Raw genomic sequence first — 72,089 nt, 5'->3', positions numbered from 1 at the left:
ACACATAGACCAGGACCTCCTGCCCCTCTCACCACATAATTCATCCTTCTCTACTCTAGACTGGATGATTATTAGAGTATCAGGATAACCTCCAACTTCAGGACCCTCAACATCAACATATATACAAATACCATATCGTTACTAAATCTCTCCACGAGTCTTATACCATGCTCATATTCCTCAACTCACATTATACCCTTACAAAATGTCCCCATAATACTCATATCATGTTACGCATAAATTCAAATCCAATATAATAATATACAATCATCACAAAAATCATACAAAATGAATATATCACAAAATAAATTAGCAATACTAAAATATCACCACAAATGGTCACCGGAGAAGAATCAAATGTTTGACGAATCAAACTCACCATAAACGTCAATACATATGACTAGTCACAACTTACTGGATTTGACCAGGGCTGCTCTATGATCAGGGATGTACCAACTCCGGTTTTTAAGATTCCTCTATCCTACCATCACAATTATAATTCATAATTCCATATCTACCACAATAACATGAATCCATCAGACATTTTCATTCCAACGAGATATATTGCACAATAATTTAACAATACTCAATATGTTCAAGAAGATTTAAGTTAAAAACCTATCGAGTAGACTTCTAGGAAAGAGATGTGTGTCACAATGGACAACTTAAGTACCAAGTCTTTCCTTAGCCAAAGTGTTCCTCAACTAGTTTTTAACAAATTTGTTATTTACAGATTCAAAACAACAACATATAATATTAACACAGAAATTCACTATAGATAGATATACAGTAAGCACATATGTTTTTCATTAACATTATTCACACAGAATTTCAAGACATGAATAGTAATAAAACAATACTAAATCATAATATAAAAGCTTAGAAAGGTTAGCTCCCCTACCTCTATTCCAGACTTAATCTCTTGCTTAGAATTTGTTTCCCCGAAAACCCTCCAGAGCCTCTACTCTTCTTGCAACTAAAAATTTCTTCCTAACTCTTTCTTCCCTATTTCTCAAGGTTTCTCACTTGATTCTTCCTCTCTTTGTGCAAAATAGCCTCCCCTCTCATGGCTATTTATAGTCCAAAAATTTTACTATTCAACAATTTTTTAATATTATTTATTATTTTAATATTTTTTTATTATATTAATATCTTAATCACCACTTACATAATGGATTCCTCAATAATGTCTTAAAACATGGAGTGCTTAATCCACTATCAATATTTTAATTTTTTTTTATTATTTTTTTTAATTTTTTTTAATTTTTTTTAAAGAGAAAGGTAAAAAAGAGTTTGAACCCATGTTCTTGAAATCACCACAATTTTCTACCAATTAAGTTACCAAAATTTCTTATTTAGCTTTCCACATTTTATTTTTACATAAACTTATTATATTTTCCATTCACAAAGAAGTTTATTATTACTAGTAATAAAATTGTTACTATTAAGGTAAATATTTTTCATGGGTCTTACATTCTCCCCAACAACAAAAAAAATTTTCAACCTCGAAAATTCTATACTTTAAGAAAAATTTATGATAGTACGATATATATATATATATATATATATATATATATAAATTTATTTATTTAGTTTCAAGTCAATTACAACTTCTAATAGTTAAGTGTTAGTACATAATGATTATGATAATATTTTTTAATTCTTCAAAAAATTATTCACATAAGTCATACTATGAGTTATATATATATATATATATATATATATATATATATATATATATATATATATATATATATATATATCAGATGTACTGTATATCACTGTTAACTTCCTTTATGGGTTATCTAGTCAATTCAATTTATACTAATTACTCTACATACAAATACCAGAGCATTTTTTTTTCTAGAAAAAAAATATAAGAAACATCTAGCCCTTTCACAAATCAAAATACCATACACAAGAAATTTATCCAATAATTTCCCATACTTCTCACGTATACCAATATTATTATAATTTTTTTTTATAACTTACACTGTGACACAACCGGTAGCAACAACCGGAACTGTTGCTACAGTGAAAATGTTTGGCTATAAATAGAGTATTCCTCCGCGTGGAGCGACACTTGAGTCTCATAGTGGAGCGTGAGTTTACTCTCCTTGAGTGTCCTTCGAGAGTGTCCTAATTCTGTGAGGAGCCTTTCTCTCTCTAAGTGTGCCTTTTGTTTTTCGCATCCATATAAGTGTTTCATTCTCTCAATCTTTCGTTTTGTTCCTTCTTTCCTTTAAGCTTTCTTTTAATCCATGTTCTTTTTGCATTTACGTTCGTTCCTTGTTCTTGTTATACTTGTTTATTTGTTTTGTTATTTCACGATTCTTCACTTTTTTTTTTATAATAACAAACTAATAATGGGGTATATAAGCTGGAAAAACCGTTGTTAACCTTCCTTCGTTTGAAGGTATGAAAAAGGAATTCGAGTAGAACAATGCTACGTACCCTAAAAATTAATTTAACTTAAACAAATCATGGACATAAACTTGTTGGACTTAGATCTAGTAAGATGCTTTGCGAGGACTGGAGAATACATCTAGACTGGACTTCAAACTAGACTATGGACAAAACTGAGTTAAAAGAAAACTAATTGTATCAACCCTCTTCGACACAAACATAATATTCGTTCACTTTTGTCTCTTAGAAAAATGAACAAAAATTTAAGAAATTTGGAAGTTCAAGACAAGCTGGGATATACATGATGGAGTCCTACTAAAGAATAAGTTGCTCTACTAGAGGCCCTTTTTGCATTTGGGATATGAAATCCAAATAGAGAGCAAGTGCACGAGATTGCAACGAGACTTAAAGTTTATGGGGAAATTGGAGAGTGTAGCGTTTATTGTTGGTTTCAAAATTATGGGTATCGCGAAAAGCAACGATGCTTGAAGCAAAGCACCACCACCACATCTTACTCTCCACTACCCCTCTTGCCGCCTTTTATGAATGGTAAGATATGTTGTATTTTTTTATCTATTATTTTTATTATTATTATTTTAACATTTATAATTTTATTTATTTGGAGATCTTTCATGGATAGCGTTGTCGGTTCCAGATCAGGTGACGTTGGATCTTTTTCCAATCGCTCCCATTCCTGATAAAAGAGAGATCTCTCCTCCCCTACGGTTCCAGGTGAAATCTCCTTCCGTTGAGCTTTCCTTACGATTGCCTTCCGCCAAAGAATAGTCTCCTCGAGGAGACTATAATTGTCTTTATGTATTTCTATTACTATGGACTGTAATCTTTAACGATCACTTGTGATCGACTTTTGAACATCTTTATTATTATTATTATTATTATTATTATTATTATTATATATTTATTTATAGACTTAAATCTAACGTAAACTAGTTAACCATCATTTTTTTTAAAACATGGTTTAAAGTTGATTCCTTGATTCACGGTAAGGTAACTTTGCGTCCTTACTGTCAGATTTGTCGGTTTGTTTTTATCTAGGAGTATTAATTTGTTTATTTATTTTGTAAGATAGATTTTTTTTATCACAAGGGTAAAACCATCTTCAGTGTTAAGACATTTGGTTTTTCAATAACTCTACTCATATTGGTGTTTCTTCCTCAATAATTCTATATATGTTCAGTCTTCCTTCCTCGGTCTATACTAAGGTAAAATTGGACACTTGAAGAGTTGTATTGATTTTGAGTATTTACAAGACTCAAGCCCAAACTGAAATTCTTAGAGGCTTAGGAAGGAAAATCTATTATTGTAAATTTTTACTCTGATGATGAAATTAATTAAATCTTCTGTTTTTCCTTGATTCATTCAGTTTAAACATCTCCTACTTATCTATATGTGTCTAGCCGTTTTAACGTGCAATGCTAGTTATTAATTAATTCGCTTAACTGGTATCTACACTTATAATATTAAGATCTATTCTAATATAATTGAGTACACTATCCAGCAGTACCTTACATTTATAACTCCTAATCCTATCATGTATCCACCCCATAAAAATTATAAATTCAACAAATTAATGACAAGTAATAGTTGAGACTGCATCAAACATGTTTATAAAATTGAATTCACTCAAAACAACCATGAATCGCTATACTGATACCATAAAACAATGACAAGTAGTATTTGTTCATCATGTGAATTATGAAATCATGATCAGCCCTATACTAGACATAATGTATGTAAATTCCACATAGACTAATAACCAAAGATAATATCATGTGGAAATCAATAGCAAAAGGTTGACTTCATTTACCTAATTAATTTATAATTCATTTCAATAAACAATCAAACATATACGCATCGTAAGGCCAAAGTAATTAATTTCCACTTGCTCATTCGATATACGTACTAGAAACTAGATGAGCTACCTCCCCAAAGCTCTTGCCAAGCTAGGCATATTAGAGGTTTCACAGTTGGGTTAGGTGCGTGTCATTTCTCTGTTCACACAGAGAATTATTGTCATTATGATTCGTAATGAGTTCGTAGGATAAATCCACTACTCTTAGGTCGTCATAAGGACGAACCGCTCTGATAGTTTCTCTGTTCACACAGAGAAATATTGTCAGTATGATTCATAATGAGTTTGTAGGATAAATCCATTTCTGACACCATTGATATACAGAACCAAGCTGATTCCTTAAACCTTGCTACACCAATGCTTACCCAAAGCTCCTCTTATTCTAGCCTTTGAACTCAACTCTTCTTGTGAAACGTAAGATATCTGATCTCCTGATTTTGTTCTTGAAAACTTCTTCACACAAAACATTACTTCTAAACACCAACATATTCACCCATCCTTTGAAACCTAAACTCTGAATAAAGGCTTTAACCAATTCTCATGAAGGTATACAGGTCAAGTTGTCCTTGAATCTGCATCCCTCTACCACTATAGAGCACAATACACTACCACAAAGGCAAGAAGAAGACAAAGATTTCTAAATACAACCACTCTGGAACCACAACTCTATCTTTTCCCAAATCTTCAGAATTAAGAAAGCAAAATCATCTCTGGTAAAAGTCATGAGTGTGCACCCTCATTACTCCTATTAAGACGTTTTCTGTTCTCAAAACCTCTACTTAGACACAATAATCTATTATCTAGACTTGGAGGAAATGGTAAATTATACCATTTAGACTCAATTCTTCACAGAGAAGACACGACAGACCAACAACACATAGGTCATCCTAAGGACGAACTGCTCTGATACCATTAATGTAACATCCCAAGTTCTCACACTTGAAAATTCATAATTTATGTATTGTAACATTACATTTAAGGTAACATCCCATAATATCTCACTTGGTAATTCATAGTTGATATATATCTAACCAAATCCCTAGTTTCAGAAACAATTTAGTTTAACTAAATTTTTCCAATTTCTTTAATTTAAAAAAAAGTAAAATTCCATGTCCGACTTACCTATAAGTAAATAACATTACCCACGTCATTTAAAACACCAACATCAAGATGTCACATGAACGTAACACTAATGTTGTTAGCCTAATCTAACGAAAATGCTCTAATTGAAGTAATTTTAATAAAATAAGGACCCCATTAAGACGAAAAAAAATATAGAGATCTATTTGAGACTTTCACCCCGAAGAGGGACCTTGCGAATGATTAAACCTTTTATTTTATAAGTTTTTTTTTTAAACTTTGTGAAATTGGCTCACCAAATTATGATTTTGGGTCAATCAATTAGCGAGCTTTAGTTTGACTCTATTTTCAAGTTGTAATAAGGGTCCAATTTGGAAACTTAGACATCAACCTTTATAAACTTAACTATTTTCATCAAATGCACAACTTAGATTTTTATGCAGAGAAATTAGGGTTTTATCCCTTCTATTTTAGTGAGACTGATTCTCTTAAGTTCTTGAGTAATTTAAGAACTCTTGGCTGTATCAAATGAGTTTCCATCCTTTGCGTGTTTCCTCCTGATAGCTCTAGCCTTGGGGCTAATCCATAGATCCGTGAGCTTTACGAGAAGAAAAGCAACGACAGCGGAAGAACAAAATGAAAACAGTCTAGACTGTGCAGTGTCAGCGGATGAATATGTGGAAGAAGAGTTTGGATGAGGTGCTTTTGGAAAATGGAGCTAGCTTAGACAACCTTCATCAATGGAAGGAAGCTAGAGGAGGTTTGGTAGGAAGCACAGGAGTGACTTTCGGTGTGGAGAAGACGTTGGAAATTGCATCAACAAATCTTTTCTCTCAATTCATCAAAAGTGTTTTTACAATCTGTGCAAGGAGAATTTATAATTGATTCTCCCAGCTTTGAACGGTAGAGATTAAATGCACAATAAAAATCTGGAAACACGTGGCAAATGTGTAGAACGTGGAAAGCTTTATTCTGAAATCAGCAATCAAGCACGTGGCAACAGAATGGAATGCGTCAGCTGGTCAAATGGGTTTTTCCGGATTGATGAGCTCCAAGGTTGGTAAATTGAGTGCCAACCTTTATTTTGGTTATCCTTCCCCTTGTGCTGGTTTGGACCATGCTGGATCTTTTGGTTGTTCTCCTGGTTTCCACTCAAAGCATGCGAAGAGCACTTTACCTTCGGGATGGAGATCTTCAAGATCTTGTTGGAGCTTTTTGGCCATACCTCGTGTGATGGGTCCTTGCTGTATTGTTATGCTTGGCGCCCGTGTATCACCTCCTGTGGAAGAGTGATTTTTTACTTCTGTTTATATTTGTTTCTTTGTTGTTCTTTCTCCTTCTCGATTTATAGAATCTCTATTTTACTCCAATTTATGTCATAGTCATAACTTGCGCTATACACATCCAAATTGAGTGTTTCTTGAGCCTAAGTTGTAGTTCAAAACATGATCTTTCACACTATTTTGAAAACACCCAATCAGAGTTCTATAACTCAAGATATTGACGTTTTGAAAGTTTTGTTCCCCATTTTTTACTAAATTTCGAAATTTCTTTCAAGATTTTAACCTTAAAGATTCTTAATCAACTATTTGGTAAATGTGGTTCACATAAGAAGATCTAGTAGAACAATTGTAGCACCACAAAGGTATTCTCCCTCGTTACACTACTTGTTATTAACTGATGTTGGTGAGCTAGAGCATTTTTCTGAGGCTATGCAAGGAGATGAATATGTTAAGTTAGAGCTAGCAATGAAAGATGAGATAAAGTCTCTTTAGAAGACTAAAACATGGTCTTTACCAAGCTACAAGAAGGAAAGAAGGTTTTGTAAAACAGACGGGTCTATAGCTTAAAAGAAGAACTAGATGGTAACAAAAGATATAAGGTTAGACTCACAGTGAAAGGGTTCAAACAAAAAAATTGTATTGACTTCACAAAAATTTTCTCCTATATTATCAAGATGACTACCATCAGAGTTATCTTGAGTATAATAACTCCAGAAAATATTCATCAAGAGAAGTTAGATGTCAAAACTTCATTCCAACATAGGGATCTTGAGGAAGAAATCTTTATGGCACAACCAGAAGGTTTTGAAGCAGAAGCCAAAGAGAATCTTGTATGCCATCTTCATAAAAGCTTGTATGGATTGAAACAAGCATCGAGACAATGGTATAAGAAGTTTAACGAGTTTATGAGAAACTCAAGTTTTCATAGATGTGAAGAAGATCAGTATTATTATGTGAAAAAAATATGTTTACGGTTAAATCATCCTTGCTTTATATGTTGATGACATGTTAATTGTAGGAGCTAATATGACAAAAATTAACAAGTTGAAGAAACAATTATTAGAAAATTTTGAAATGAAAGATCTTGGCCTAGTCAAACAAATTCTTGGTATGAGAATCTCTAGGGATAAATCTGAAGGTATTTTGAACTTATCTCAAGAGAAATTTATAAAAAAAGTTGCTTAATATATTCAATTTTGGAAATGGTAAAATCAATAATACACCTTTCAAAACTCACTTAAAGTTTTCAAAAGGAAAATGTTCTCAAAATAGATGAAGAAGAATCTTACATGTCTAAAGTTTCATATGCATCTATAGTAGGGAGCTTGATGTATGTTATGGTTTGCACCAAACCTGACATAGCACATGCAGTGAGAGTTGTGAGTAGGTTTCTATCAAATCCCATAAAGAAGCATTGAGAAGGTGTGAAGTAGGTATTGAGATATTTGAGGGGTACTTTAGAGATGCATTTATCTTTTAGAAGAAGCAATCTCACATTAAAATGGTTATCTGATGCAGACTCGGGAGGAGATCTAGATGGTAGAAAGAGCACAACAAGTTACATTTTTACTTTAGGTGATACAACTATTAGTTGGAAGTCTAAACTTCAAGGAAGAGTCTCTCTCAACCACTGAAGTTCAATATGTAGGTTTCTCAGAAGTAGCGAAGGAGATTATATGGTTGAAGAAACTTCTAAAAGAAATAGGAAAAGAGCAAGATGACCCTCCGTTGTTCAGTGATAGTCAAAGTGGTATATATCTTGCTAAAAATCCAGTTCTTCACTCTAGATGCAAGCACACTGATATGAAGTATCATTTTATGAGAAACTTGATAAATGATGGAGGCATGTCTTTGTTAAAGATTTCGGGTGCAGAGAATCCAACTAATATGTTGACCAAAACTGTCACAACAAATAAGTTGAGGCTTTGTATTGCCTCAAGTTGCGTTCAAGAAATTGATGATGAAAGCAACTCCATTAGGTAATAATTTAAATCAAGCTCCAAATGAGAGAATTGTTAGTATTGTGGAGCTTAATTTAGTCTCACATCGCTTAGTTCTCTATTTAACTATATAAGCAACCTATGTAAAGCTTGAAAGATACACCAAAATATAAAATATACTTCCTAATATAGTGGTGGACGTAGGCATTTGTATGTTGAACCACGATAAATTATTATGTCGTTTATTTCGCTCTTTCCTCTTTTATTGTCTTGTTCCTAACCGATAGCGGGTGAAATAATATGCTTAACAAAAAACAAATATTCCGATAGTGGGTAATACAAACAAATAAACAATAAATCTCGTTATGATAGATTATAAATAATGACTCAGATATCATATGAAGGAGTGAACTTTGATCTAACTCAATCTCACAAAACATATTTATAAAGGAAGGTTTTCACCTATATATTCTAAAGTGATCTTATCTCTAGTCAATGTATAACTTCCAACGCTCATAATTTTGTAATTTGTTTTCATTCAGGTGTAGATTCCAAATGGTATCTCCAACTCCATGAATTCATTTTGTTTGTTTGTGTATGTAATTTCACCTGTGAAATTGGTGACTACATATTCTTTTTCTTCTCACTGTATTTTATATCTGATTCATCCACTTCGAAGAAAGGATCGTTTCAGTCACTAAGTAATCGTATGTGTTTCAAATAACAAAAGGACGATGAAACTGAGGTGATTATTTGAAATCCTTTATTTCTTATATTGGACTCAATATTTTTTGCTTATTTCGTATACTTGTTTTTATGGAAGATTTAAAATACTGTCACCTTTTGATAGCGTAATTTAAGATGTATATATTAGGTGTGTCTGTTGGTCAGAAGCTTTTTGAGTGTTGAATTAGTTGGTGGTTATGTTGTGCCTTGTCTTTCCACTTCATATGCAACATATGGCCTTTTTACAATGTTGAAACGAATAAATGTATTTTAAATTTCTTTGTAATGTTGTAATCACATAATAACAGGAAATAAGAATCGTGCTTAAATGAAAAGTTTTTGTTCGAAGTTCACACGGATTTTCTCATACAGATTGAGATTAAATGATGTTAATCTTAGCCTATAGTGATGTATTGAATTTTTTAATCAGGCTTCTTAAGAGGAAGTAAAACTTTTTATACTTTTTTAAGTTTGTGAGTAATTATTGACAAGGTACGTGAATTACGGTAAGAAATATTTATTTAACCAGTTAAGTTGATTTTGAGTTAAAAGATATGTGAAAAATGGAAACGTTGAATTTGTTTGTTGGATTGAATACATGTTAATATTGGTGTGGTGTTGATTGAAAAAGTACTATTAGCCAAAATTTTGTAACGGTGAAATTGAAACTATGTCCAAAAGGAAATTTTGAAATGTGATAAGGGTTGTGTAAGTTTTCGAGATAGAGTTAGTTTATGATCCAGTTTTGATTTGATTAATGTTCGATTTAATAGTTTCATAATGTTTAGGAATTTATGTCAAAAGGTAGATTAGTTATTTTTTTTTTACTTTTTATCTTTCAAAGCTTCTTTTAATACAAAATCACGGTGAAGTATACATTTCAAAAGAGATAATATCTCAAATGAGTAATGATTGATTTTAACGATCTGATTTGATGAATATGAGATAAGAACATTAACATTCATTATGAAACCAATAATGAAGTTCTAAGATGAATCATAAGTTCCTTAAGTCCTCAATTAAGATGAAGAGTAATTCCTTTTAGACTTAAACTAGGGTTTATGTTTCTATCACGTCCAATAATCACACATCGGTGTAAAAATCAAGGTCAAAGACATTTTATATACTATTTTCTTCTTCCATCCTTTAAAACACCTTTTAAGAAGAATTTAAATTGTCTATATTCTTAGCTTTGGACTGTGTTTTGTCCTTGTAAAACTTATGTAATAATCATAGAATGAATTTGAATAAAATTAATTAACACTTTTCCAATTTAAAGTTGATATTCTCATTTTTTTTATACAAAAGAAATAAAATAAGGTAAGAACAAATATATGTAAAATAATATAATATTAAAAACAAAATAATAAATTTACTTATATTTTTATATATCATTCTTGCATTAATAAATTCTATTTTATTTTATATTAAAAAAATTATTTAATTTTATAGTTATAATTAGGATAAATGAATTTTGTCATAAATAACACAATATTATTTTATCCTGAATAATATATATATATATACCTGTTGAAAAATGTAAAGTTAAACATCCAACTATAATTTCACCAAATTTTTATTATTATTTTGTATATGATAACATAAAATTAAGAAAATTTATTAGAAGAAAAAAAATTATGTAGAACCAAAGAAAAACAATAATGTATTTAGATTTGAAAAAAAATAAAGATACATATTAAATAATAATAAAATATTAAATCGAATGAGTCAAAAACACTCCACCAATTACAGATAATTATTAAATATAAAATGTTAAGGTTGGAGACACCTCATTAAAAAATACAACTAAGATTAACAATGTTAGAATACCTACCTAAACAAATATAGTTACAAATTAAATAAATAAATAATTTAATTTATCGTCTACAATTAGTAAGTTAGGTTGTCATGACTCAGATAATATATATTTTAGTTTGTAGTTTTATACAGATAAATAAGATACCTTCACTGTGTGAAAACTGACAAGATATTACGAATTGTCAAACTTCAAAACTTGCGCAATCGACTCACTTGTGACAAAATATCGTAATCAGCTCTGTTTTTGTGAAGTAGGAACAGTTTCTCAACCAAGAATAATGAAGGGTCTTGATTTTTTTTATTTTTTATTTTTGGTTTTCAAACTATTATGTGATCAGGAACACGTAGTTACGTAAATGAATTCTAAGACATTAAACTAGGTCAACTAATTTAATCTACGTATATACAGTCAGTTGTTATAATCGATCATATATAATCAAAATCAGTCTTTGTTTATTCATGTAAAAAAAAACAGCACGTTTGAAGTTAAGAAAATGACAAATTGCACATTTTCAAATTCAAGAAAACAACTTATTTCATTACTTTTTGTTACAAATTTTAAAGCAATGTATGGCGTTGAACTAGTTTTGAAAGAAAAGTTCAAAATTTTGAATAATGTTTTTTCTTTGGTCAAGAAAGGAAAATATTGAATCTACTCCTTTTTAAAATCCTATATGGTAACTGTTGCAATGGATATTAATTTAAATCTGAGCTGGCTCCCATTCATAACTAACATGGTTTTGGTTTTGGATGAAATTTTATATATAAATATAATATAAAACCCGAAAACGTGGGTAACTACGAAGTGCATAAATTGCGAAAGAAATTGCTTTGGTTTTTGTGTTTCGTGGTTGAGAAAGCGAAAGAGAAAGAAAGATATGGTAGGACCGTCGAGACCACAGTTTGTGTTGTTTGGATCTTCCATAGTTCAGTATAGCTATTATGAAGGTTGGGGAGCTACTCTTTCTCATGTCTATGCTCGTAAGGTATATTACCTTTTTCTTCTATTATTACTCTTCAAATTAATGTTCTGCTTTAAAACAAGTACATCGTGATGTAAAAAAATAGACTAAGAAAATACCATTTCACAATTAACATTCAATATCATCAACCATTAATTAGTTAACAATGACATATGACACATCAATATTTGATGGTTTGAAACAAAAACCCAACTAAAAAAGCATTCTTCCATTTAAAAAAGAAATCACAACTTCTTCACAAAATAAAATAAGAAGTCAATATTAAAATTACAATTTGTTTTTTAAAATGATACTTACAAAAGACAACGTATCTATTTCTTACGATTCTTAAAACTTTACTTATTTTTATAAATTAGAAAAGTTGCATCAGAATTATTGAAAAGCTTACATCTATGATAACAATATAATTTAATGAATTTACACTTATAATAATACATTATATAATTTAATTTGTGCATGACAAAGGCTGATATAATCTTGAGAGGATATGCTGCTTGGAATTCAAGGCGTGCTTTGGAGGTTTTGGATACAATTTTTCCCAAGGTATATATGTTCGTAATCTGAGTGCTAAATTCTTGTGTTCAAAAAGATTTTCAACTTTTTTTTCCAAATCAATTTTCTTACCCTACTTCATAAATAAATGTGAAATTCCTCTATCCATTTCTTTTATATGAAAAGTTTAAATAAATATACCTCAATATAAACGTCCAAATATAAACGTTAAAGGTAAGATGAGCTTGAAATGTTGCACCCATGATACCTTGAATCTATTTTAAAATATTTTCAAATTTTAAAGAAACCTTATTTTTTTAATTTAATCGCAAAATTAATTATTCTCTTTATTTTAATAAAATAAAACTTTGAATTGTTGTCATCTGGGTAAGATATTTCAACATTTAACTCTGCAAAAAGCGATTATTATAGGATCCTTAATTACATAACATTGGTATTACCATGATTTTTTAACAAAGGATGCCATAGAACAACCATCACTGGTGATTGTGTACTTTGGTGGAAATGATTCTACTATACCGAATCCAAATGGCATTGGTCCTCATGTTCCATTAGATGAATACAAGGAAAATATGAGAAAGATTGCTATGCATGTGAAGGTAAACATTCTTTGTTAATTTTTATCAAGTTCTTAATGCACAAAACTAGGTTTTCTTTATTATATTGATAAGTTTAATAATGATTCACAGAACCTTTCTGACAAGACTCGAACAATATTTCTTACTACTCCTCCCATCAATGAGGCACAAATCCTTCACAACATGTAATAAATTTGTTATTTATTGTATCTCTTTTAGAATTGTGACATGAGCTTAAAAGGATGAATAAATTGTTGGAGTGAAATTAGTGTACAGGGGCAAGTAGAGAGGACAAACGAAGCTTGTAGAATATATGCAGAAGCATGCATGGAGGTGTGTCGTGAGATGAATATCAAGGGCATTGATCTGTGGTCTGCTATTAAAAAAATTGATAACTGGCAAGATGTTTGCTTCATGTAAGGATATATATGCTTTCATTTCATGTGCTCCCAATTGCAAGGTTCAATATTTTTATCAATTTCTTTGGTTATTTCTCAGTGATGGAATTCATTTGACAAATGTGGGAAGTAAGATTGTATCAAAAGAGATATTGGATGTACTTAAAGAAGCAAATTGGGAACCCAGTCTTTATTGGAAGGCAATTCCAAGTGAATTTGGAGAAGATTCACCTTATGATGTTGTTGAACCTGATGGAAAGACAACTTTTAATATGTCTAACCTTATCTTCCCTGACAATGACCAATGGGACTAGACTTAAAACACATGTTGCAATTCACAGCATGCTCAGCAATAGTCACCAAATCACAGACTTCAATGTTATGTTTCAATGTAGTGTGTCCTAAAAGAAGACAATCTTTATTTTTGCACTTTTCAATAATAAACGGGTAAGAGTGATTACCTTGATTTCAACATGTAAACTATATGAAGTATGTTTTGTGATGGTTTTTTGGTATCAATTATTCATCTTTCTTTTCATTCAAGTTGCTTTTATATGATCAAGTTGTTTCTTCCTATCTCCATTTAGGTATACATAAACTAGACGTGGTGATTTTTTTATTTTTTTTATAAATAAATTAGTTTTAAATTCGTGTTTATGTACTTGTTTGTTTTTTATAAAGAAATTTAGAAGTGGTAGGCTTTTATTTAAAATATAAAGAAGTTAGAGAAGTTCAAGTACTTGATAAATATATGTGAAAAGGCTATGAAACACTTAGTGTGGGTAGAATAATAACTTTCACCAAGTGAATTCTTGTATAATTTAGTGTTGTTGCTATTGATAAGAGAAGTTATTAATTGTATCTTTCAAAGTGGGTATTTATTCCTTGTGAATTCAAGAAATGTGTTTCATCATCTCTTGTAATTTAAGAGATGTGTCTTCATTCTTTGTGGAACTTAAAAACGATGTTCATTTGTTAGTTGGACTCTTCTATTACTTTTGACCGTTCAGTTTCTTGTTGATCACCGTTCGGCTTTTTCTGGTCGAACGTTCTCTTGTGAGCGTTCGACTATGTACATTCGTGTTTGCTCTTGGTTGTGTTGTTCGGTCTTTGCTGTACTCGGCCTACGTTCGGCCTCTACTGCTTACGATCGTTCAGTTTTATTTCTGTCACTTGGATTGACTATATATAGTAGCTTGTCTTTGTTTTTCAGAATTAATTAAATCTCGAAATATTCAGATCATTTCTCTCTGTGTTTTCTCTTCTTTCTTTTCTGGGTTTTCTGTTTCTGTGTTTCACACTCGAATCCAACAATTGACGCCCACCGTGGGGCTGTGAAACAAGAAACTCCAGAAGCGATGACAACCAAGTTCGACATTGAGAAGTTCAATGGTTCTAATGATTTCGGGCTGTGGAAGATGAAGATGGAGGCTATCTTGATACAGCAGGGATGCGATGAAGAGTTGAAGGATGAGTTGAACATGGGTGCTGCGATGTCGCAAGAAGAGAAGAAAAGAATGGTTGATAAAGCAAGAAGCATAATCATACCGTGTCTGGGTGATAAGGCACTGAGAGAGGTTATAAAGGAGAAGACTATGGATGGAATTTGGAAAAAGTTGGAATCTTTGTACATGACGAGATCGCTGGCTTATAGGTTGTGTTTGAAGCAACAACTCTATTCGTTCAAGATGACAGAATCAAGAATCATAGAGGAGTAGCTTACAGAATTCAGCAAGATTGTTGATAATCTGGAAAATATTGACGTGAGGTTGGAAGATGAAGATAAATCAATCATTCTTCTGAATGCGCTACCAAGAACCTTTGAGCATTTCAGGGATGCCTTGCTCTATGGTAAGGATCAGGTTATTACCTTAGAGGAGGTTGTGACGTCAATTCGAACCAAGGAGTTTCAAAAGATTCAAGATCCGAAAGCAACTGAGGAGGTGGCTTCTAGGCTGATTTCGGTGAAAGGGAAATGAAAGAAGCAGACTAGAAATGGGAAGAAGTCCAAGCCAGAAGGTGTGAAACAGGTGAGATGTTTCAAATGCCAGAAGATGGGACATATCAAGAAGTATTGTCTTGAGAAGGGAAAAAACGTTCGGCCACACGAAACTGTTGATGTGGCAGAGGCTTTTGAAGGATATGAATTTGCTGGTGTTCTGGTGGCTTTGACTGAAGATTCTCAAAGGAGATGGGTCATGGACTTTGGCTGCAGCTATCACATGTGTCCGGTGAAGGAGTTCTTTGAGAGTCTGGATCAGAAGGAGCATGGAAACGTGCTATTGGGAAATAATAAGGCTTGTCGAGTCCAAGGAGTGGGGTCGGTAAGATTGAAAATGTTTGATAACCGGGAGATGGTACTGCAGGATGTGAGGTATGTGCCTGAACTGAAGAGAAATTTGATTTCAATAAGTTCCTTTGATCTTGGAGGTTACACCACGAAAGTTGAGGATGGAGTGATGAGGGTGTGTTCTGGAAATTTTGTGGTTGTCAAAGGCAGAAGGAAGAATGACTTGTACATTTTGGAGGGATCCACAGTCATTGGTCATGTCTCAATAGCAAGTGGGAAGACTGAGAACAACGTTCGGCTTTGGCACTTGAGGATAGGTCATATCAGTGAGAAGGGTCTTGAAGAATTGGAGAAGCATGGCTTACTTCTGGGTGATAAAATGCAGAAGCTGGACTTTTGTGATCATTGTGTCTTGGGAAAATCACACAGGATATCGTTCGGTCAAGGGAAGCACTTAACCGAACGACCATTTGAGTACGCCCATGCTGACTTGTGGGGGCCTGCAAGAACTCAGACTCATGGTGGAGGAGCGTATTTCTTGAGCATAATTGATGATTTTTCAAGAAGAGTGTGGATTTACGTTCTGAAAAATAAATCTGAAACATTAGAGAAATTCAAGGAGTGGCATACTCAGACCGAGAACCAATTGGGGTATAGGCTGAAATGTCTGAGAACTGACAATGGTCTGGAGTTCGTTTTAGAGGAATTTAATGAGTTCTGCAAGGTAAAGGGATCAGGAGGCACAAGACTATGGTGGGAACTCCTCAACAGAATGGTTTGGCTGAAAGGATGAACATAACAATTCTGGAGAGGGTTCGATGCATGCTGCTAGGATCAAGATTGTCAAAGGCTTTCTGGGGAGAGGCTGCCAATACAGCCGTATACCTGATTAACAGGAGTCTATCTTCGGCTCTCAATTACAAAACACCAATGGAAGTTTGGAGTGGACGACCGGCTGACTACTCACACTTGAGGGTGTTAGGTTCTTTGGCGTTCGCTCATGTCAAAGGGGATAAGCTGGATGCCCGAGCGGTGAGAAGTGTATTCCTGGGATATGCTGAAGGAGTTAAGGGATACAGGTTTTGGAGGTTAGATACTAAACCGTCCAAGTTGATCATTAGTAGGGATGTCATTTTTGACGAAACGAGAATGACAATGGATGCTGAAAATCCTGGATGCGAGAAGAAAACGCTCGTTGAGGTGGAGCATACTACTGATGGGGACGTTCTGTCGTTGACTGAGGAAGACCGAATGGGTGAAGGGCAAGATGAAAACGTTCGGCCATTAGTGGAGAACCGAACGGGTGAAAAACGTACAGATCTTGGTGATCATACATATGGTATATCTGGTGACGTGAGTCACTCAAGAGGAGCTGGTGATGAATTGAGGAATTATCAGCTTATCCGTGATAGGGAAAGGAGAATCTCTAAGCCAACCAAACAGTTTGGAGAGGCATATTTAATTTGCTATGCCTTGAATGCTGCTAAAGATCTTGAAAGCTCGGGTGAACCGAGAAGTTACAAGGAGGCTCTTCATAGCAGCGATCGACATCTTTGGCAGGGTGCTATGGAGGAAGAGCTAGAGGCGTTGAGGAAAATAGCACCTGGAGATTGGTGGAACTGCCAAAGGGTAAGAAGGTTGTAGGTTCAAAATGGATCTTTAAGAAAAAGGAAGTTATACCAGGGGGTGAGAAAGCAAGGTACAAAGCAAGGCTTGTTGCCAAAGGCTTTACTCAGATTGAAGGTGTAGATTATCATGAGATTTTTGCTCCTGTCATGAAGCACTGTTCGGTCAGAGTTTTAATGGCGATAGTTAGTCACTGCAATTTGCATATAGAACAATTGGATGTGAGGACTACGTTTTTGCATGGAGACCTGGAGGAACAATTTATATGAAGCAACCGGAGGGATTTGCTGTGGATGATAGGGTCTACCTGTTATAGAAGTCGCTTTATGGCTTAAAGCAAAGTCCAAGACAGTGGTACAAGAAATTTGATGATTTTCTGATAAAGCTGAACTTCAAGCGGTGCAATTATGATAACTGTGTGTATACTTTGCATCGTAACAGTGAGGTTCTGTATCTTTTTTTATACGTGGATGATATTCTGATTGCCAGCAGTGACAGGAGCATGATTCATGAGATGAAAGCAAAGTTGGGTGGTGCTTTCGATACAGGAAAAGCGCAATTTACCGGCGGTATATTACCGAAGGCCTTTGAGTCGTCGGTATTGAGATGATTATCGAAGGCTTTTGAGCCCTCGGTAACTTTCTCGATGATTTAAGTTTCAAATTGGGGCTTTCGTTCCCCAATTTCATTTTCTTCACATTTCGTCCCCTTCTTTAGTCTTCGTCCCTTTCTTCACACACTTCGTCGGTGCTGCGTTCAGTTTCTTCCCTCTCTTTCTCGGTTAGAAGATTGGAGCATTGGCGGTTCCTTCACGGTGCGTCCTGGTTTGGGAAGTCTTGGGCTAGGATTCGTCGTGGGTTGGTTTCTGCGTTGAGGGTTGGTGATCTCAAGTTTGTTCTGTGTTGAAGGAACTTGGTCGAGGGACTTCGTTGGAGGGGCCGTTGTGGGCTTCTGTCGCTGTCGTGCTCCACAAAGGCTGCCATCATCAAGGGCTATCTTGGTTGAGGTGAGTTGTGCTTTTAAAAATTCATTATGAATTACATTGTTCTTGAATCTGGTTGATGCTCTTGTGGTAGCCGTGTATGATGTTGTTTGATTGAGAAAGTTTATTGGTTTGTAATTGAAATGAGGGGCAAGACATTGGAATGCCAGTGAGAAGGTTAAAATAACCTTAGCTGTAGTTTAGGGAAAATAAAAGCAACCGAGTAGGTGAAGATTGAGCAGGTGAAGCATTATATAGGAGGAATTGGGGTGGTGAAGCAATCAATCTATGTATGCTAACTCTATAGCCTGAATCTGATACTCTGAATTGAAAGCTTCATTCATATATATATATATATATATATATATATATATATTGAAAGGCAATTAGTGTACAAGACTTTTTTTTTTTGGATTCAGTGAAACTAGACATATGTAGCAATAAGTAAAAATCTATGCAACCAGAGGAAGAGAAGTGATAAGAACTTGTCTGGTTTCAGTGCTTTGGCAGAAATTAATTGATGCTTCCTTCATTCTCAAAGAAAGAATGTGAACAAAACTATGCAACACTTAACAGTAAACCATACTCATTTAATGTTTTGAATTTAACTTTACCTTCAATAGTCTTATTTGACCAGAGATATTGACAATCCTTGGTGAAGTGGAGAGTTGGACCAGAGAAAGAAGAACTTTAGTTACTCTCTCTGCACCAAAGAAATCTGTTTCAACACATTCTTTGGCTAACTCATAATTTTGATACACTATAAGATTCCAATCGAATATTTCACCTCTTTTCTACAAGGACGAACAAAGATGTACCATTATACATAAAAAACAAGGAAATGTATAGATACATATATCATGGAACCTTACCCTTCTAAGGTAATTCTCGGCATTAATTATTCCCCCATGAACACCTGCATTATTCACCTACAACACTCAGGTGTATCACTGTGAAAGCTTTCTGATCAAAAATTGAAAAGGAGGGAAGGAGATAGTAACACTCACCAATATATCAAGTTTTCCAAATCTTGTTTTGATGAAATGTGATAAGGAAGTAACACTCGAAGGGTCTGTCACATCAAGTTGATGAAAAACCACAAAGTCTGATAGTCCAAACTCTTTCAATCTTTCCACTGCTTCCAAACCCCTTTTTTCATTTCTTGATTTTAGTACCACTACAATTCCATTCCAAGCCAGTTTCGTGCATATTCCAAACAAGAAAAAATCTTGTTTCATAAAATAAGTAAAATTTTCATAAGTATTTGAGAATCAAGAGTTTTATAAAATCAATAAAATGCTTTCCTTTTAAAAGAATTTAAAAAACCAAAGTGGTTACTAACTAAGATAATTGATTCTGATTTTTAATTGTCATTAATTATTTGAATTGTATGGCTGCAGAGCTTATGTTATTTTTAATTATTTAAAAGTGTTTATTAGAAATGAAGTTTGATATTGATTGAATGGTTTAAAAGTGTTGTTGAAGTTAAGCCTGAAGTGTATTGCTAACATTCTCTTCTATGCAATTAAAACAACTATTTTTGTTTTTAGAAGAAGAAATAAGATTAAGAGTGATTTGACAAGTCAACTGCTGGCATAAGTAGATTTTGGGAAATGTTGTCAGAAACCTTAAAGTTAAAGTTGTTTAGATTTGGAATGGATATAGGGTCATTCTCCAATTTGTTATAGTAATCAATTGCCTCAATTTTTCTATTTAACTAAATTCTAATTTGATGTGTCTCTGTCAAATCTTTACTTAAGGTGCATTTTGAATTGCCTTTTGCCAGATCAAACATTCACATTACTCTTGTATATCTTCTTATTGTACACATTATAGTTTTTCAGGAGATTTCTCTCATTTTATTTTTTATTAAATGAAACATGGACAAGGTTCAAGAAACCCATGTAAAAAACTGAACTTCATCACTCATCTTTTTACGTTGTGACACCTTCCCCTAATACTAACTTCTCTTTCTTTACTTACAAAGACAACCCATATCACACCAAACACACCAAATCATATAAGGCAATAAGACAATGCCTAGCCTTGATTATATGTGCTACATCAGTTAAAACATGATTCTGTTTCAAAAACTCTGCACAAAATGGAATAAATCTGGTGCAATCTCATAAATATGTTTCAGTGGAAGTTTTTTGGTTCTTAAGCAATGTGCCAGTTTGTTTAATGATATTAAACATGTTCCAAGTAGTAGCAACCTGTATTAATCACTAAAGTGCAAAAAACATAGTTGAGTTGCAAATAAATCCTGAAACAAGGTGCTGTTATTGTTTTTTATCAATGTTTTCACCGTGATTGATATCTTTGCTTGTGTCTTAGGTGTTAAAATTCTTCTAGCTAATTCTCTGCAGTTAGATCAAGTGTTTTAGGATGTCTTAGAGTCATTGCAACTGTTGTCTTCATTTCATTTCACTGAATTCTAAATTTTGGTGACATTTTCAAGCATATTTGGCTATAGCAAGTATGATTTGTTGAATCTTGCTGTGTTTGTGCATATACAATGTTTGAGAAAGTTTATTTTGCCATTTTAAATTTGTGTGCACTGTTCAAATGGTCATTTTTATGCCTATATGCATAATCATGTCTTAAACCATCAAAATTGGCTTTAAAATGGAAGTGAACCAGTGAATTCACATTGCAATCTATTTTCAAACTGTTTCAGTGTTTAAACATCTTTAAAATGATGATACAAATTTGTTTGATGCATCAATTGAGCTGCTGAATCACTTCTAATCAATATTGGGTTTAAAACCACCAAATTAGAATTATTTTCTTGGTGTAGTGTTCAAATCAAGTGTTGTTTGAAAATTTGTTTGCTCCAATTTTCGATTCTAGGTTGGCATGTGCAGGTTTATGTTTCCAAATGCAAATATATGATTAAAACATTGTACAAAACCCATAAAAAGCAAAAGTGTCATTAAATACTAAAAGTTTGAGTATTTAGTACCTAAAAAGTGTACTCATAAAGTGAGATATTGTCATTTCACCTAATGTAGACTCATTCTAAGGTATGTACACATCCTAACAAGTCTAACTTAGTGAAATCAATGTGGAAACTAGTGAAAAGCAAAAGAATAACCTAAAACTCAAAGTTTGAGTATTTAGTACCTAAAAAGTGTACTTAAAAGGTGAGAATTTGCAACCAGACCTAATGTACACTTATTTTAAGTAATGTGAACATCCTACCATGTCTAAAATAGTGGAATGAATCTAGGAAACTTGTCAAAAGCAAAGAATTACCTCAAACTCAAAGTTTGAGTATTTAGAACTTAAAAAGTGTGCTTAAAGGGTGAAGATTTGAAACTAGACCCAATGTACACTTATTTTAACTAATGTGAACATCCTAATATGTCTAAAGCAGTGAAATGAACCTAGGAAACTATTCAAAAGTAAATAATTAGCTACAACTCAAAATTTGAGTAGTTGGAACCTAAAAAAGTGTACTTAAAAGGTGAGAATTTGCAACCAGACCTAATGTACACTTATTTTAAGTAATGTGAACATCCTAACATGTCTAAACTAGTGGAATGAAGCTAGGAAACTTTCAAAAGCAAAGAATTACCTCAAACTCAAAGTTTAAGTATTTAGAACCTAAAAAATGTGCTTAAAAGGTGAGAATTTGCAACTAGACCCAATGTACACTTATTTTAACTAATGTGAACATCCTAACATGTCTAAAGTAGTGAAATGAACCTAGGAAACTATTCAAAAGCAAAGAATTAGGTACCACTGAAATTTGAGTAGTTGGAACCTAAAAAAGTGTACTTAAAAGGTGAGAATTTGCAACCAGACCTAATGTACACTTATTTTAAGTAATGTGAACATCCTAACGTGTCTAAACTACTGGAATGAAGCTAGGAAACTTGTCAAAAGCAAAGAATTACCTCAAACTCAAAGTTTGAGAATTTAGAACCTAAAAGTGTGCTTAAAGGGTGAAAATTTGAAACTAGACCCAATGTACATTTATTTTAACTAATGTGAACATCCTAACATGTCTAAAGTAGTAAAATGAACCTAGAAAACTATTCAAAAGCAAAGAATTAGGTAGAACTCAAAATTTGAGTAGTTGGAACCTAAAAAAGTGTACTTAAAATGTGAGAATTTGCAACCAGACTTAATATACACTTATCTTAAGTAATGTGAAGGTCCTACCATGTCTAAACTAGTGGAATGAAGCTAGGAAATTTGTCAAAAGCAAAGAATTACCTCAAAATCAAAGTTTGAGTATTTTGAACCTAAAAAGTGTGCTTAAAGGGTGAAAATTTGCAACTAGACCCAATGTAGACTTATTTTAACTAATGTGAACATCCTAACATGTCTAAAGTAGTGAAATGAACCTAGGAAACTATTCAAAAGCAAAGAATTAGGTACAACTCAAAATTTGAGTAGTTGGAACCTAAAAAAGTGTACTTAAAAGGTGAGAATTTGCAACCAGACCTAATGTACACTTATTTTAAGTAATGTGATCATCCTACCATGTCTAAACTAGTGGAATGACGCTAGGAAACTTGTCAAAAGCAAAGAATTACCTCAAACTCAAAGTTTGAGTATTTATAACCTACAAAGTGTGCTTAAAGGGTGAAAATTTGCAACTAGACCCAATGTAGAGTTATTTTAACTAATGTGAGCATCCTAACATGTCTAAAGTAGTGAAATGAACCTAGGAAACTATTCAAAAGCAAAGATTTAGGTACAACTCAAAATTTGAGTAGTTGGAACATATAAATACCCCAATTAAAAGGTGAGAATTTGCAACTAGACCTAATGTACACTTATTTTAAGTAATGTTTGATCTATAGCTGTTGTTGTGTGATATTGAATGTCAAACCACCAATTTTTTCATTTTTGTTTCTGTTTGGCATTTGCACCATGGCTGAACATCTTGCAATTTTATTTTCTTGCAGAAATTTTTTATCAAACCTGCACCGCACCAAGGATTGGTCTACTGATTGTGATTGTGTAGCTGGTTCTTCACTAAATTTGGTTTGTCACTAGATACTTTTATAGCTAGTTGAAGAGTTTGTCGAGACGGCTTGACAATATCAATATTATGCTCTTGATGGAGGGATTCGATGCCCCTGCATCAAGTGCGAATGTACAAGGATTTTGAAAGATGAAGTCGTCAAAGTTCACCTATACCAAAGAGGGTTCTTGGCTAATTACACGGTTTGAACATTTCATGGTCAAGAAATTCCTTCCACCTCCACTACAACTGAAAAGCGGCTTGCATTAGGTTCGAATACTATTGGACATGCATCTAAGATAGGTCAATTTGTCTATATGCAAGATATGGTCGACAATGCTCTTCGTCGACATGCTGAACAAGAAGCAAACGATAGTCATGATGAAGAGTCTCCAAATGAAACCACTCAAAGGTTTTACAATTTATTGACAGAGGCAGTGGACTTCTATACAAAATTGATGTTAGATTTGACACCACCAAACAATTCTATGCTGAAGAATTATTATCAAGCCAAAAGATGTGTGTGTCAAAGCTGGGATTGGAAGCCAAAAATATTGATTGTTGTGTTAATGGATGTATGTTATTCTATGACAATGACAGTGGCAAAAATGATGCATTGTTGGTTGAATGCAAGTTTTATGGCTCACCTCGATATCATACGATGCATGCTGGACGGAGGCAAAAAAAACCAATTCCCTTAAAGTCCATGTTCTACTTGCCTATAATTCCAAGATTACAAAGAATGTTTACTTCAATGCAAACATCAGAACACATGACATGGCATGATGGTAACCTAACTGAAGGATTTTTGTGTCATCCTTCTGGTGGTGAAGCTTGGAAGCACTTCAATCGTAAACATTCATCCTTTGCTAGTAAACCGCGTAACGTTAGACTTGGTCTATGCTCTGATGGGTTTACGCCGTACATTCAGGCATCTACATCACCATATTCCTGCTGATCGATAATAGTTACCTCATACAATCTACCACCTAAGATGTGTATGACAAAGCCTTACATGTTTTTAACGTGTATAATACCAGGTCCATCTAATCCCAAATCTGCGATTGATGTTTATTTAGAGCCTTTAATTGATGATTTGAAGAAGTTATGGAATGGTGTTTGGACGTATGATGTTTCAAGGAAGCAAAATTTCCTTATGAGGGCAGCTTTGATGTGGACTATTAATGACTTTCCAGCCTATGACATGTTATCTGGTTGGAGCAAAATTTCCTTATGAGGGCAAGCATGATCGATTATCTTGTCCACATTGCATGGAAAATACAAAGTCATTCCAATTGAGTTATGGTCGAAAAAGTAGTTGGTTTGACTATCATCGACGGTTCTTGCCCATTGATCACCCCTTTAGAAGAAACAAAAAGGCATTTCGTAAAGGGCAAGTTGAAACAGATATGTCCCCGCTGAAGTTGTTTGGATCACACGTTTAGAGAAGAGTGAAATACTTGCCAAAAGTCACTGAATGTGGTCAAAATAGGATAGAAGGGTTTGGAGAATGGCATAATTGGACTAAAAGAAGCATATTTTGGGATCTTCCCTATTGGAAAGATAACTTGCTAAGACATAACCTCGATGTCATGCACATAGAAAAAAATTTATTTGACAATGTCTTCAACACAGTTATGAATGTTATTGATAAGACAAAAGATAATGAGAAAGCAAGAAAAGATTTACCTTTGTATTATGAACAAAAAGACTTAGAGTTGAAGGCGTAAGGTAACGACCGATTCTTTAAACCAAAAGTAAATTACACCATGTCAAAAGACGAGGCAAGAATAGTGTGTGGATGGATAGCTAAGAATGCTAGATGGATATTCTTCTAACTTGTCCAGATGTGCCAATGTTTAGAACGTTACTATTTAAGGGTTGAAGAGTCATGATTGTCATGTATTCATGGAGACTTTCATCCCTCTTGCGTTCAGTTGTTTGCCAATGCACGTGTTAAATCCACTCATAGAAATCAGTAACTTCTTTAAAGATTTGTGTTGTACGACACTAAAGGAAAATTCCCTTAGAAAGATGGAAGAAAATATCCCAATTATTCTCTACAAATTAGAAAGAATATTCCCTCCTACATTCTTTGATTCAATGGAGCATCTTCCAATTCATCTTGCATATGAAGCTTGGCTTGGGGGACCTGTGCAGTACAGGTGGATGTATCCCTTTGAAAGGTTTATGGGAGAATCTAAACGTTCAGTTAAAAATAAAGCTAGAGTGGAAGACTCAATTTGTGCAGCTTACTTGCACAGAGAGACAATGTATTTTTGTTCACATTATTTCAAAAACTTCATGTCCCCCACTAATGTCAAAAATGAAATGCAATGGCAAGCTGAACCACGTCAAGGTGCATTATCAATATTCCGACAATTAGGCCGTCATGCAGGAAAAGAATTCACTCATTGGTTAACTGATGATGAATTCAACTCTGCTCATGTTCATGTCTTAATCAATTGCAGTGAAGTTAAGTCGTACCTTGAGTATGTCATCATCCAACTCTTACCTTTGCAATGGTTAAATTGTTATCCACTAATTCATTTCATTTGTACCAACTCATTTCTTGTGGTTGAGCAAGTCGCAGAAGGAAATGCTTCTGCTAGAATACACTCAGAGTTTTCCCAATGGTTCAGAAATCAGGTCCGTACTTTTTTCTATTTTTGAGCAAGGTTAATTTGACTCTTGCTTTTAAATTTTTTTTGGTATCTTTGTAGGTTTTTAATCAGGAATTAACTCTCACGGTTCAAGAGTTAAGACATCTCTCCAATTGGCCAATGAGATATGTGAAAGAATGACACACTTACTTCACCAATGGTTACAAATTCCATACACATGAATGGTCTAAAGGGAAGAAAACAACAAATTGTGGTGTGTACGTCAAGGGCCTAACAGAGGGTTGTTATGATGATTTCTACGGCATCATTCATCAAATATATGAGCTAGAGTACAACAACACTACTTCTTCAAACAGAGTAGTACTTTTTTATTGTGAATGGTTTGATCCTTCTAGAGTTGGTACTAGAGTGGATCCTATGTTTAACATTATGGAACTCCACCTGAGATTAAGATATGGACCGTTTGATCCTTTAATTCTAGCAACTAATGTCAGACAAGTTTATTATGTGCCATATCCACCATTCCGCAATATTGACAAGTGTGGTTGGGATGTAGCAATACAAACCAAGCCTAAAGGTCGCATTGACTCAAATGAGGTTGAGAAAGATGTTGCCTACCAACTTGACCAAATGTCACAACCACAAAAAATTATTGAAGTTGAACGTATAACCACATTGCACGACCCTGATGGTGATGGAGATGAATTAGAAGCAGCAATACAAGGTGAAGAAGAAGAAGAAGAAGAAGAAGAAGAAGAAGAAGAAGAAGAAGAAGAAGAAGAAGAAGAAGAAGAAGAAGAAGAAGAAGAAGATGATGATGATGATGATGATGATGATGATGATGATGATGAAGAAGAAGAAAATGATGATGATGATGATGATGATGATGATGAAGAAGATGAAGATGAAGATCATGATGACAATGATTGAATGTTGGACATTGATAAGCTGTCGTTGAAGCTATCAAATTAATACTACTTTTCAAGGCCACTTCAGTATTACCAAGTAGTATCTAAGAAAGTAGATAGGACTAAAGTAACTCTAAGTCGTCTCTCAATGAATACGTTATTGTCTTTCAATATTTCAATCTTATGAATGTAATGCAATGCAAGAATAAAAGTAATGTTTGGAGAATGTTTAAAGAACAAATAAGAAATTTAAAAACAGTTATGACTAAGTAGGCTAATTCCACTGCTTTTTCAAGATAGATTCATCATTGGTTATTCACAGACAATTGTTCAATTGATTATTGTTTAAGTTTCAAATTAATTAAAGTACATTCTTAATTAATTTGAGGGTGATCATGCATTTAATCAAAGTACATTCTCAATCAAATGCAAGACCTTTCTAGATTATTCACAATAAATTCAACCAAAGTACATTCTCAATCAAATTCTATTGTGTTTAATCATGTCTATTATTAAATCGTCTAACCAAATTAAAAACTAATCAATCAAAGTAAATTCTCAATTGATTATAGTTGAAATTATTACTACCAATCAAAGTACATTCTCAATTGATAGTAAAAACCATTTAATCATATGAATGTTCCTAAATTAAATCAAAGTAGATTCTCAATTAAACCTAGAAACCCTAGAACTCATATAATCAATATGCATGTAGATTCAAACACATTATGATGCAAAAATCTTTGCTTTTAATTTGATAGAGAGATGAAAGACATAGAGAGAGAACAACTTAAATCAATAATCAAAATAAACAATTGTATTAACTCAATCTAACCTCAGAATCCATAATGAAATTACAGCAGAATAACCCTAGATTCTTAGCTCTTCATGAATGGAGTTGAATACATGATGAAATAAGAGAGAGAGAAGTGGTGAATGAATGAATGAAGTGAAGTCTCCCCTGGGTCTCTTTATATAGGGTTTGATTGGGCTTGGACACTGAATATTCAGTTGACAGAATCTTTTATCTTATATCTTCCAAATAACTAAAAGATTTAGATAATTATAACATTATTTGGAAGATATCTTTTGTTGATATTCCCAAATTAAATTAATTCAACAACTGAATTTTATCTTTTATCTTTTCTGACTTTCCAAAATTACACAAATGCCTTGAAATTTCCTCTATTTGCACTTTAACCCCTTCAGAATTCTTCAAAATTGCACCAGAATCCCTGTTTGACCAACCTTGACCATATTCAAATCTGTTGACCAGTTTTGACCAGAGAGGGTGTGGCCAATGAGGGCCTGCCACATGGCATCCCTCTTTCTCACCCAATTAGGGTTTCAGATTAGGGAAATTGCTCTGCACCTTGTCGCGAAGTAGTTTGTGCCGCTTCCCCTACTCTTGTGTCTTTGATTCTGTTGTGTTTTTTGGATTTGCAGGTGGAGGTCTGATTGCAGAGCGGGAAGGTTCACGGCGGTGGCGTGTGATGGCTGCCATGGAGGTTGGGCAATGGCGAGAACGCGAGAAAATTGGATCTCTGTGGTTTTTTTGAGTGCAGGTGCGACGTTGGCGCGAGGTTTTCTGGGTTCTCTGTTGTTCGACGCTAGAGAAGATGAAGGTGCGATTGGTTGTGTGACGTTGGAGGGACTCCCCTAGTGGTGGTTCTGTTGTGGATGGATGGTGGCGATCGTGGCTGGGAGATGTCGCTTTAAGGGCTTCGCCCTCACGATGAAGACGCGAGGAAGAAAATGGTGTGTTTCTGCGGCGGCTGGTTGACGGTGTTTCTATGCGTGAGGGACTCGCGTTGGTGGCGGCAGTCTTGTGGTTCTTGGTGCGTGTTTGATGGTGGTGTCGCAGCATGGATAGGCGACAACAAGGTGGTTTCGCTGTTGGCGGCGAGATTGGATGATGGTGGCCGTGGAGGTCGCGCTTCGGTATTGGGGCGCGGAGAAGATAGATTGGCCGTGAGCGTAGGTGGCGCGATTCTGGATGTGTGTTATGGACGGTGGCGCTGCAAGGTGGTGGCACGATGGTGACCGGTGACGACTAACGACGCCCTAAGGTTTGGATTGGGAATTAGGGTTTCTTGGGAGAAGATGATGATGTGGCAGAGGGGGTGATGTGGTAACATGTGGTTGGATAACACTTAGGGTTTTAGATTGCCACATGACATGATGTGGTGGAGTCTATTTTAGGAGGGGTGTGTATAGGAAACTTAGGGAGGTGTAGTAGAAAAGGCTTAGTGTTTGGGCTCGGTTGTTGGCCTGTTTCAGAAGTGTATGTAGGGATTTTAGGAGGTGCAAGGGTAAAGTCTGTCTGTTTGGCCTCGGTTGTTGGCCTGTTTCAGGAGTGTATGTAGGGATTTTAGGAGGTGCAAGGGTAAAGTCTGTCTGTTTGGCCCATCTGTAAATTATTTTTCAAATAAAACCTGATTTTGGGCTTTGAATTGCCATTTGGACCAATAGAACTTATAATTTCAGCTGCACAAATAAACGTAAGAATTTCCAAGAATAATTAATGCAATTAAAATCGCTTTTTAAGTCCCTTTTAATTTCAAACACAATATATCAAATCATCACAAATCCTCTTTAAATTAATCATTCAAGCACATGCATTTCATCAAAACTTTCATTTTAAAGCATAAATGTGGACATAAATATGCACTCATCAGCATCTATTGTAGCAAATTGAACTATCGTTTCAATAGAGTTATGTAAAATACCATCTTAAAAGTTGTATGCAAAATGTATGACATTCACTTTAATTTGTATTGATCCTTCCTTATTCTTTTCTATTGTTTCACTTTATTTGTAACCATTTGAATGTAATAATGACAGGACAAGGTTTAGAATGTCAGGGAAAGCAAGCCAGGTTCTTTGCTGAAAGTCTGTGTTTCTGCCATTGAAGATGTGTTAACTTACGTGAGTTTGGATTCATCTCCTTTTGAGAACACTATTGAAATGAAATTCTTGATTTTTGGATAATCTCATGAAAACAAGTTATTTCCTTCCTTCGAGATTAGTGTGTGTGTTTTTTGTCTTTGGTCCAAATATAGATGGAAGGCATGCATTCCACAGGGACAAGCAATCCACAGTATATAGTTCTTCAAGAGGCTTTACGTGCATGGACTGGAGATCTCCCTCGGTTGCTTATCCTGCTTGGAGATAATCACCTAGCCTGCTCCCAGGTAGTTATTATTTTGATTTGATAAGGAGGACTTTATTTGAAATTCATGGTTGACTGCATTTTGAGAGATTAATCTGCCTTTGCATTGATGTTAAGTCTGCAATTTAATTTGTCCTTTTACCTAAAGTATTTTATGTTCATCATAGGCTTTGATACGTCTTCTACATCGTATTGGACAGCGTGCTTGGAATCCAGCACTTGTTTGCATGTATAACAACATGCAGCAGTCATTGCAAGATTTTTATTGTACATATCAAGAGGGAGGTAAACATGAACATGATGTTGACATCCGTATTAATAATACAACACCTGTGACTTATTTTTTGGCTTCTAATTGTTTTGTTTTTTTCACGTTGCAGGACCGATATGTTTTGGTCCTTTTCTCAGGCTTCCTAGAGAATCTCAAGTTCTCGCTTTATGTTCCATTTACTATGTGTCTCATTTGGACCTGCCTATTTTAAAGTCATTAGTCTATTGTTGCCTAAGTAAGCTTCAGGCTCATTTAAAATTTCACTGACACGATTTGTTTTTTAGTAATTTTGTCTTCATACCTCCTCACGTAACATTTTACCTACTATCATTTGCATACCTAATGTTGAGCAATTTGATTAATTTAAGGCATTGAAAGGTTTATTATTTAAATTTATTTGAGGAGAATAAGGTTGCAACCTTTTTCTTCCAATTTGTAATAATTTTTGTTTTAATAAATATGATAGAAATAGCATAGAAGTCCCACAGCTGTGATTTTTTGTAGGATTTCTTTTGGAAACATCTCGAATGTATGCCTCAGATTCAAGTAATATTTATTTTTGTGAAATTATCTATAAACCACGTAATTATTGTTTCTTAAAAAATAAGTTATTTTTCTGACTTGACTGCCTTATTTTTCTATTTATTTTATTGCCTATGATAAAAATATGGTTTATCTTCTTACAATCATGTAAGATTGATCTGAAAGTTTGGACTTTCCCCCACAAAGTAGTCGTTGAAGTGATAATTCTAAACCTGTGATGTTATTGTGAAATAAGTATACTTTTTGTACAGCATTTTTCCCTCACTTTCTGTACTAACGTTTTTAATGTTCAGTGTAGCCATTGTCTTTTAAGTAGAAGTAGGATTTATATACTAATGATATAAAGGCTGTAAAATTTTCTAGGTTAAAGCTTCTTAACATTAATTTTTATTTTTTTGTACTATTGCAGGTGATGATCTAGACTCCTATGTCTTATTTTGGATCATAGACGTTCTCCAGTTAGCCTATGAGCGGGGGTGTATAGAAATTGCGGATTACTTGAGTTTTTTCATCACCTTGGTCTCCCGTTTCAAAGTTTCTCCTGGTAGCTTACGAAGATTTATTTGGACTACCTTTTGTGTAACTTTTGATATTATCCATTTCTTGTTTCACTTTTCTAATTAAGTGCTTTTGTCCATAATGTTCAGTAGTTGGGATTAGAAAGAACTGGCAGGGGTTGAAATTGGTAATGCAAAACAACATATTCCATGTGATATGACCCAAAAAGAGAATAGGAAAACTGTATAGTATTGATACTGAAATTTGATTAATCAGAGGGGAAGCTTCTCTTCAATAAAGAGTTAGGGAAAAATAGATCATAGCTGGGGCAGATCTCCTTACTAAATGTAAATGTAGAAACTGAAATAAGAATAATCCCTTTCCTGGGGAAGAACTCTTTCAATCAGCTAAGCCGGTTATTTTTACCTTAAGAATCCTTATAACTTTCATTCTATTACCGTCCCTCACATAATCATTCTCTCTCCCCCAAGCATGATCCTCACATCTCCCTCTCCAACTCCTTCTGCCTGCAATCCATTGTTATACTATTGTTCTCTTGTCTTCCTCTCCTTCCAATTTCATCCCACTCTTACCACTGTTCTTTAAATCCAAGCCCAGTAATTGATTACCCATTGTTAGGATATCACTAGTACAAAATAGACTTTTTATAGCGTGTGTTTATACCTGTTCAATTTTATCAGATATAAAAAATGATACGGTGATAAAATGATAAATAAAAATAACTTTTTTATACCAGTTACTTTAAAAATAGATATAAAAAATAACATAATGTCAATATCGTAATAAATAATAAATAATTCTACACCGGTTACATTCAGAACCAGTGTAGAAAATAATTTTTATACCTATTTTACTTCAAAACCGGTGTGAAATATTAAATGTACCCACTCCTATTCCTATTCCCATTCCCGCTTCACTCTGCGCGAATCTTCTTTTCTTCTCTTAGTTCTCTACATTTCTTCATCTTTGCTTCACATCTTCTCCTAATTCTCTCTGGCACGCGCGCGATTCTCCTCCACAAGCTCCTTTGCATTGAGGGCAAAGTTCAAAACCTCCAATGTCGCGACTCTTCCCGATCGACTGCTCGTTAAAACTCTCGTGTTCTTGGACCGCGACTCCTCTATAAGGTTAGATCCTCTCTTTTGCTATGTTTGGGCGATTAGGGTTCCGCGCAACACAAGAATGAAATTTAATGTGTGCATATGCTCTGTTTTGTTATATCTAGCAATATACCTACTCCAAAGTACCTTAGTTTATTTGCTTTAGGAGCTGGGAGCATTATCAGTTTATGTATTTTGTTTCCTTATCGTCAATCTTGCTTCTGACTAAGATCTGGGCACTGTAGGAAGCTTTCCTTATTTTTTGAACTTGAAGAATATGAAAATATGACCTGCATTTTCACTTCTTAAGATCTTTTCAGATTGTGTAAAATGGAATTGTATACACAATTTCATTTAAGGGTCAGAAGACAGGATTTTATGCATACCAGCGTGAGAATCGGAAGTTTATATCAACAATTTCAGATGGTCTAAAGGTTCTTGATCTTTGCTGCTATAGTGGTGGTTTTGCTCTAAATGCCGTGGGTGGAGGTGCTTTAAATGTCACAGGTGGTTATATATTTTTAGTTCTCATTTTTTTTCTAATAATTATCACTACTTACAATTGACATTATAATGTTGTTGATACTTTGCTGTTTTACTGTCTCATGATTGAAATTTGGAAAGGAAGGATGCATACACCTTACCATCCTTGAGCTAGTGATGTTAAGTATTCCTGACTCGAATCCAAACTTGAAACTAAACTTATAACATTTATTGCTAAATTTTAATAGTTAAACCTATTAATAGTTAATCATTAATCAAGCCAGAGTCTTCCTCTATTGTGGACCATTGATTTGAACGGCTTTGAGTCATCCAATTGCCTGCATATCATATGTATATTGGCTGTGACTCATCCTGTTTGTTAAAGAAGAAGATTAAGAATAGGATGAAAACTTAAGAGTAGGAATGACCGACTCTGTATAGTTTTTCTCCATACCAGATATATAGGCCCACCCGAGTGGGTTATAATAACCTAAGAACTATTCTGTATCACTGCTGATAGTTTTTTTATTTTTAATGTTTTAAAGTAGGTGAATTTCTTTTCCCTGGCTTGAAATACTATATGTCTTCAGAAGTAGATTTGTCATTCATCAGTAACAATTGAGAATTTTCTTTTTATATTATAGTAATCTTTTAAAAAGTTTTTTTTTTCAATCTTTTTAAAGAGCTTTTATTTACTTTTCTCTTCCAAATGTGTAACTTTTGCTATTGCTGCTTCATCCTTTATAATTAATGTGATATGTTGGAGCAAGTGAAGATTTGCTCAAGAACAGGACTTATGGTGCCTACTGAAAATGATGCAGAAAAGTTGGAGTCGAAACATAATTTTGTCAAGCAATATCTTGTTAAGTGGAAGGGACTCTCATATTTGCACTGCACATGGTAAATTCAATGATTATTTTGTTATTTCATAACTTTATATTCCTTTCTTTGAATCTTGCAGTCTTGTTCTCTATTATTGTATCAGTGCAATTATTATTTTGAATACATGTTCATTAATTTTTCTTTCAAAACTGCATGTTGATTTTTTATTTGATCTTAATTTATTTACTTGTGCAGCCTTTTTATTTGATCTTAATTTATTTTATTGAAAGGTATAAGCAGCGTTCTCTGCCCATTATTTTCAAGGTTTTACTTTAATCTTATTATAGATGATACTACTTTCAACCTGACGCTTCAAATATGTAACTTTTGAAACATGTTTCAGTTTTATAAATTTAAGAGTCAAAATTTAAAATAATTTAAATATTTTTTCTTTTTTTCATTTTTTAAAATATTTTTTAAGAACAAAACTGTGATTAAAAACATATTTCTATACATACTTCTATGGAACTAAGCCTTCTACACAACATAATATTATTTGAAATATTTTATATATCATTTGTGCATTATTTTCTAATTGACGTAAAAGTATTCTTCTCCAGTACCAAAAGAAAAAATAGTTTTAATTGTGTACCATAATGACGGTTGGATATCTAATCTTGAATATTTGAATAACATGACAACATTATATTTTAGAACTTTGGTTAGTTTCTGTCAATTGTTGTCGCAAAACCCTTCTCTGAATAGAGGTCTTTTCTTCCCATCTATTGTGTTTCTAACTTTTCTGGCAAAATTAAAAGATGAAAACAAATTTTTCTGATGTATCTGAGCCAAGGGATGTTACTGAAGATTTCCAGTCTGATTTCTTTCCAATGCTTCGTTATGTGACAGTTGTGTAGTGGAGTTGATGAAAAGGCAAATGAAGCGTGCTCCACAGTTGCTTTCCAGGCATTGCTTTGTCATTTGGTGGAATGATCTTTGTCCTGTCTACTGCACTGCTGGTATGTCAGGTTAGAAATGCAAGCAAACTCAATACTTAATACTATATTATATTAGTATATGAGCTTGATAATTTCAGGAAAAGAAAATTGCTGCCTGGTTTCCTTTTGATATTATCTATGTTTTTTTTCTTTTTCAGGCTCTTCTATCTGGATGTTCTGTAGGAGGTTTAGCTACCATTATACATTGTGACGAATTTCGGGAATTGTTTCCTAGAACCATAAGAGTAAAATGCCTGAGTATAGGTAATATTCATGTTTGCAAATACAATAGCAAGTAATTACTTTCTTGAGTCAATAACATCAATTTTTCAATTTGGTGTTAGAGCCACCTACAGCAAAACAAGATTCAAATGATCAAATCTCAAACAGTTTTTTCAATGAAAGCTCAAATTCTGGTGTCCAAGTCCTATTGTGTCTTTTTCCTTTGTTTTTTTTTCCTTTTCTCTTTCTTGGGTGATATTTTTGTATGGCAATTATTAGTTAACTTGATGCGTATTATGATGCATTGATATCTCTTCCAAAGCATCTTAGTTCATAGTGCATGTTTCTGGAAGTAGTATTCTTTTAGAGCCTAATGTGTCTTTGACAAGTGATTTCTATTATATGATACTTAAACATTGATACGACCTCTGTTACTATTGTATTGTTCTCAAAAGAATGTTATAAAAGATGTTGAAAAGGTCCACAGAGAAAGCTAGTAAGAGAGAAAGCTAGTAAGAGAGAAAGCTAGTAAGAGAGAAAGCTAGTAAACATCAAAGTTAAATTCTTGATTGATTTTGATTCACCTTATGAATGAGTAGGGTTATTAGTGTGTTATTGGGGCTGAAGGGGTTCTTTTTATAGGATTTCACTTGGATTCCCAATGAAATTCAATCTCAGTGTGGAAGTTAATAACCTCGTTTATATACACGTCTTGAGTTTTGAGCCAATTCTCCCCCACAAATAATGATTCTCCGCTTCTTCTTTTTCTTTTTTAAATTTAGTTGCAATGGGGTTTACTGTTTTAATTATTTTATTTTTTCCTTGCAGTGACATTGTGTCTAATAATCCTAAAAACGTCTTCTACTTAGCTTTTCTTATATGGAAGAACTTAAAAGATGAAATTATATTTAATTTATAAGCTTTGTTATGCCTAGTGTCAAGAGTTTTGTTCTTTGTTATGAAATTATATGACTTTATATTTGCGAGTTATAAGTCAAAGAAAACATTTCATTGGCAAAGAAAATATTTAATGTTTTACTTGACTTAAACTATTCGATGTGTAGATATTTGATGACACATCTCTAATGGAGCAACATGTCATAAACGATGTTCGGAGGCAGTGGGCTGCATTTTTTAACCATTTGTAAATGATTAAATATTTCGATATTACATTTTGAGTTTAGAAACTATTTTATATGTAACGATGTTAAGTAACTATGTTATGTAAATATATATTTAGAAATTTTGTTAGGTAAGTATTATATTTTGATGTGTTAATAGAAATGATATTGATTATTTTGTTTAATATTGATTATTTAGACTGGATTATGTAATTGAATTTTAGGCACGTCTAGATATGGATAATAGCACAAACAAATCAAACATTTTTAAAAAAAAGTCATTTTTTATACCGGTTAAAACCAAAACAAGTATAAAAGCCTTGCACTTTTTACACCGGTTATAACATCACAAGGTATAAAAGTAAGATTCTTTTATACCTATTCTATGACTAGCAGGTGTAAAAGTGATATCATTTTATACTTGTTTCCAGATTAGGTATAAATAACATATTTTTATACCTGACGTGTAACAGGTGTAAAAAAGTGAAAACATTCTATACCCCCACTTCTATACCAACAAAAAAATAGGTATTAAAAGTCTATTTTAACATGTATAAAAAGTGTATTTTACACTAGTGTATTTATCCTAATTTATCATGATTATATTATGTGAAGGGTTACCTTATTTATCATGTACTTTTATATCAATTTATTTTTATAAACAGAAGATTATGAGAGAGATCAATCAAGCCCTCTAGAATTATTTTAGAGTTTAATTCTCAAGTTGATATCAAAGCCATGGTTAGAGTCTATTCTAACAATATTTGTTGTTTGTTGGGCATATTGTTTCACCCGCTATCGGGCTGCTATCGACTAGAGATAAGGTCAATTCATAGTTTATAAGTGGATGCAAACCTCACCCTATAAGCCGTTTTTGTGGGGTTGAGTTAGGCTCAAAGTCCACTTCTAACACCCATCACGAGTAATGGGTTACTATTACATTGCTATCTGTACTCACTCATCCAATTTTGCATTCCTGCCATCTTTATCTTGCTTCTTGGTAACTTGTAACAATATTTATATGGCATTCTTCCCATGCTCTAGCTGGCAAAGTTACTTGATTGAAGAAAATATTTGTCATTGCTATGATGTATGCATAACATGTTTGCAGCTTGCGTAATCTTTAGTGATTGAAATTATCTATATTTTTTAATCTTTGTAAACCTACTTTTTGGCAATCTTCATTCACCATAGAGTGAGAAATTTTATTACTTTTAATTTTGCAGAATTTGGTTCCTCTGGTTTTAAGGGTGACCCACTTCGCCAAACTTTAAAGTCAATGACAGATAAGATTTACTCATGCATTCAACAGATGGGTGACAAAGCTATTGTTCTACGATTGATAGAGAGATTGATTATTGATCAGATAGTAAGTTGACACATTTTCTTTTGCATTGCAATTTTTTCTCTTTATTTTTCTTGTGCTTTGTTCCTAGCTTTAGAATTTTCTTATAAGAATGATTTCTCATACGTGTTTGTACCACAGTCACAAAAGCCTTCTTTGGATAATAGATGCTCTCTCCTGAGAATGGTTGTTTCAGTGGATTCGAAGCCCACACTACTTTCTGAACAAAGCATTGCCACTCTAGGCCTTCATCTTTCGGAATATCTGATAGATGTTGTGCAGGTAAGTATGCTTCCAAAAACTGACTAACAAATGATATAAATTTGAACTTTGTTGTTGCCTATTTATCTACTTATTCTTTTGGATACCCCAGATGATGCTTTGTATCAGAATTAGCTAATTGTTTTTTCTGTCCTTATCTTTTGTTTTGATAGTAGAAATGTCCGTTGTTTTTAAAATTTTAGGATTGATTGTTATAGTATCTTACCTATAAAATAAAAATTTACAACTTCCAAAAGAAAATGCAGAACTTAGCTAAATGTGTACAGGCAATTATTATAATAAAGGCCATGGGGAAATACTGTCTAAATTATCACTATTTCTGTAATTTATGAGTTTTCTTTTCTTTTATTTTCTGAAGAAATGGATCTTTATTGTTCTGATATGAATTGATTTTAGTACTTTCATTGATTCTAAATTTCACTTTACCACAGTGTGTTCCAGAAGATGATGGACAAACTTCCTTTCCATTCAGCCTCCGGCGTTATTATGCTGTACCTTGTTTTTTCATGTTGGATCGGTGCCATGAACTTATGAATCTTGTGTTGAAGAAAATGGGATCGGTTATATATGATAGCAGCGTTTTACTAAAATCTGACAAATACTGTCAAGATGTAAGGAACTGCTTGAATAAGGTGAATGCTGTCACTTCTGCTCTTTCCTTGTTGCACGGGGATCCTCAAATACGACGGATTATGTCTCCATACAAGAAAAATATTGATAACGTCATAGAGCAAGTTATTTCTTTACAGGTAGGTTCTACCCTGATGAACAAGAAAAACTATTGACTGTTTATTATGGAGGTTGCTTTCCATTAGTATAACTTATCTTTTCCATTGGAACAAGAAAAACTTTTAACGTTTCAATGTATTTTCAGTTTTTGTTTGCCTTGTTCTTTTTTTATCTGTGGGATGAGGCTATTGTTGTTGATATTGCTCTGTTAACATATCTAGTTCCCAAAATTTTATAATATAATGACTGTTGCTTGATTATATTTTGTTTCTTATGTAGTCATCAGGGGAGATCAGCATGAAAATTGAAGAACATGACATCATGAAACGTGCTCTTGATCAACTAAAGACCTTACGAAATAACGTAAAGTCTTAACGTTTGTCAAGAAGAATGTTCCGGAGGAGTGAGAAATAGCCTGACATGAAGGACTTGGACTGAGCTGTGTGGTGGGGAAAATGTTATAAAGCATACTCAGTTTTTGTGAAGTAGGAATATTATTTCTCAACCAAAAATAATGCAGGGTCTCAAGTTTTTTTTTTTCACACTATTATTTTATCAGGAGCAGGTAGTTAGGTAAATGAATTCTAAGACATTAAACTAGGTCAATTAATTTAATATATGTATATATGTGTGTGTAGAGGTAAGAGTTTATTTGAAAAACTATAAAAGTCAAATTTTTAATATTAATTATATATAAAGTCAGTTATTATAATCGACCACCACAATCAAAATCAATCTTTGTTTATTCATGTAAAAAAAAACAGCAGATGTGAAGTTAAGAAAATAACAAATTGCACATTTTGAAATTCAAGAAAACAACTTATTTCATTACTTTTTGTTACAAATTTTAAAGCAATGTATGGCGTTGAACTAGTTTTAAAAGAAAAGTTCAAAATTTTGAATAATGTTTTTTCTTTGGTCAAGAAAGGAAAATATTGAATCTACTCCTTTTTAAAATCCTATATGGTAACTGTTGCAATGGATATTAATTTAAATCTGAGCTGGCTCCCATTCATAACTAACATGGTTTTGGTTTTGGATGAAATTTTATATATAAATATAATATAAAAACCGAAAACGTGGGTAACTACATCATGCATAAAATGCGAAAGAAATTGCTTTGGTTTGTGTGTTTGTGGTTGAGAAAGCGAAAGAGAAAGAAAGATGACAGGACCATGGAGGCCACAGTTTGTGTTGTTTGGATCTTCCATAGTTCAGTATAGCTATTATGAAGGTTGGGGAGCTACTCTTTCTCACGTCTATGCCCGTAAGGTATTTTCTTTTTCTTCTTCCTCTTCAAATAGAGTGCACGACCTCTATCAAAATTTCATGCTCAAACTAGTAAATAGAAGTTAATTATATTATACCAGGAATATATATATATATATATATATATATATATATATATATATATATATATATATATATATATATATTTACATGTAAAAAATATAATTTTAAAAGAATAAAATATAAATAATTTTATAATAATAAGAATTAAAGAGTTGTGAATTATGTTATTACTTCTATTATAAGAATAAGAACTTGTTGAAAGTGTCAACATTTGACAAGAGATCCTGTAGAATTTGCTTAAACATTTACTTTAATAAAAATTCAATAGTTTTTCTCTACAATGTAACTTAAAAATGCAATTTTTGAAGCACATAACTAAGTGAATGTAGTTGCTTGAGTTTGCATAATTCTAAAAGCTTTGTCAAGCTTTTTATGTTCTCACTGATTGTTTGACTGTCCCCTTTTATGCTTCATCTGGTTGTGTAGGTTTTTCTAATATCCTAAAGAATTTGAAGAATCTAGTTCCACCATTAATGAATATTTTCCTGGAATTTATTCCATTGATTCATTCTGTGGAAAGTCTTGAAGGGAAGTATTATGCTTATATGGAATACATTCTGCATAGCATATATCTTATAGTTAGGTCTATTGATAACGCTCTGCTGGGGAAGGTTTGATAGATATGCTAACATTATCCTTTTGAAGTTTCATTAAGTTGAAAATTGTGGTCATTCTATGACTGAATTGGGCTGGAATTTTATTATATATACAGTTCTTCTGGGCTATGCAATCTGCTAAGGCTGTATGGGAAGAAGAGCATTCAGTTCTAGTCCTTCCATTTATTCCGAAAATTTTTCACGCGGAACAGGCGATTGGATATCACGCCTTCTACAGGTCTGACCTGTTGAATGAATTCTATTTCATTTTTGTTAGAACGTGGATGCCATTAATTTTGGATATTGAAGTAATTCCATGAGCAAATCCTAAACACTAAACCAACTATGGATGTTGATAATATTATGAGCAAATCGTAAACACTAAACCCATGAATCTAAAACAACTATGGATGTCGTTGATGTTGTGAGCAAATCAAATCAATGAAGTGGAACTCATAAGTTGAGAAGATGCAAGTGGTAATGCAGATTTAGCAATGCAGAGCACACATTCATACGGAATTTTTATTACTAGACAACGTCTAAAGAAACAGAAAGATGAGTACATTTTCATGCCTAACCAATCTTGAGATAACTTGATGAACTGTAAAATTCTGGAAGGTTCAACTAAAAACAAATATGAATTGATAGGACTATTTGGTGATGTGAGCAATGAAAGCACCCACTTCATCCATGGACCTATGAATGGCATTTTTAAGCCTCACTGATCTCTCTCGCATCTCATCACCTTCCTTCGTTTCAATCAACCTTCTCACAGCATTCTCAACAACCGAAGCACTAACAACCACATTCCTTTTGGCCCAATCCTTCACAACCAAACCAACCTTGAGCACCTGTGTCATCAGAATAGTGTTTCTTGGCTGGTCAGAATGCACAGGCCATGCTGCTATTGGCTTCCCCATGGTTAGGCTCTCTAAACAAGAGTTCCATCCACAATGACTCATAAACCCTCCTGTTGAAGAGTGGCTCAGAATTTCCAATTGGGGTGCCCAATCCCTCACAACAAGCCCCATGCCCTGAACTCTCTCCTCAAACCCAGTTGGAAGCTCATGCCTTTTTGCCCCATTACAATCAAAGATGTCTCCTTTATCAGCATCTCTCAGCACCCAAATGAACTTTTGCTTGCTTTGTTCCAAGCCTCTTGCAAGCTCTTGGATTTGCTCCTCCGTCAAAGTTGTTGTTGTCCCGAAAGACACGTATATAACTGAATTTGCCTCTTGTTTATCAAGCCACTCCATGCACGAGTGCCTAACTCCTTCTGAATCTTTCTTCTCAACGGCTAAAGACTTGAATGGCCACAAAGCCCAAACCTTCTTGCCACCATTGATACCCTCCACAAACTCAATGTAAGCACCTTCAATTGCCCTGTTTGTGTTGAAGATGATGCCATCACTGAATTCGACGAACTCACTTTGAGTATTTATGAAGTCCACGAATTGACTTGGTAAGCATCCTTCCAGAGAAGGAATCAGTTCTGGGACATGCAAGCCTTCGGGCCTTCCCATTTCCTCCCAAAAGTGAAGGGAGGAGTAAAAGGCACTCGAGGTGTGAAAAGTGTAGTTCTCAACATTTGGCATGTGTGTAGCATCTTGTGCAACATAGGCCATGAGGGAGTCATGGACGACCACGATCCTTTTGGCTTGAGATGAGAGAGATTGAAGATGTTCCCGAAAAGGCTCCCTGAGTTGGAAAGTGGCCTCAAAGGAAGGAAGTAGATGAGATGGAAAATCATTGGATTCTGCATTGTCGTTGAGGTTGGGAGGAGGAGAAACAATGGGAGGGACTTCAAAGCGATGGAAATGAATGTTTGAGTTTGAAGTGGAGCTGTGGTAACGAAGTGTGGCCTGACGAATGAGGGTGAGTGTGCCAACAAAATGGACTGCTATGTTGTGTGAATCAATTAGGCGTGCGAGATGGAGAAGCGGGTTGAGATGGCCTTGTGCTGGGAAAGGTAGCAGAATAGCCACCACTTCCTTTTCTGCATGCTCAAGGCCATTATTGCTTTGGCTTTTTCCATTGGAAGCCATTGATGAAGAAGAGTAGAAGCTATAATTTGCTGCTTCTTCTGTAATTCGGAGGAAAAGCCTTTTAATCGTATGTTAAATGGTAAAAAGCTTTACTGTGTCCTCGACGGTGACCTCTCATCATTGTCCCTCTCTCCTCAGTCCATTGTCAGTACTTCCCCTTGGAGCTGGTGCCCATCTTTGTAGCCATTGTCGATGGTTCTGCAACGAGAACAACTCATCTTTGGACGAACCCTTCGAGGTTCATTTCTTTGTGAAAGTTGGTGTTTTTACACTCTTGTAATTGATTTTACACCATTTTTTCCCGTTTTCACCGAGGATTTCTTATAATCAATAAGGGTAGAGAACTTGGACATTCTAAAACTTGTAAAGGTTCTGTACTAAGCTTGTTGTATTCAAATATTTGAAACTTAGGTTTGTTAATGTTTGGCTGTTGCTTCATTTTGCATGAGTTTAGTTTTCAAATTTTGTGGTACTCTTTTATTTTATTTTTATAAAGTTTTCATGTTAGAGTGCTTACACATGACAGTATTTCACGTGAAAAAAGGTTGATAGTGATATGTATAATTTTATTATATGTTATTTGAAAAAAAAGTTAATAGTTTTTTGGGTTTCTTTGTGATGTAATAATTTTATTCTTTTAATTTATTTTTATTGAATATGATTATTAGATCAACTTCCTTCCTCTATGCTTTTTGTTTTTATTTTCTATTAGATCAACATCACTCCTTCTATGTTTTTAGAATTGGATAATACACAAATAAATAAGATGATGGTTATATTAATATATGACATTTCATCATTTCTAAACTACTTTAAAACTGATTAATACATTAATTTTTAAAAAAGATATATAAAAACCACATTAAATAAAAAATATTAAATTATCACTACAAATATAAAGATTAAAAAAAATGCTATTAAATCTTATAAATAGTAGTAAAAAATTTGTTTTTTAACTCGTCTATTCGGTTTATTGAAAACCGAAGCCTATCAAAATGCGATGACATTGTTGTAATTAAGTCGAACTTATACGCATCAGTTTCCACTGACCCGAGGCATAAATGTCCTATGACCTCGATTAACAAGACACCCGAAGCCTAAAATGTACACCTGTCCACTTGCAGCAGAAGCTTTTTGGCTGTCAACATTATTAAAGGGAGATATTGTCTCGGTTTCTCCTTTAACCGGTGCCATATTGGGATATTACCTCGGGTTTTAAATAACTGAGGTAGTAGCTCTTCTTGAGTTTTTGAACTTAACCTACTGATTGTTCATTTGTGTCGCCCAACAACTTTTTCTTCATCGCGCTCTCCCCTTCTTCCTCTGCAGTTTCGTCCACCACTGCCAATCCTTGCCTCGCTGCGCCGCCCCTGTGCTGCCAGTGCACGTGCCTGCCTCGCCGCGCCGCCACATCTACGCTCGTCACCTCCATTTCTGTTCATGCTCGCGCCTCCTCCTTGCGTCGTCGCGCCATTGGTGCCCCACCGCTGCCTCCGCCACTACTGCCTCCGCTGCTGCTGCCTTCACCGCTGCTTCAATCTTGTTGCCTTCAATCTTCCACGGCAGAGGCTCCGTCCTCGACGTCGACACCAAAAAAGTCAAGCTTCCCCCTTTTCACTGCGATTCTAGGGTTCAGACCATCCCTTACATGTTTAGCTTGATTTTGCAGGTTGAAAATTGCTGATGAGGATGAATGGAGGTTGAACAGGGTTGCCCGAAGTGAGGTTGGGGGATTTGCGATCTACGTGGACGCTGGCGGTGGCTACGGTAGTGGTGGTGCGATCTGCTGATTGCCTTTTTGATTGCAGGTTGTGCAGAGGAGAGAGAGCTTTCGCAATGGTTCTGTGGTGGTCCGGTAAAGGTGGTCCGATGAATGGAGTGTTGAAGATTGATGGAGTCGCGGTAGCGTTCTGGTTCTTCGGTGGTTCTGTGGTGGTCCGAAAATGGTTGCCTTTCTGGTTCCCTCCTTTCTGATCTGCTGTCACGATATTGTGCGACACTCGCGGAGGCATGCTGGTTCTCTAGCTTGGTTTCTCTTTCTTGCAGGTTACCATGGATAGTAGCGTGATTTTGGAGAATGTTGTTGGAGAAGAAGACTTCGCGGGGTGGTCTGTGGTGGTCCGGTAAAGGTGGCACGGTTGTTGGGTGGTGGTCCGATGATGTGAGAATGGAGTGTTGAAGATTGGTGGGGACCTTTCTCGAGAGTGAAGATGTCAAACTGCTACCTTCTTACTGACCCACTAGGAGAACTCGAATAGCCTGAGAAACAACTTTTCACAGACAATAGCAAAAAAAAAATAACCACTCTATTGCCTCGGTTCAGAAGAAACCGAGGCGAAAAGTCCTTAAAAAAAAGAAAAAAAAAACCTATTGCTTTAGTTACCTGTGAAACGAAGCAAAATTCTACCCTTTTATGCCTCGGTTGTGAACCAAGGCCAAAAGCTCACCCCTTTTTACTTCGTCTGTATATGTCTCAGTTTAAGAATTGCTGTCTATAAACGAAAATAACCGTTGTTGTTTCCCTTTACTGCATTAGTGAAAAAAACGGATTGGGAGGAGTAGTGAGACATTTATTGAACTAAAAAGAATCTCCAAATGTACAGTAGTAATTTTTATTTTTCACTTTTTCATAATTTACTTTTATAAAATTTCTTTTTTGATGGATGTTTTTGGTAGGATAATTGAGAAGATAGATCAACAATAATATCTCAATCAAATTACTTAATAGATTTATATCATTTACAACCAAAAATTTTAAGAAAATAATTTTACAGATATTCTCTTTATGCTGTTCAACTCTTTCTTTTTATCTAATATGAGACTCTTCCACTCATATTTAGATTTTATATTAAGATTTTTTTAAATATATACTAAGAATAAATAAAAATTAGTCCTCTAACAATTCATTAATAAATATAATTATTAATTTAATGATAAAATTTATTTTCAATTTATATTGATATATATTTACATTAATAACATGATATTATTAAAAATCCATGTATAATTTAACTTAATAATTATAATAATTAAATTCATAATTCTTTATATAATAATTTAATTTAAAATTTTAAATTTTATATTGTAAATAAACCTGTACTGCTTTAAATATTGTCGACATAATTTAAAAATAACTAAGTATTATTACATTGTATATTATTTTACAGATCCCAAAATATATACTATAATTATATATAAAAGAGTATTCCATATATAATATAATAGAACAGTTAAGACTTGCAGATAAAGAGTTAATCTTCCAATCATCCAAAAATGGCTATAAAATTTAAACTTTAAATATAATAGAGTATTTAAAAATTACACAAAACAAAATAGATAGCCTGACTAGACTATATAATTGAGTCATCACCCTCCAAGACTTGCTCCAAAGGCACCTCATCTACATCTGCTCACATCCAATGGATGATCATTGCAAAAGAAAATAAAACACAAACAAGATACAAACACAAGCAGAAGGGTGAGCTAGATATACAAAGATCATACTTATTACAATAACATACATACATGCTTAATTCAAGTAAACTGGACATAGAATGATTGCCGAGCTATGGCGGGTTGTGCTCGTGGTGGCTTCTACTGTTTTGCAAAGCCATTGCCAATGGGTTTCACCCTACCACACTCACGAGGTTAGTCTGTTATCACTCACCTTGGGTCATACTGGAAGCACCCAAGACTACGACCTTCTGCTCGACATGGATCAATCCTCTTTACTTGAGAATGAAAGACCATTGGAGTTTCAAGATAACCCCCAAGACTAAGCTCCTGCATTCATCCTAAACTTACTTGAATCTCAAAAAGAAATTTCACTTTGAATCACAATATAGGGCACCACCATGTATCCTCTCCTTGAGAATCATGGAATTACGTCAATTAACCATATTTTCACTTTAAACACCATTCATAACTCTTATATTCATACACTTTGACTTTAACAATATACATCAATCATACTTTACATCTCAAAAAACATTGCACTAAGTCCAAACCAAGATAAAGAACTAAAAAGTACATTATACTCACTCAGATGATCCGCTCAACGCACCTTATTCACAAGGCAAGACAGGAGTTGCTCGCACAGCGACACCTTTCGCTATGTGAATTAACTCGCAGAGGTACCAGACTTCAAACCTCTCACATAGCTCACCCAGGTTGTTATGCGAGAGCCTAGACAGAGACTACCCCTCCCAAAGACTCGTTGTGCGCCCAAACTCGCCTTTCAAATTAAAATAGTAGCAGCTCTAGACCATCACCAGTTGCATAGCGACAGGATTCGCGAGGCGAATCTCAAGACAGAGAGCAAACCTCTCTAGTCACTCGTACAACACACCAACTCATCGTGCGAATGACCAAAAAGATAGTACCTCTCTGTGAGGACTCACTATGCGAAAACCTTCGCGTAGCGAGTCTGCATAATCTGCAAAACAAAAGTTCTGTAGAATTATGCAACTCACACACACTTAACCATTTCTGGTCACTTCTTCCAATTTCTAATACCCCTAATTTGTGTTTTATACCTGGTTAGACTTAACTAAATGATCCTAACCCTCCCAAATACAAATCTGTAGTGATTATGACTCCAATTTCTACTTCAAAACATCAAATGCCACAACTTGAGGACCCCAATCTCATTTCTACCACTTTGTACCTAATTTGACTAAATTAATGACTCAAACAAGTCATAATACACTGGCTAAGGATGCCCCAACAACCCAAATGCACTATAGACATCAAATGCTCAAAATCACTATTGCACTTCCTCTCAAAATGGCCTAAAACTCTACTAGTTCACTCAAAATAGTGTATAATTCTCTTACCTTCCATCTGATCACTCATCTAACAGAACATATACATCAAACATATCCAATTTCAGATATCCATCTCATCCCAACCAATCCACAGTCACAAATTTCCAGCATACAGTTCAGTTCATACAGAAAAATCTTCTTAAAACATAAATTTAACCCAAACAGCATGGTCACACAGAGTTCAATACATCTACACATTTCATATAATCAATTTAAGAAAAGACCTAGCTCCCCTTACCTCAAAACTTAACAACCCATCTCAAAGACTCGCCTCAACAGTACTTTGAGTAGTGAGAAACCTATACAACACCCTACAAACCACCAATTGGTGATCAAGAACAACTCTTAGAGCTAGAATTGGACAGGAAAATGCAAGAGAAGAAGCATAAGACCAACCGGATACTAAACATAAATTCACCTCTTAACATGAGGACGAAGTAAGCATTTAAGTCTAAATATTTAGGTGGTATGAAAAAAATATTATGTATATAGAATTTAGATTAAAAGGGAAAATAGAAGCATTGTATTTAAATAACATGGCTAATTTTTAAGAATTTCTTAAGATTTTTATTAATTAGAATAAATTTTATATTTAAGTAATCTATAGTATCACATCAAGATGATACGTTTATATGTTGGGTCTTGTTTGGAGTGGCATTCGGATGAGGGAGTTTTTTTTCATTGGCAACGATTGCGGACACCGTCACCAAAAGTCTCATACGAATTTTACACACTCGTATATTAGTATGTATTATAATCCATAATGTGGAGACAAGGTAATATAATTGCAATCTTTGAATATGAAATCTTTTCTAATAAGCGAATTCTATTAAGCATTGTATAAAAGTACTGTTCTAGCTTGAGTTGCAAATAATTTTTTTTAAAACAAATATTATACATAGTTATAGTATGATAGCTATAATTTTATAACCCGTCAAATAAATTTTGAAATACTATAATTTATAACTTTTATTGCACTAATTTCATATATTAAGAATTGTGCTTTAATAATCTTAAGGAATCAAATAAGATTGAATTAAAAAGGTACTACTCTCAGAAATTGGTCGGGATCTATGTACGGATCATGCTTCTTTAATCTTGCAGAAGTGCTTGCAAAGCTAAAAATAAAATAAAATAAACTATATATCATTTGATATATTTTGATGGATACCCTAATGATCAATTCTCCCGAATCCAAACAATGTCTTTTTTATTGGATATGCATAAATAATTTAGACGAGTGGTTTCGAAACAGTAAACAATAATAAAAAATAATGTCTCATTCACGTTGATATATATAGAGAAGTATATACATATATTTTTTTATTACTCATTTTGATCTTTACCATTTTTCACATTGTTAAATATTTTCAATTTTTAGAGAAATATTAATTATTTTATTTTTGAATATTATCGTGTTATTTTAATGTTTATATATCTAAAAAATAAAAATAATATATTATTTATCTAATGAAATTATTTTAATAATTTTTCATTAATACTTTTTGTAAAGACTTAAAAAATGATAGTTTAGAAGTAACAGTGATATAAATAATAAGACTCGATTATTTTAATATTAAAATTAAAGGATTTAAATATAAATAGTTTTGTTATAAATGAGTTTCATAATTTTAAAGCACACCAAATTATTTTAGTACTACAGATTTTAATATTTCATGATTGAAGAGTAAGTTTGTTTTCTGCTCCTCTTTTTGGTCTGTTTTGTCTTCTTTTATATGTGAGTATGTTGTGGATGCATGTGACATTTGAGTTTTCTATAAAACTCTCTATTGATCAGTGATTCTAATGGTGTACCTTGATCGTGTTTTCGTTGTTCGTAAGAGCACATAGAGCTTCCTGTGCGTTTGGTCATTTATAAGGTAAGAAAAGCTAAATACCTTATTTATATTGTTTTAGTACTTTAATAAATATGAATTGGTTTGTTTTAGTTGGATTAAGTTGATCGAGTTATGGAATTGAGTAAATGAACTTGCTTAAATTCGATGTATTATAGCATGATCGTTTGAACTTGGTTTGAAATATGTGTATATGAAAAATCTTACTGTGATTACTTGTGAATGTTACCAATTTTGGGGTGCTTGGATTGGGGATATCGATGCTATAACTAGTTGGGATTGATGTTGGATTTTGGTATTATAAAAGGTAAGTTTTATGTTTGGTTTTGCTTTAAATTTTTTTTTTTTGTGACAGATGAAATCCAATGGAAATAGTTTAGTTTGTATTTGTATCATTTAGAACTTGGTTAGCCACTTAGTTTATTGAAATTAGGTCTTTAGGATGGTTATGGTTGTTTGGGTTGTGATGAACTATTGGTTTGGTTCAATGGAGTGAGTTATTGATCAAATAAGCTAATTGATATTCAATATAAATGTTTAAAAATGTTTTACAAATAATCACAAAGATAATGATATCAAATTGGGTCATTTGGTTAAGACTAGAGTACACTTAGATCAATTTTAGAGTTGTTGGTTCTGGTGTGGCACTTAGGGGTAGTAGAGTGGGGCTGAACTTTGCCAAGTGAGACAACCATTAGACCAGGGCGCTGAGTGGCCATTGTGGGCGTTGAGCGTTGTGAAGACAATAAGTTTTCTATGTTCTTGGCATTGATGGGCCCTTTGATAAACTTGTATGTCTTAGGATGGTCAAGTCTAGAGGAAAGGATTATATGTCTTATATGTATTGATTTATCAATGTTATGATGGGTCTATCAAGGAGGGGGTTCATCGGAGAGATATAAACAGCAATGAAATCTAAGTCAAACCATATAAGCGATTGACATCACTCTCTACCCAAAACCTTAAGACAATGGGTTAATGGGTCTTTCACCTTTATATAGTGTTATACTTTCTCATTTCTATCTGTCGGTATCAGGACAACCGGTATCGTCGAGTCGCGCAGCGAAATAAAATAAGCGGAAAGCGTGTTACAATCACAACTCAAGTTACGAAAGTCCGTTCTTTAGAAAATTTATTTTCTTAGAGAAATTTTATCGAACAGTTGGTGTGCAGAAAATATAAAGAGTGTAGGAAGTATAAAAAATCACACACAAAATTTTTATCCTGCTTCGAATCAAAAGATTCTACATAAAGTAGTTAACTATAAAAAGTGATTAACGTTTTCACTAAAAATAGTTCAACAGATTACAATAGAGTGAAAGAGAATATAATGATAACATTCCCAAATTTCATCATACAACTCAAAGTAAGCCAAATTAAAACATAATCTTAGTTCAACCTATCATATTTCATCACACAACTCATGCATGCGAGCAAACCATCGTACAACCACACAATTAACAATTATAATGTATCTATAACTTAAAAACAATACAATTAGCTTCCCTTACCCAAGAGATAGGTGAACTTGATATAACTTAAAGCTCACATGATACCCTATTTATACCTAGGAACAACACAAAAATGATCAGGACATACTGTTATAATCATAGAAACTCATATATATGACAAGTGAAAGAAGACTCACATGCAACAAATTATAGAAAAAGACTAAGAAAAAGACTAAGAAAAAGGGTTGAAGCTCAATTTTTACGAACAAAGAAGTTGATAGGTCCAAATTGAAGAAATCTTAGAGGAAATTTAAAAAACTCTAGAAAAGTGGTTTAAGAGAGATTGTGTGTTTTAAAATAATGAAACTCATTCATAACCAAACTATTTATATTAAAACTTTTTAATATTAAAATAAATGAATCTCACTATTTTGAAATCACTATCACTTCTAAAATGTCATTTTTAGGTCTTTCCAGTAACTACTACAAGTATTAAGCATGCTCTTTAAATATTCACAGTATTTTTGGGTTAAGGTAATTCATCTAGTTAGGTATCCAAACTTGACGTGTGAACCCTTTTCAATTTTTTATTACCTAATGTCTTAATATGTATTACCAGATCATTAAACATTCATGTTTCATTTCCAAATAGGTGTTTGTCTAGCTACTACAACTTGTCACCCAATCTCCAGTGTCCAACCTTTGATTTTTTACAAGTCGACCAACATAAAACATATCTAACTACATCTACCTTCATATTGAATCACCATAGTGATTTCTTTACATTTTGACACACTTTTGTTATAAAAACAAATTATTTTAGAGTTGAATAAAACATTTTTTTTCAAACAAATATATGAGACCCAGATTTAGATTATATAGTTGATTTGTTAATTAACTTTTACCATTTTTTCACATTTTAATAATTATTTTTCATATTTTTACTTTATAAACATTTTTACAATTAAATATAACATTAACAATTATCATTTTATATTACTTTTATAACTAGAGGTATTTTGGTAATCTTCAATTTTTACCAATTAAACAATTTTTTTATCTGTCACATCGGTCAAATCCTACACTAATTTTGACAAACTTTATTTCTAAATTCACTCTCACTCACTTCCAAATTCACTCAAATAAACAACAAAAAATTTACTTCAAATACATTCACTTACTCTCTCCAAAATCATCTCTCCAAAATAAACACACGCTAAGGTATCAAGATGTCAAAATCATTGTTCACTAATATAATCCAGGTCTACCAAAAATCATCGACTCCCAACAATACATAGAATCTTGAGATATAAGAAGTTTGCTTTATGAAAAATCTAAATAATTTTGTATGTGTCTTTGGCCTACTCGGATTATCATCCAAACTCGAACAACTATTACTATAGTAAAGAAGGGCATTATCGACGGCCATAATCCTTCGGAAACATTCAGAAGCCGTCGGTAATGGCCTATTACCGACAGCTTAGCGACAACCAGATGACCGTCGGTAAATCCCTTGTCGCTAACCATTACCAACGGCCTTTGCCCTTCGGTAATTGCCGAAGGGCAAAAGCCTTCGGTTTTCCTTCGGTAATTATCTACAAAATGTATTTTTTTAGCTGTTTTGGTTTAGTGTATTGTTGACGATCTACACTTGAAAAATCTTAATTATATATATATATATATATATATATATATATATATATATATATATATATATATATATATATATAACACGTGTAAACCAAATATATATGACGCTTATTTCTCTAGAAGTAATTAATATTATGCTTGCAAAAAAGTGATTTAGCGACACATAGAAAACATATATGCCAAGTAATTTACAATCATTGGATTTAAATTCACCAGAACTCTAAACACTTGTAATCCTTGATTTTGTTTATAGACCCATTTTGATGGTAGGCTTCTAATCCAAGATATACATTCACAACACCCAAGAATGTGACTGTAGTTCCAAGTATCCAGTGTGCAAAGAACCAAACACTTCTTTTGGATCTCCTGTGAAGAAGAACAACAATAATATCATATTCATCATGTTCTATTAACAATGCTAATAAACATAGAGCATAAAAGGTATAATTACTTTAAATTTTCACTAGTTTTGTAAGGTTGAGTACTTGTTTTTTAAGGCATTTAAAGGAAGAATTATGTTGTATTATTTCTCTCAAATTTTGGTAAAAATTAGTTTTAGTCCTTTCATGTTTTGGTGGATTTTAAACTTTGTCGTCAGGGATTAAATTGATCAAATTTCAAAATATACAAAAGACCAAAACTACCAATTTTGGTAAAACACATTTTCTCAGGTCAACGAATGCTAAAAAATTAACTACAATTCTGAATCTTAGTACTAATCTTATAAAACTAATATATGGCCATTAACAGATCCAGAGGCTTTCCAAAGGATTTGTTGTATTCTAATCTAACACATTAGTCACTATAATTTATTCATTCACTAATAGCCAAAATGCTTTACTTTTAAGTATGAATTGGATTTAAAGTTAGAGGTTAAAAAGGACAAACAAGTTTTGAATTCATTTATATATCCCCTTCAACTCATATAGACATGTACTAACAATACTAATTATGCATTCAATTGAGCAAGGTGAAGATAAAAGTAGATAGATCATTTTGAAAATACTATTACAACAAGCACATAGACCATATTGAAAATACTGTTTACAACTCTTTTGGCCATTTCCACAACACTTATTTTCTCACTACCGTAAATTCATTAGTACAAAAACAGTGTATAACGTCACATGGTCAACGTCGAAGTACTCAATATTCAACGTTAAAAATGACCGGTGGCATTTTTGTAAATAAATTGAATCTCCCCACGTCTTTTCCTTAAATAGTGCACTGTCTAAAATGTATTAATGTCAAACAAGGAACATATTGACGTAATCTAAAATGTATTCATGTCAAATAAGGCATAGAATGACGTCAAACAATGACCTTAGAATCACATAACGTCAACTAAAGAAACATCTGACGTCTAATTTAAAATAAAAAATAAAGAAATAGTGGTTTGCTTCTAGTAATATTACTCTTACCCACATTTGACGTCAACCATGACAAATATTTGACGTTTTATATTCCAGCATGAAGCCAAAGAGATAATCCTTTTTTTATTATTTATTTCTTTTTCCTTATAAACCAAACAGTACGTCAACTTTTTATGGGGTTGACGTTTAAAACAATACCGAACGTCGAACAGGTTGGGGTTGGACGTGGTGGTCGTAATCACATAACGTCAATAAGGAAGCAATTGACGTCTAATACAAAATAAATAAACACTAAATATTGATTTAATTAATATGACCTCAATCGTAACAAAAGAACGACGTTGTATATTACAGCTAGCAGTTATTTGTTTATTTTTCATTTATATCAACCCATAAAATGTCAATTTTATACTGGCTTAGACGTTTTGTTAATTTTTATTTTTCTTTTAAACCAACCACAGAATGTCGAATTCTTCTTCGCGTTGGACGTTGTATTTTCCATAAATTATGTTTTTAATTTTTTCTTCTAAACCAAACGAAAAAACGTCCTTCTACACGTGGCTTAGACGTTTTATTATGCGAATATGAAGTCAAATTATGTGGGGATTTGGCTTTGACGTGCGGTACTCGCATATAACGTCAAAGTTCAACGTCTCATAACAGAACAACAACCACTCCAATGCCTTTGACGTCGAAGCCTCCTATAGTTAGCGTTATGTGGGAATTTAAAAAGGAAAAAGAAAAATAAGAGTGACCTTTTGCCTTCGGATAACGAATAATACGTCAAATGCCCAAGGAATCAGACATTTATTGTTAGATTAAAAGAAAAAGAATTAAACCAAAAAGACACTTTGGAAGTCTGAAGAAATTGTCGTCAACCTCTTCGTTTCTAGCAGCAAACTGCATTTTCCCATATATCATTTAAGTAGACTGTCTTTTATTATTGAAGCCCATATCAGGCCCATATTAGGCCTTTCCCAACAATAATTATTATTGAAGCCGAAGGTCACCCCACATCAGGCCTTTCCGAATAGTCATTCTTTTTTTTCTATAAATATAGTCTCGGAGCCTTAGATAACCTGTACACATCCATTTATAAAATTTTTGCTATGAACTCCATCTGTTAATTTTTTTTCTTTGTGTTTTCTGTTATCTCCTTCAAGGACACAAAATTTTTTTGAAGGAGTATAGAAAACTAAAGGAAAAGGTTGATAGATTTGGATTTCGCATCCTTTCAAAACGCTACTCCTCCTTCACTAAATTACAGAACTTCCGTAAACAAACTCATGTTAACTTTTTCCATTGGTTTGTTGTCGATTCCTCTACTAAACGAAGAAATTTCTTTGTTAACGATGAAGGCATGGCAGCAAACCAGAGGAAAATGTTAACACTTATGAATTTAACACAGACTCTGTTAAAAAAAATCCTTCTTCATTTTAGCAAAGAAAAAGGTTGAAAGATTTGGATTTTGCACCCTTTTAAAACGCTACAACCTCCATTCACAAAAATCCTTCTACATTTTAACAATCCTGCGAATCTTTTCGTGGTTTGATTTTCATTTTTTTCGTATGTTTAGTGTTATTATGTTTTTCCTTTGTTTTTTTTCCGGTGGTATTGTCGTAAATAAATTTAGTGAAAAAGTAAAAAAATCTCTGCTGCTTCTGACGAAAAAAACGTCGAAGATCTACAAAGCTTGGACGTTAAAGTGAGAGTTTAAAAGGAAAAAGAAAAAGTAATAAAAAATGGAGCGAATTTTGGCTTTTGGATGAAGATTAAAACGTCATATATACCAGCTGAATTTGACGTAACATTATGTTCACACAATTAATGGTCCCAACAACTTCAATGCCCTTCACGTCTATAAATATGTAGACCATTTGAAAACCTATCCTACATAACTTTGTTAATCAAATTCATGTTAACTTTTTTCAATTGCTTTAGTTCTTTTCCTTCACTAAACAGAGATGTTTCTTTGTTAACCATGAAGGCAAAGGGCTAAAACAGTGGAAAATGTTAACACTTATGAATTTCAAGTAGACCCTTTGAAAACCTATCCTACATAACTTCGGTAATCAAATTCATGTTAACTTTTTTCAACTGTTTCAGTTCTTTGCCTTAAGTAAAAGAAGACATTTATTTGTTAACCGTGAAGGAAAAGGGCTAAAGCAGAGGAAAATGTTAACACTTATGAATTTCAAGTAGACCCTTTGAAAACCTATCCTACATAACTTCGATAATCAAATTCATGTTAACTTTTTTCTTGTGTTTTCCTTCTTTTCCTTTACTAAAAGAAGACATTTCTTTGTTAACCATGAAAGCATGGGGGAAAACACAGAAAAAGTTAACACTTATGAATTTCAAGTAGACACTTTCAAAACCTATCCTACATTACTTCCGCAACCAAATTCAAGTTATCTTTTTCCTTTTGTTTTTTTTTTTACTTCCTGGTTTTGGTTGTAATGTCTTCCATCATCTTTGATCTTCATTTTAGATTAAGTATTTTGTAAGAGGAGATTTCCTTTTGAAATCCTCTAAGTTATAGGACGTTGGTGATCCCAAATAGTTGACGTCAATACCCAGACCTTTGCGTCTTAGCACCCAATATTCGACGTCAACTTCATAAATTTGAATTGCCTCGGAGTTGTTTCCACCATAGGAACTCAAATAGCTCTAAAATCTAATGGTAGAAGACAACTCCAAGACAATTTAAAAGACGATTCATACATTGTTGAATGATGAATTTGAACATCTTCTTTATATAATTATTTTAGATCATAAAATTGTTTCAGCATTAAACATATTGTGAACCATTATTCTTTTTCCTAAGCGTTTCCCTTTCAGTAAGATAACTTAATCATTTCTGTACTCTAAAAAGCATTTTGTTGACTTGAATTTCAAAGGCCACCTTCATATGAACTGAGACCTGAATGCGGCACTTTGAAATTCAAGTGAGCAGATTGCAATTTGAGGAACAAAAATGCTTCGAAATCTAAGGAAAAGAAAACACAAAGGATATAAAAACCATGAATCCTAATATGTTCAACAGAGAAACAGGATGACAGGGATTACACGAAATTTAAGCTATATTTATAGATGAAATTACGATGGTTAAACATCGTTCAGTGGAAAGTAATACATCTCTTTTGATTCAACTAAGAACTAATTGACGTCAAGCCCCTAACCAAATACGTGAAAAACATCATTGGAAACATGATCCCACTACTCCACAGAGTCAGATGTGCTATAATTAAAAATTAAAAAGTAAAAAATATTAAAAGATAGATGATCCGCTGACGAAATTTAAATTATTATAAAAACAATACATCGTGTAATTATGACTAGAAACTGCCACATCAATTGCACGTCGAAGCCCCGCATTACTGGACGTTCAAACATCATTCACTAAAAAAGTAAAAAATCTCTTTGGATTCGATATTATCTCCTTACTGACTAATCGAAGACATTCTACGATAAATAATAATATAGGACGTGCCATTGAATGATTAAAAATTAAAAAGAAAAAAATACTAAAAATTAGATGATCCGCGTAGCAAAATTAAATCATTTTAAAAGCATTACACATGAGTAATACCCTGCACGTCCAAGCCCCACACAATTCGACGTTCGAACATCACTGGAAAAGTAAAAGATCTCTTTGGATTCTTAAGACTCCTTGATGACTAAACATAGACATTACTATGATGAATAATTATATAGGACGTCCTCAGGCACAAATAATTGACATTAACTTTGTGAACGTCGAAGCCCCGCATAAAACGATGTTCACACATCACTCAGGGAAAAGTAAAAAATCTCTTTGGATTCGATATTATCTCCTTACTGACTTATCGAAGACATTCTATGATAAATAATGATATAGGATGTCATTGATCACAAATATTTGACCCAATCTCCAGACTTTTGCATCATTTGCAGTCTATATTGGACGTCAATCGTATAAATTTAATTTATATTTCATTTCTTTCAACCATAAGAACCAATTGACATCCGGCCCCCAACAAAAGACTTTAAAAATATTGTTGAAAAATGCACACCATTAATGTCCCAATGCTACAGAGTCGGACGTGCCATTGAATGATTAAAAATTAAAAAGAAAAAATTACTAAAAATTAGATGATCCGCGTAGCAAAATTAAATCATTTTAAAAGCATTACAAATGATTAATAAACATCAACGAAAAAGTAAAAAATCTCTTTGGATTCTTAAGACTCCTTGCTGACTAAACGTAGACATTACTATGATGAATAATGATATAGGACGTCCATGAGCACAAATAATTGACATCAATGTCCTAAACGTCGAAGACCCTCACAATTCGACGTTAAAACATCATTCACTGAAAAAGTAAAAATTCTCTTTGGATTCTTAAGAACTCCTTGCTGACTAAACATATATATTTCTATGATGAATATGATATAGGATGTCCCTTATCACAAATATTTTACATTAACTTTTTGAACGTCGATGCCCTCCGAATACGACGTTCAATCATCATTCACTGAATAAGTAAAAAAATCTCTTTGGATTCTTCTGAACTCCTTGCTGACTAAACGTAGACATGTCATTGAGCAGTCTTTCGCATCCAATGCACTCAACATTCGACGTCAAATTTATAAATTTAATTTGTCTTGGAGTTGTTTCCACCATAAGAAATCAAATAGCTCTGAAATCTAATGGTAGAAGACAACTCCAAGACAATTTAAAAAATGATTCATACATAGTTCAATGTTGAAGTTGAACTTCTTTATATAATTATTTTAGATCATAAAATTGTTTCAGCATTAAACAAATTGTGAACCATACTTCTTTTTCCCAAGCACTTTCCGTTCAGTAAGATAACTTAATCATTTCTTTATTGTAAAAAGAATTTTGTTCACTTGAATATCAAAGGCCACCTTCATATGAACTAAGACATGAATGAGGCACTTTGACATTCAAACAAACAAATTGCAATTTAAAGAACAGACATGTTTAAATATCTATGGAAAGGAAAATGCCAAGGAGATAAAAAAACATGAATCCTAATATGTTCAATACGGAAACAGGAAGCAAGGGATTACATGATGGATGCAATAATTATAGATGAACCGATGACGTACATTGTGTAATTATGCTTAGTAACTGAAACACTTCACCTTCTTGTATGAACGTCGAAGCCCCGCCGAATTCGACGTTCAAACATCATTAAAAAAAATTTCGTTTGATTCATTTAAAAACAAAATAACGTCCCGCTCCCCAGAAATTGTCTACTTTTGAATCGTAATCAAAGTCTTTTAGTATAATCATACTTATATTTAACCTAAAACATTAATTTCAAATTACTTTAAATAATATAATAATATTTATTACGATTTTAATGATTGTGATCTATAACTAAATTAAATTCTCATAAAATATTATTATTATTATTTTCCATATGAAATTAAATTAATATTTTAAACAAATAAAATTTTATTCTCTTTAAATTTCAACGACGAAGGCACAAAAAAAGAAGAAAACCTCGAATATCGGTAACGTTGCATTTCTAGTGGGAGGTTATCTTAAAATGTAAACATTATACTGAAATATAATGGTAATGGGAGCTTGTGAGCGGTTTTATAAAGGAAAAAAGAAAAATAGGATGGCGGGAGGATGAAAAAGAAAACGTCGAATATCCCTAAAATGTGACATCTTTTTCTAACTCTTTGTCTTCTGGATGACAATTAATACGTCGATGCCCTCTATAATTCGATGTCTCCTTTGTATATTTTAAGAAGAGAAGTTATGAAGTCGATATTGTGAAAGACATTCCTAGAATTCTATTCAGAAATGGCTTCTCCATCGTCATCATCAAGAGGAAAAGAGAAGGTTTCCCGGATTGCATATAAAAAATGTAGTTCCTCACAAGTATCTGGACCTGAAATTGTTCAAGAAAGAAGGGTTCCTTTTTCAAGAATGGATTGCATATTAAGGGCTTACTGATTTTGTGCAGATGAAAGGACATTGTTATCCGGATTTGGTAAAGGTTTTTTACACAAACCTGAGGGTTGTAAATGAGGTCATTCACTCAACGGTCAAAGGTGTTAACATTACTATTGACGATAATGTTTGGTCAGATATTGCTGGACTGAAAGCTGAAGGTTTGGATTCTCATATCCGTGATTCTGAGTCAAACAGATTTTTAACAAAGAGAGCTATATATATAACCTGCTTAAGATATCGAGGAAGGTATAGGATTGATAAGCAGTACCTACATGATGGCTTAAACAAGGAGGAGAAAATGATTGCTTATGTCCTGACTTGGTTACTGCTGCCTGGAAGATTGAACGAGGACAGAATGTAAACAAAAGATGTATTTCTGTTGAGTGCTATCAAGATTAGAATCCCAACCAACTGGTTGCGGTACTAAAACACCACATGATCGTTGCAGGAGATGATTATGCACACAAATTGCCATATGGAGTATTTATCAACAAGGTGCTGGAACTCCAAGGAGTAGATGTATCTGAAGAAGAAAGAAGAATTGTGTGCAAAAGGTCAGAAGAAATTGGTATACCAAGTTTGTCATCTATTGGGCTGAAAAAGACTGTGAATGGATGGTTCTTCATTGATGAGCAAACTATTGGAAGTCCACCTACTCTTGATCAAGATCATACTGAAGATTCTAATGATGAAGATTCAATGTGATGGAAGACCATCTAAGACACACATTGGACCTCTTACTAGAGCCATGGCAAAGAGGATTCAAGAGGAAGAAGGATCACCTACCATTTTGCTTCTATGGAAGGTAATTTACATTAATCCTTCTTCCCATAATTAAAAGCACATTTTTCTTTGCTTTGTAGGCTTAATAAAATTGGAGGGAGCAGCTGCCAGCATAGCATTTTGATCACGTGAAAAGAGAGACTTGGAGGGAGAAGCTTGCTGCCAAAGCTATCAAAAAGCTCAGCCAATAACCTAGCCAGCCCAACATTACAGAATTGGTGTTGTTTCACGTGTCCTGCTGAGTTGGAATGAGGCATGTTTGAAGCTGAATAAAATTGGCGCCTTTTTCTTTAATTTCATTTGTTTTTGGATTGAATTTCATTTCAGATTTGAGGCTCTTATCTTCCTATAAATAGGAGACCTCTTTCCCCTTTTGTAGACACTTTTGAGCTTAATGATATGCTGCAGAATTTGATTTCCAGCTTTTGTACTCTTAAGTCACCTTTGATTTACTACTTCTTCTCCTTTTCTCAAGCTTCCTTCCTCTGTAGGAAGGCCCTCTGAGCTGTGAGGCTTCACCCATACACCTTTCCTCCATTAACACACCTCAAACACTACATCATTTCATCAATCTGCTGCACCATCATTCACTACTGGTTCCTTCTGGTCTGGAGCCTCTGTCTGCACGTTTCCAGCTGGGATTAGTTTCCATCAAGTGGTATCATGAGCTTAGGTCGTCCACGCACCAAGAGCTAAGCTATTTCATCCATTTTTATTCCAATTCTGTTTCTGTTTTTGCATTTTGTCCAGTTTTTGTTCCAGCACTGTTTCCATTTTGTTTTGGTTCTGTTCTTCTTAATTTGGTGTGTTTAATCATTGTTCGGTGTGCTTCCATTCTGTTATCATGTTTATCCTTTATTTTAAACGGTGAATTTTCTTTGTTTGAGTCATTTCCAACTTTAATTTTCAATTTCAGTGTTGTCTTGATCATGTGCAAGTGAATATTGCAGTTTTAATTTCTGTCACTGCTTTGGTATTCTTTTCTGCTGGTTTAATTCGTTTTGCTTGAGTTCAAGTGCTAGAAAAGCTTTAAATCAACCAAATAAGGCAATGAGAACATGTTCTAGCCTTGGTGAGAGAAGCAAAAGCACTAGAAACTAATTCTGATTTCAAATTTGCTCAAGAAATTCAAATCTGGTTTCATTTCAGTTTTGAATTCTGATGCAGAATTCTATTTCTGGTTTTAAATCTTTAAACCTATTTTCAGTTAATTTCATTTGATTCTGAAGCATTGTACAACTTTGTTTGATGTTTTTGGACATGGCTAAAAGTGTAGCAAACCATTACAAGCAATGAAATGCAATTTGCATAGCTTGGTTGAGCATAAACACTAGCATGTCACTGTTTCAGCTTTATTCTAACTTTTCACAGTGTTATCATTCTTTGCTTAGTCCAGTCTGATTTTATTCATACTAAGCACTTTAATTCTAGCTTAGTTCAGTGTAATAACATTCTCTGGAGTCATTGTGTGTGTTGTCCAGCCTTATCTCCACAAGTTTCTTAAATCTGGTGCAATTTTAGTGGGAATTTACTGCATAAATAGGCTATAGCAAGGGTGAATTGTTGAATCTTGCTATTTCTGTGCATTTACAACATTTGAGCAAGTTTAAATTGTCATTCCAAAGTTGTTTGCACTGTTCATTTGGTCATTTTCTAGCCTATATGCAGATTTGCCTTTTTAAACCTTAAAATTGCCTTTAAAATGGAAGTGCACCAGTGAATTCACATTGCAATCTGTTTTCCAGCTGTTTCAATGTTTAAACATCTTTAAAATGATGATACAAAGTTTTTTGATGTATCAATGGAACTGCTGAATCACTTCCAATCAATTTTGGGTTTAAAACCACCATTTCAGTCCACTTTTTCTGATGCAGAAATCATTTTCCAGCAACTGTTTTGGTCATTCTTGTTCAAATTCATTTCTGGATTGTAGTAAGAGCTGGTTCATTGTTTTAAATTGAAAATAAATTATCAAAATAAGTCAGAACAAGTGTTAAAAAGCCTTTTGAATCGTGCAATCCAGTTTCAGGCAGTTAAAAACCCCAAAACACAAAATCTGGTTTTCATTGGGGCATTTTAACAAACACTTTGGTAAAATATCAAACAGTTTGGTCTGGATGAGTTTGTGATCTGCTATTTCTGTTTTTGTTGCTTTCTTAATCTGTTCTAGTGCCATTATTAGGTTCCTTTTGAGTGCTTTCTGTTATTCCATCCCTGTCCCCATTTGATTTCCCCATTCTTGGCTTCCAAATTGTCAAATATTCAAAAATTTGGTTTGAAATTCTGGTGCAGTTTGCTAATTCTGTTTGGTGTGTTTTGAGTGGAATCTTGAGGTGCTGTGGTAACTATTGTGAGGCATCCAGAAGCAGAAACCTTCACCTACTGAGGTAGCATATTAGGAAGTGAAAAGGGGGCTGAAGTGGGAACAAAAAGGGAGCTTTTGAGCAGCTGTAACTCTGTTGTTCCAGCAGCTAAAAATACACCAGAAAAGCTTGAAGTGCAACCTGTTTTGGAGTAGAAATCTGCAGCAGCAAGAGAGTGAAGCTTACATTAGTTTTAGGCCTTCTTTTAATTTTCTTTACACCACATATCACGGAACCTTTGCTGTTTAAAGTTGATTTTCATTTCTTGGCTAAGTGACTTGGGAAAATGCTCTTGAAGCAATTCCAAGATCACATTTAAACATTGTAATAGTGCAATTTCGTTTTCTTAGTGTGGAAGTGTGTCAAGGGGCTCCAAGTGTCACTTGCACTTTCACTTAGGGTCGTCTAGCATTTACATTCTTGCATCTTTATTGCTTTCTTTAATTTCTTGCTTAATCTTTTTTGTTTTTTTAAGTCTCCGTGGTATATAGGATTGCATAGCATTTAGTCAACCTTTCTTTGGTTTTAGGTTCATTTCATAACATTTGAAAAGAATTTGAAGAATTTCTACTTAGAAACTAAGGTAAAAGATAACTCTAAGGAAACTCTGGCTAAGGAAGAACTTGGTTTCTAAGCTTGTCCATTTGTGACTCACCTCTTCTTCCTGGGAGCTACTTAGAAACATCTTTTGCCTCTAGAATCTCTTTAGAAATTTTTCACCAAAAACAAAGAAAGCTTGTGAAAATCTTTTCACTCATTACTTGTCAAATATTTTGAAAACTTTGTGAAAACCTTTTCCTTTGACAAGAATGAGTCAATCAAGTGTGCAAGGAAGTTTGAAACCCCATAGTGAGAGTTCTTTAAGGGAGGAATTTGAGCAAAAATTTGAACAAAGGGATAGAGAGATTAGTGAGCTCAAAGACATGATTAGTCAACTTTTGATTAATCAAGACAAAAAAAAAGAGAGATCTTCCCATAGGAGAAGAGAAGAATCATCATCTTCTCATAGTGAGCTTGAGCAATATAGTAGTCACCACAATGATGACCACTACCAAATGCCTCCTAGAAGACATCATAGAGTTAGAGAGCACCATCCAAGAGAGCCCAAAATTGATATTCCTTCCTTTCATGGAAAGGATGATGTGGAAGAATACCTAGAATGAGAAATGAAAGTTGAGCAATTGTTTGAGTGCCACCAGATAGATGATGAAAAGAGAGTCACCATGGCTTCTCTAAGTTTTCAAGGCTATGCCTTAATTTGGTGGACAACCTTGGTCAAGGATCATAGGCTAAGACACTTACCTCCCATCAGGTATTGGAATGAGTTGAGAACCGCCTTGAGAAGAAGACATGTACCAGCCTATTATGATAGGGAATTAATGGATAAGCTCCACAAACTCCAACAAAGAAACATGAGTGTGGAAGAGTATAGGCAGAAAATGGAGTTGCTTATGTTGAGAGCTGGAATAAGAGAGGAACCAAGGATAACAATTGCTAGGTTCCAAAGTGGACTCAACTATGACATAAGAGATAGGGTTGAACTTATACCCTACAATGATCTCAATGAATTAGTCCAACTTTGTGTGAGGGTGGAGCAACAACTCAAGAGGAAAAGCTCCACTAAGAAAGATTACTCTCATAGTTCCAACCATAAGAAAGAGTACAAGAGGGAGGGTAGTCTAACCAAGCAAAGGTATGAAGAATTTAGAGAGAAAGAGAGAGGGAAAGAAAAATTCAAAGAACCTTCAAGAGATCATAAAAGTAAGGAGACTAAGTGCTTTAAATGTGGGGAAAAAGGGCACTATGCATATGAGTGCCGCAATAAAAGGTCAACTTACATTCTTGAGCATGAGAGTGAAAATGAGGGTTCTTCATATAGTGAGATTGAAACATCCACTTCTGAAGAAGAAGAAACTTTACCTTGTGATGGTGACTTACTTATGGTAAGGAGACTCCTGGAAAGCAAACATGTAGAATTAGAACAGTCACAAAGAGAGAACCTATTCCACACAAGATGCAAAGTTTTGGAAAATACATGTTCAATGATTGTGGATAGTGGCTCTTGTTGCAACTGTTGTAGTTCTAGAATGGTAGAGAAGCTTGGCTTAACCACTACTCCTCATCCTAAACCTTACAAACTTCAATGGATCAAAGAGGATGATGGAATAGTAGTTAAAGAACAAGTAAGAGTACCCATTTCCATTGGCAAATATGAAGATCAAATTGTTTGTGATATAGTACCAATGGAAGCTGGGCACATATTACTTGGAAGACCTTGGCAATATGATAAGCAAGCTCTACATGATGGAGTCACCAACAAAATCACCATTCAACACAAGGGAAAGAAAATTATTTTGTGTCCTCTTACACCTTCACAAGTAAGAGAGGACCAAATAATTCTTAATAAGAAGTTGGATGGAGAAAAGAAAAGTAGGAAAGAAAGAAAGGAGAAGACCATAACCCATGCCTCAAATAAAGAAGTTGTCCAACCACAAACTATGAACATTTCTAAAAATCTTTTTCTTGGACAACCTCATTTTCTTCTCTATTGCAAAGAGGCATTTGTTTCAATCACTCAAGAACTTGGTTCTCTACCAAAGGGGTTGCAAAAACTTTTAAAGGAATTTGATGATGTATTTCCCAAAGAGGTACCAAGTGGCCAGCCTATAGAACCAACCCCATGGAAACAAAAGAAATAGAGAAACAAGTTAATGAATTATTGAACAAAGGATGGATCCAAAAGAGTCTAAGTCCTTGTGTTGTGCCTGTGTTGTTGGTCCCTAAAAAGGATGGAACTTGGAGAATGTGTACAGATTGTAGGGCCATCAACAACATAACTGTCAAGTATAGGCACCCCATTCCTAGGCTAGATGATATGCTGGATGAATTACATGGAGCAAATCTTTTCACCAAAATTGATCTCAAAAGCGGATACCATCAAATAGGAATTCATGAAGGAGATGAATGGAAAACTGCTTTTAAGACCAAGTTTGGTTTGTATGAATGATTAGTCATGCCCTTTGGCTTGACCAATGCTCCAAGTATATTCATGAGATTAATGAATCATGTCCTTAGGGAATGCATAGGAAGATTTGTAGTGGTCTATTTTGATGACATCTTAATTTATAGTCAAAGTCTTCAAGAGCACCTTAACCATGTCAAAGAAGTCTTGCTTCTTCTTAGAGAACATAATCTCTTTGCCAACCTTGACAAATGTACTTTTTGTCAAGAAAGTGTGATTTTCCTTGGTTTCAAAGTTGGAAAAGAAGGTGTACATGTTGATCCAGAGAAGATCAAGGCTATACAAGAATGGCCAACCCCTAAAAATGTAGGAGAGGTGAGAAGTTTTCACGGGTTAGCAAGTTTTTATAGAAGATTTGTGAAAGACTTCTCCACCATAGCTGCTCCTTTAAATGAGCTAGTCAAGAAAGATATGCCTTTTCTTTGGGGTGATAAGCAAGAATTGTCATTTGAGACTTTGAAACACAAGTTGACTCATGCACCTATTCTAGTTTTGCCTGATTTTTCCAAAGCCTTTGAACTAGAATGTGATGCATCTGGGGTAGGTATAGGAGCTGTTTTAATACAAGGAGGACATCCCGTAGCTTACTTTAGTGAAAAACTTAGGGGGCCTACCTTGAATTATCCTACCTATGACAAAGAGTTGTATGCCCTCATTAGAGCTTTAAAAACTTGGGAGCATTCCTTGGTAACTAGAGAATTCATCATACACACTGACCATGAATCTCTCAAGTACATTAAAGGGCAAGCAAAGCTAAACAAAAGACATGCAAAGTGGGTGGAATACCTTGAGCAATTTCCCTATGTCATCAAACACAAAAAGGGGAGTACTAATGTTGTTGCGGATGCTTTATCTAGAAGACATGCATTATTAGTAACCCTAGGATCCCAAATATTAGGATTTGATGACATAAAAGAGTTATATGAAAATGATGAAACATTTGCATCCACTTATTCATCATGTCTTAAGAAGCCTTTTGATGGATTCTATCTTTCTGAGGGGTATCTTTTTAATAAAGGAAAACTTTGTATACCCCAAGGATCCATTAGAAAACTTCTTATCAAAGAGAGTCATGGAGGAGGACTCATGGGCCATCATGGAGTTGATAAAACTCTAAACATTTTGAAAAGTAAATTTTATTGGCCACACATGAGAATAGATGTTCAAAGGCATTGTTCTAAATGTATAGCTTGTTTACAAGCTAAGTCCAAAATTATGCCTCATGGACTCTATATACCTCTTCCTATAGCTAATACCCCTTGGGAGGACATAAGCATGGACTTTGTCTTAGGATTGCCAAGAACTCAAAGGGGGTATGATTCTATATTTGTGGTAGTATATCGTTTTAGTAAAATGGCTCATTTTATACCTGCCACAAAGTAGATGATGCTAGCTATATCTCTAGACTCTTCTTTAAAGAAATAGTGAGATTGCATGGCTTACCCAAAACTATAGTGTCTGATAGAGATGTGAAGTTCCTAAGCCATTTTTGGAAAACTTTATGGGAAAAGCTTGGAACTAAACTTCTATTTTCTATTACATGTCACCCACAAACTGATGGGCAAACTGAAGTAGTAAATAGATCTTTATCTACATTATTAAGGGTAATATTAAGAGGTAATAACAAATCTTGGGATGAACATCTACCTCATATTGAATTTGCTTATAATAGAGTAGTCCACAAGACTACTAATCTTTCTCCTTTTGAGGTTGTTTATGGTTTTAACCCTATCACACCTCTTGATTTACTACCTCTTCCAGAATCATCTTCCTTTCTTCATAAAGAAGGTGCTTCTAAAGCAGAGTTCATCAAGAAGTTACATGAGAAAGTCAAAATCCAAATTGAAAAACAAACTCAAAAATATGCAGAATACAACAACAAAGGAAGAAAGAAAATAGTTTTTGAAAACGGAGACCTAGTTTGGCTTCATTTGAGAAAGGAAAGATTTCCCTCTCAAAGGAAGTCCAAACTTAGTCCAAGAGAAGATGGTCCATTCAAGGTGGTCAAAAGGATAAATGATAATGCATACATCTTAGATCTCCCTGAGAGTTATGGTGTCAGTCATACTTTTAACATCTGTGACTTAATTCCTTTCATAGGGAATGATCAACAGGTTGAAGCAGATCTGAGGACATATCATTTTCAAGAGGGAGGGTCTGATGGAAGACCATCTAAGACACACATTGGACCTCTTACTAGAGCCATGGCAAAGAGGATTCAAGAGGAAGAAGGATCACCTACCATTTTGCTTCTATGGAAGGTAATTTACATTAATCCTTCTTCCCATAATTAAAAGCACATTTTTCTTTACTTTGTAGGCTTAATAAAATTGGAGGGAGCAGCTGCCAGCATAGCATTTTGATCACGTGAAAAGAGAGACTTGGAGGGAGAAGCTTGCTGCCAAAGCTATCAAAAAGCTCAGCCAATAACCTAGCCAGCCCATCATTACAGAATTGGTGTTGTTTCACGTGTCCTGTTGAGTTGGAATGAGGCATGTTTTAAGCTGAACAAAATTGGCGCCTTTTTCTTTAATTTCATTTGCTTTTGGATTGAATTTCATTTCAGATTTGAGGCTCTTATCTTCCTATAAATAGGAGACCTCTTTCCCCTTTTGTAGACACTTTTGAGCTTAATGATATGCTGCAGAATTTGATTTCCAGCTTTTGTGCTCTTAAGTCACCTTTGATTTACTACTTCTTCTCCTTTTCTCAAGCTTCCTTCCTCTGTAGGAAGGCCCTCTGAGCTGTGAGGCTTCACCCATACACCTTTCCTCCATTAACACACCTCAAACACTACATCATTTCATCAATCTGCTGCACCATCATTCACTACTGGTTCCTTCTAGTCTGGAGCCTCTGTCTGCACGTTTCCAGCTGGGATTAGTTTCCATCACAATGGAATCTTCTTGATAATTATTTTAGACCCTACTTTTCTATGTTTTTTGTTTTTTATTTTTTAATCGTGCTAGTAAGCCACCTATGGTTTTTGTATTTCTTTGGGTTTTAGATTGAAATGAAATGAATATTTGAATTTAGTAAACGATCTGTGAATTGTGAATGTTGGTTGTGATGTATGTGGACCAACCCTTCATGTCAATAATTTGAAGTTCAGAGCTACCCATTAATTCTCCTAGCATACTTCAATTCCCTTCACGTTGCTGCCCCGCCGCCTTCGACGTTCAATGAGAGGGGAAAAACAAAATATATCCAAATGCACGGTTCATTGTGAAATGTACTTCCAAATGTACATTTTGATCCAAATGTACGTCAATTCCAAGTCGCATTTGACGTTAAAACATCATTCAGTGAAAAAGTAATAAATATCTTTAGATTCATTTTAGATGTTGTGTTTTAAGGGGGTATAGGACGTCAATTATCACATAAAATGGATGTTAAAAATGAATAAACTCCAGGTCTTTGCATCGAGTGTACTCGACATTTGACGTCAACTGTGTAAATAGATTCCAAATTTAAATTGTCCATAAGTTGGACTCTCTCTTAGAAAAAAGATAGCTCTGAAATCTAATAGAGGAGTCCAACTTATGGACAATTTAAAAAAGAATCATACAATTTTAAATGATGAAGTTGAACAATATTTTTATATAATTATTTTAGATCTCAAAATTGTTTCAGCATTAAACATATTGTGAACCATATTTCTTTTTCCTAAGCACTTCCCTTTCAGTAAGATATGTTAACCATTTCTGTACTACAAAAACATTTTGTTAACTTGAACTTGAAAGGGCTCCTTCATATGAAATGACGATGAATGAACCACTTTCAAGTTCAAGTTATCAAATTGCAATAAGAAGAACAAAACTGCTTAGATATCTTAGGAAAAGAAAATGCAAAGGAGATAAAAAACATGAATCCTACTATGTTCAATACGGAAACCAGAGGCAGGGATAATGTGAAATGCAAGCTATATTTATAAATGAACTGATGACGTACATCGTGTAATTATGCTTAGTAACTGTCATACTCCACCTTTTTGTATGAACGTCGAGGCCCCGCCGAATTCGACGTTCAAACATCATTCAAAAAAAAATTCGTTTGATTCATTTAAACAAAATGACGTCTCGATCCCCAGAAATTGTCCACTTTTCAATCACCCGCGAAGATTGGGAGATTTGAAGGGCTCGAAGTTAAAAAGTTTGATGTGCCACTCTGTATTCATATAATTTCACTATCAATTTTGCTAAGTTAATATAATCGATTCTACGTAATAAAGAATCAATTCAAAGCGTTATAAATTAAGAAATGCAAATGTGTTTTTAATGATCATTTACGGCAATATTAATGACAACGTGGCTTGATATTGATCACATGTTTGTGAAAATACTAAAAAGCGAATAAATAATATATGAGAGGGGTCAAATTTGTTTTTCTAATAATGTTAATCATAGTATTTTTTGATATAATAATCATTTATACTAATAACTAATTATAATTATTAAATTATTCAAAATAATTTATTTCAATGTGGGCAATAAAAGTTCTTCTAATTTCGTTTGATCTTTGATTGTCGTCAACTTTTTCAATTCAAGTTTTTTATAAACGTTATGTGGTAGTCGTAATCGGTCTGTTTCAAATATACAAATCCATCTCTTTCATTTCTTGACCCGTCCGTCTAGACTTTTTTAAATTTTTTCTCCAAGTTCGTAAGACCAAGATGGAAACACCACAATATATATAGGTATAAATGTTTAAGGCAACCTAAGAAACCCCAAAAGAAATATTTGCCACAAAGATGTTAATCTTTGATAAGAATAAGAGTTGTAGACCAAGAACCAAAAGAGTCCTCCCTCAACGTTGCAAATGCATATTTATGACTTCCAAAATGTCTACATATGTATTTGGTGTCCCTATGTATAAGTATAGGTATAAATGTTTAAGGCACCTAAAAAACCCTAAAAGAAAGATTCGCCACAAAGATGTTAATCTTTAATAAGAAAAATACAATTTATTTTATTTCCTATACTAATTATTATTTAGGAGATAGTCCTATATCCTACCTTTGGCCAAGTTAGCCCATCCCTACCTTTGGCTTAGGCAGGCCCCTTTCGACCTTCAACTTATGTTAGTTTGTCTAGACCTTAAGTCTTAATCTCCGAACATTCATTTTGGGTCAAAGTCTCCGCCGCCAAACTTAACTTGTCTTAATCTTCGACCAAACCCATTTTGTCTTAATTTTTGGTCTAGATGTGTCTCACTGTTCTCCATACTCTCCATACACGCTTTCTCTTCTCGATCTTTGACTTGGTGTGATGCATCTCTGTTGTTAACATGTCTAAATATATTTTTTCTAACTGAGCTATCTCAATTTTTTTCCACGATATTCTATCTTAACCTTTAGTTTGACTGTCAACTTAATTTTTTCTCAAACTTAAAGTATTATAATTTAAAAATCATTCAAAGTCTTTTAGTATAATCATACCTTTCTTTATAGCCGAAAACATTCATTTCAAATTACTTTTAATAATATAAAAATATTTATTATCATTTTAATTATTGTGATCTATAACTAAAACACAATTCTCATAAAATATTATTATTATTTTCCATATGAAATAAAATTAATATTTTAAAGAATCAAAATTTTATGCTCTTTAAATTTAACCGACAAATCGTTCTTATATTTTATAATATGTAAATATTACAAGATAAATTTAAACAAATTTATATAATATAAAAATAAAAATAATTGTAAATCTTATCTTAAAATATAAAGGTAATAATGGGTTACGGGAGGTTTATAAATGAAAAAAGAACAGACAAGGGCGGGAGGCTGAAGAAGAAAACCTCGAATATCCGTAACGTTGCATTTCTAATGGGAGGTTATCTCAAAATGTAAATCTTATATTAAAATATAATGGTCCTGAGAGGTTATGAGAGGTTTTAAAAAGGAAAAAAGAGGCGCGAGGAATGAACAGGAAAACGTCGTATATCTGTAGAATAGGACGTATCCTTTGTCTTTTGTCAAACTCTTTATCTTCTGGCTGACAATTAGTACGTCAAAGCCTAGTAAAATTCGACGTAACTGTTGTATATTTTAAGCTTCGGAGTTTAGAAGTTAAAAACTACTAGATTGTGAAAGACGTTACAAGAATTCTATCCAGACATGGCTTCTTCATCATCATCATCATTTAGAAAAAAAGAGAAGGTTGCCCGGG

General features: G+C 33.8%; 3 protein-coding genes and 1 pseudogene across 3 annotated transcripts; 3 read left to right on the top strand and 1 right to left on the bottom strand.

Annotated features, from left to right (window-relative positions):
- Window positions 1–11,966: 11,966 nt before the first annotated feature.
- LOC124826844 (GDSL esterase/lipase WDL1-like) lies at window positions 11,967–14,040 on the top strand. The gene is made up of 6 exons (XM_047299789.2): window positions 11,967–12,112; window positions 12,575–12,652; window positions 13,081–13,221; window positions 13,312–13,385; window positions 13,470–13,616; window positions 13,699–14,040. Exons 1-6 carry the CDS (start codon window positions 12,005–12,007, stop codon window positions 13,910–13,912), a joined length of 762 nt encoding a protein of 253 aa, XP_047155745.1. The 5' UTR covers window positions 11,967–12,004; the 3' UTR covers window positions 13,913–14,040.
- Window positions 14,041–26,260: 12,220 nt separating this feature from the next.
- Window positions 26,261–27,031, top strand: LOC148202152 (uncharacterized; annotated as a pseudogene).
- Window positions 27,032–28,309: 1,278 nt separating this feature from the next.
- On the top strand, window positions 28,310–38,991 carry LOC124826847 (uncharacterized). The gene is made up of 12 exons (XM_047299791.2): window positions 28,310–28,392; window positions 28,456–28,634; window positions 28,874–29,048; window positions 29,874–29,937; window positions 30,072–30,203; window positions 30,349–30,466; window positions 30,562–30,687; window positions 31,405–31,539; window positions 37,487–37,629; window positions 37,747–37,887; window positions 38,319–38,636; window positions 38,896–38,991. The coding sequence occupies exons 1-12, from the start codon at window positions 28,310–28,312 to the stop codon at window positions 38,989–38,991; spliced, it is 1,710 nt and encodes a 569-aa protein (XP_047155747.1).
- Window positions 38,992–41,060: 2,069 nt separating this feature from the next.
- On the bottom strand, window positions 41,061–42,915 carry LOC124826845 (zeatin O-glucosyltransferase-like). Its single transcript, XM_047299790.2, has one exon. The coding sequence runs from the start codon at window positions 42,608–42,610 to the stop codon at window positions 41,216–41,218; it is 1,395 nt and encodes a 464-aa protein (XP_047155746.1). The 5' UTR covers window positions 42,611–42,915; the 3' UTR covers window positions 41,061–41,215.
- Window positions 42,916–72,089: the final 29,174 nt, after the last annotated feature.

This window comes from Vigna umbellata, chromosome 3 (assembly GCF_029865625.1).
Source record: "Vigna umbellata cultivar VRB3 chromosome 3, Vumbellata_1.0, whole genome shotgun sequence".
NCBI classification, from domain to species: Eukaryota; Viridiplantae; Streptophyta; class Magnoliopsida; order Fabales; family Fabaceae; genus Vigna; species Vigna umbellata.
Note: the sequence above shows the minus strand (reverse complement) of the source record. Positions and strands in the feature narration are given on the sequence as shown.

Coding starts and splice junctions, on each gene's coding strand:
- LOC124826844 (XM_047299789.2), top strand. CDS start 12,005: ATGGTAGGACCGTCGAGACCACAGTTTGTGTTGTTTGGATCTTCCATA. Junction 12,113..12,574: donor CTCATGTCTATGCTCGTAAG/GTATATTACCTT, acceptor TGCATGACAAAG/GCTGATATAATCTTGAGAGG. Junction 12,653..13,080: donor TGGATACAATTTTTCCCAAG/GTATATATGTTC, acceptor TTTTTAACAAAG/GATGCCATAGAACAACCATC.
- LOC124826847 (XM_047299791.2), top strand. CDS start 28,310: ATGAGGGCCTGCCACATGGCATCCCTCTTTCTCACCCAATTAGGGTTT. Junction 29,938..30,071: donor TTGAAGATGTGTTAACTTAC/GTGAGTTTGGAT, acceptor GTCCAAATATAG/ATGGAAGGCATGCATTCCAC. Junction 30,204..30,348: donor ATCACCTAGCCTGCTCCCAG/GTAGTTATTATT, acceptor TGTTCATCATAG/GCTTTGATACGTCTTCTACA.
- LOC124826845 (XM_047299790.2), bottom strand. CDS start 42,610: ATGGCTTCCAATGGAAAAAGCCAAAGCAATAATGGCCTTGAGCATGCA.